Here is a 71,215-nt window from a genome sequence, read left to right on the forward strand (position 1 = left end):
AATTAAATAGCATTGATGTAATCTGAATCAAATATCTGCTCCTCTAAAGTTAAGTTTACTGCTCAACTATGAGCTACAGCTGTCTAAAGTGGAATTTGTGAAATTTTTTTCTGTTTAAAGATTTTTATTAATTCTAAATTATTATATTAATTAAACATAATCTTAAAGTTATAACAATTATAATGAAATTTTTTTTATAATTCTCAATTTTATATTCCTTAAAATAAATTCTCAATTTGGCTACATACATTTTTTTTAAAAATCATTTATGAGAAGTCTGATCAGCAGTACAATTTAATTAATTTTTTTAAAAAATAATTTAATATTTGAGATGTTTAATTTTTTTTCCTTTTAACAAATTTAAAAAATCACCATTAGTTTATAATAATTTATTCTTTCACATTTCATATTTTATATTATTTTAGTCTCTATATTTTTAATATTTATAATAATTTAATCTATTAAATTTAAGTTATTTTTTTATTTAATATAGACCATTAATAAATTTAATAGAATAATTATTTTATTTTTGAAAAAATATCAAATTGAAATTATTTTTTAAATAAAATAAAAAAATAACAAATATAGGCTCTACCCATCAAAAGCTTTAATCAAAACACTATTTAAAGTAAATAGATAATGGACTATAAACATTTTTGTAACAGCCCGGAAACTGAACTGCTACTGGCACTAGGATCCAGATCGACTTAAGGTCGCCGGGACCCGTAGTAAGCCTGCTATACAGTCGGAATACCTGTGACATCCCACACATGATCATACATTTTCTAAAAACACATAAAACTTTTCTTCATTCCAAGGATTAACCTGTGCATGCATTACCTCTGTTCTCTAACAATCCCTACTAGAGCTCCTCATTGCTCTAGGTGGATAAAACTCATAATGTTAAGCCTGGTTTTCTTATAACCATACAACAAATATATGAAAACATAAACGGATCATGTGAAAACACAAGAAGGGATACAACTCTTATAAATCAAGCACCATTCTATACATTAAACATATACACTATCTCTTTACATATCCATGTCCACACGAACTATTACAAACTATGTACTCTTCCTGTACCCTGCTGACTTCCCTCTGAACTCTGAACCTGCACAACTGTAATTAGGGGAGAGGGATGAGCTACTATAGCCCAGTGAGTAGAACAGTCATAAAATAACAGGTGATAAAACATGCTCTCATGGAATGCATCACAAATAAGCACATCACCTCGGCCGGACGGATCAAAACTCCCTCTATCTATGTCCAGCCCACAAAGGAGCTCACAGGACTGCATCTCATCTGGGGTACCGGAGTACCATGTGCCTGGTCCCCGTAGGGCTGTTCCAGGTCTTTGTGCCTGGTCCCCGTAGGGCTGTTCCAGGTCTTTCCTCCGAGGGCTAATGAATCCTCACGAAGTCCGTGCCGTCTCATAGAAGCAATGTACAAGGAGCCATGCCAAGTACAAGGATAGATGCAATGCGTCATATTCGTGTACTCTAATGCCTTCACCCTATAGCATATTCATGATGCATGAAGCATGATAAAATATTCAGTTCTCATAGTAAAACGTTAAGTTCAGTTCCACTCACCTCTGGCTATCTCTGAACTGACTCTGCAGGTTCTGACACTGGACTCACTGCTGACCTCCCTGATTCCTCTGGTCCGTACCTACACAGGTGGACTCAAATGAGGGACCAAACTAACTCAAGAACATCTCTAAAACCTCCCCCAAAAACCCTCTAAAAGATCCTAAAACAATCACATAAAACATGCAAAAGAAGGCTGGACAGGGCACTTTCGGCGGCAGGTTCGGCGGCCGAAACCCCACTCCAGAGACGAAACTCATGCATGTTCGGCGGCACCTTCGGCGGCCGAAGGTCTCGTCCAAAGACGAAACTCACACACTTTCGGCGGCCGAACTCCCTCTTTCGGCGGTCGAAAGTCCCTGTCTAAACCAAAAGTCTAGCTTTCGGGGGCAACCTTTGGCAGCCGAAACTGCCTCCACAAGGGGTTCGGCGGCCGAACCTGGTTTTGCCCGAAGGGCAGAACCCTGCTCTGTTTCATGCAAACCTTGCCCAAAAACCTACAACATGCACATCAACTACTCCCAACTAGCACATACACATATATATGCCCAAAGGGGTCTACAACTACCCTAAAACCCCAAACAAACATAGCACATAACCCCTGAACATGCTTGAACACCACAAATCACCAAAAACCTCACCTAAACCTAAACATGCATACTACCCATACAAACTTCATAAAACCTTGAAAACTCATCAAAGAAGCTCAGGATCTTCACTTACCTCTTAAAGAACTTGAGGATGAAGGATCCTAACGTGGAGATATGAAGAAAAGCTCTTCCAAAGCTCCAAACTTCAAAACTTGCTTCTTTTGCTCAAAACCTTCAAAAATCACCAAAACTCTTAAAACCCTTGAAAGCTTTGATGAAAATCATGGAAAACATGAAAGTCAACGTGGGAGAGGCTGGAACTCACCTCTGGCTGCAAGTGGAGGAGAAATAACCTCCTTCCACCGACCCTTGGCCCTTAAATAGGTGGCTGGCCAGACCACCTTCGGCAGCCGAACGTGAAGCCGAAACCATGCAATGTTCGGCGGCCGAAAGTGACCTTCGGCGGCCGAACCTTTGCATTTCTCCCTTGTTGCTTTTCTTTCAAAACTCAATGCTTTGAACACTTCAAAACATGAAAACAAGTGCAAAGAACCTTAGAAAACATATGTAGTACCCTTCTCGAGGGTTCCGACACCCGGGATTCCACCGGACTACAGGAATTCCGATGCCGAACTCGAGCCGGGTATTACATTCTCCCCCCCTTAAGAACATTCGTCCCCGAATGTCCCTAACACAACATAAAACACATAGCAAAGGGGAAAGCTCACTAACTAACCTCAAAACAGATATGGGTATTGCTGGAGCATGGACTCCCGAGTCTCCCAGGTACACTCTTCTAGGTTGTGGTGGTTCCACAGGACTTTCACCATTTGTATCTCCTTGTTTCTCAGCTTCCTGATATGGGTGTCAAGGATCCGCACTGGCTGCTCTACATAGGTGAGATCACTTAAGATTTCCACCTCAGGTTCACTAAGAACCTTCTCTGGATCTGACACAAACTTCCTCAACATAGAAACATGAAATACTGGGTGAATTCTTTCCATAGAAGCAGGTAAATCCAGCTTATACGACACATTTCCGATCCTCTGCAAAATCTCAAAGGGACCAATGTATCGTGGGGCCAGTTTACCCTTCTTTCCAAACTGAACCACTCCTCTCATTGGAGACACCTTCAGCAATACCATATCCCCCTCCTGGAACTCTATCTGCTTCCTACGGATGTCTGCATAGCTTTTCTGCCTGCTTACTACTGTTCTGATCCTCTCTCTGATCACAGGCACCAACTTGCTGGTAATCTCAACTAACTCTGGCCCTGTAAGAGCCTTCTCTCCTACCTCTTCCCAGCAAATAGGTGTTCTGCACTTCCTCCCATACAGAGCTTCATAAGGAGCCATCCCTATGCTAGCATGATGGCTGTTGTTGTAGGCAAACTCCACTAGAGGTAGATGCTGCCTCCAAGAACCGCCAAAGTCTAACACACACATTCGCAGCATATCTTCTATGGTTTGGATGGTCCTTTCTGACTGACCGTCTGTCTGTGGATGGAAAGCAGTGCTGAAATCCAATCTTGTACCCATAGCAGCTTGCAGACTCCGCCAAAATCTGGAGGTGAACTGCGGTCCTCTATCTGAGACTATCGACACTGGAACTCCATGCAGCTTGATTATCTCTTCTACATAGACCTGCGCTAACTTGTCTACATAATAGTTGCTCCTGACTGGAATGAAGTGAGCAGATTTCGTCAATCTGTCCACAATCACCCATATGGAGTCTAGCTTGTTGAACGTCGCCGGTAACCCCACTACAAAATCCGTAGCGATATTCTCCCATTTCCACTCTGGAATCGGCAGTGGGTTAAGCATTCCAGCCGGCTTCTGGTGTTCTAACTTCACCCTTTGACATGTTTCGCAGGCTGACACGAACTGTGCCACTTCTCTCTTCATTGCTGGCCACCAATACACCCTTTTCAGATCTTGATACATCTTGGTGGCTCCAGGATGAACGCTATATCTCGCATTATGAGCTTCCCTCATAATGTCTTCCTTCAAACTATGGTCATCTTGTAACAGCCCGGAAACCGGTACCCTTCCGTAACGGTTCCAAACTGTTCGGCACTAGGATCCAGATCGGCTTAAGGCCGCCTAGACCCGTAGTAAGCCTGACATTCCTTCTATACATCTGGTCTAATCCTTTACATGATCACCGGTTTATAAAACTTTATACCTTTAAATGCCCCAGGCTTACCCCGAGGGACTGTAATTAAAAATTCTTCCTTAAAACATCTTTTCTCTTTAAACTTACTCGTTCTTGAAAACATTTCATACATCATGAAAACATATCCTTTCTTAAAACTCATGATCATGTACAACTTCTAGGATTAGCCAACCATAGACAAAACATAACTCTATACATTAGGCATAGCACATCTCTAAACCATATTTCATATACTCTTCATAGCTTTACTTTATCTCTTTACATTCATACATCTCATGTCCATACATTCTTATGTCCACAACTATACTATACATGCATACAATCATAACATATCATCACTTACATAACCATCTATTCCACTACATCTCAAACATAACTCTTCATTACTTTAGTCTCTACCATCTTTCACTTCTCATCACTATAACTGGCCCTGCAAAATGGGGAATAGGGGAGAGGGATGAGCTTCTAAAGCCCAGTGAGTGGAATCCATAAAAAACCATTCATTAAAACACATGCTCTTATGTCATACTTCACATTATAATAATACACATCAAGGAAGAAGTTGTCACCTATAGCCCTCTTCCTAACTGACTCACTTGTAAAATTTCTTTTGTACTTAACTTGCTGAAAACAGATTTGTCAGGGCGATTAGGCCTCCTGACTGAGTTCTGAAAACGTTTTGTCAGGGCGATTAGGCCTCCTGACTAGCTCATGAAAACATTTTGTCAGGGCGATTAGGCCTCCTGACTAACTTCCTGAAAACATTTTGTCAGGGCGATTAGGCCTCCTGACTATACTGATTCAATAATAGGGGCGGTTAGGCCTCCCTGCTCATACTCTTTATGCTTGACTCTTCCATTACTCTTTTCTCGACTTTTCATGTCATACTGAGGGCTAAAGGGTTATTCAACATTCATCCGCATACTTATCCAGTTATGCAATGCAGCATCTTCATGGTTCTAGTGCAACAACCTATTATCTCATGGCATTCATGATGCATGTCTCATGTTCGTCACATTATTATCTTTTAGTATTAACCATCCTAGCATTAACATGGCAATTATGATGCATGGATCATGCTGAAACATTCTTTAATTTAAAACATGCATAGTTAGTCCCACTCACCTGGAACCTCTGCTTTCCTAACTTGGGCCAACTCTGTACTGTAGCTAAACACCTCTCCTCTGATCAAATCCTACACAAAAGGACTCTTATGAGGTGTTAAACATCTCTAGCATAACGCTAAAACACCTTCCCCAAAAACCCTCTAATGCCTCAGAAACATGCATGACAATTCATGCAAAGGAAGGCAAAACAGAGCACCTTCGGCGGCACTTTCGGCGGCCGAAAGTCTCCTCCAGAGACGAAACTCACATACTTTCGGCGGCACCTTCGGCGGCCGAATGTGCATGACAGATCCGAAAGTCCACCTTCCGGAAGCAGCCTTCGGCAGCCAAAGCCACCTCCACAAGGCATTCGGCGGCCGAAACTCACTTCGGCGGCCGAACCTGAGTTCTTCCAGAACCCAGTTCATGCACCAACACCTCTCCTCAACCCTTCCTCACATACCCAACATGCATAAAACCTAACATATAAACACATAGTGCACAAAGGGTCCCTAAAACCCTCCCATGCACACCCATGCTCATCTAACCCTTTCTTCCCATAAAACTCCTAAAACGATCCATAAAACATGCTTAAAACATCAGAAAACACAAGGATCAACACTTACCTCTTGAAGAACTAGAGTTGGTGAGATCCTATCTTCAAAACGTGAAGAAATCACTTCCCAAAGCTTAAAACTCCTTAACGAGCTCCTTTTTGCTCAACACCTTCAAAATCAAGTTAAAAGCTTACTACAACTTTGAAAGAACTTGGAAAAACTAGGAAATCATGCCAAGGAGGACCTGAGCTCACCTTGGGTGGGAAGAGGGAGAAAACTTTCCTCTTCCACCGCCCTAAGTGGCTTTTATAGCGGAGCTGGTCAACCACGTTCGGCGGCCAAACATGCAGGCGAACCATGCAATGTTCGGAAGCCGAACTTTTCTTTCGAAAGCCGAACCTCAAGCACTTTCGGCAGCCGAACATCACCTTCGGCGGCCGAAACTGCATTTTGTCTCCTTAGCCTTTTTCTCTTCAAAACTCAAAATCCTTTTGAAAACCTTTGCTTAAACCCTTACTGGCAACTCCAACATCCGAAATTCCACCGGACTACAGGAATTTCGATGCCTGAGTAAGCCGGGTATTACACATCTGGTACACATAATCTCGTACCATGGCGAAGAATCCCCTCACTGTCAAATCTAAACTCTGCACTGTTGCCAGACTGAACAGTTCTGGCAATCTTCACTAACTCAGGGTCTTCGTGCTGTGTCAGAGCCACTTGCTCTAGAAACACTGGTGTAACTCTCATCTGTGCGATTAAAGCACCTGTACCAGATAACTGCAACTGTAGCCCTTCTTCCACGAGTCTGTAGAAGTCCTTCACCACCGGTCTTCTCTCTACTGCAATGTGGGATAAACTGCCTAGTGACTTCCGGCTTAAGGCATCAGCGACAACATTAGCCTTACCCGGATGATACTGGATCTTACAATCGTAATCACTGAGCAATTCTACCCACCGTCTCTGCCTTAAGTTTAACTCTCTCTGACTTAAGATGTGCTGCAGGCTCTTATGATCTGTATAGATCTCACACTTTACCCCATAGAGGTAATGCCTCCACATCTTAAGTGCAAAAATAACTGCTGCCATCTCCAGATCGTGTGTCGGGTAATTTAGCTCGTGCTTCTTCAGCTGTCTAGAAGCATAAGCTATCACTCTGTCATTCTGCATTAACACACAACCTAATCCCACTCGGGATGCATCACGGAACACTGTGAAAGCTTCATCACTGATCGGCAGAGCTAACACCGGTGCTGAAGTTAACCGTCTCTTCAACTCTTCAAAACTCTCCTCACAATCCTCTGACCATATGAACTTCTGATTCTTTCTGGTCAGTCTGGTCATAGGAGCAGCTATCTTCGAGAAGTCCTGAACGAACCTCCGATAGTAGCCTGCCAAACCCAGAAAACTCTTGATCTCTGTTACTGTAGTGGGTGTAAGCCAGTTGGCTACTGCCTCTACCTTTTTGGGATCTACTGCTATGCCTTTCTCTGATACTACGTGTCCCAAAAAGGAAATGCTCCTCAGCCAGAACTCGCACTTGGAGAACTTAGCATACAAGCTATGCTCTCTCAAGATTTGAAGCACTATTCGCAGATGATGGGCATGCTCCTCTGCATTCCTGGAGTACACCAAGATATCATCGATAAAGACGATCACAAAACGATCCAGGTACTCCCTGAAAACTCTATTCATGAGATCCATGAATGCTGCAGGGGCGTTAGTCAACCCGAACGGCATTACTAGGAACTCATAATGCCCATATCTGGTTCAGAAAGCAGTCTTGGATACATCTCCTTCTCTGATCTTCAACTGGTGGTATCCGGATCTCAGATCTATCTTAGAAAAACAACCTGCTCCTGACAGCTGGTCGAATAGACCATCAATCCTGGGTAAAGGATACTTGTTTTTGATCGTGACTTTGTTCAACTGCCTGTAGTCGACACAAAGTCTAAGTGGGCCATCCTTCTTTCTGACAAATAATACTGGAGCACCCCAAGGGGAGGTACTCGGGCGGATGAAACCTTTTGCTACCAAATCCTGTAACTGGTCTTTCAACTCTCTCAGCTCTACTGGTGCCATCCGGTAGGGAGGAATAGAGATCGGTCTAGCACCGGGCATCAACTCTATCTCGAACTCTATGTCCCTATCAGGTGGTAGTCCTGGAAGCTCTTCAGGAAACACATCTGGGAATTCTCTAACAACTGGTACTGAGGATAGTTCCCTAACCTGACTGTCTAGCTCTCTCACATAAGCGAGGAACCCCTGACACCCCTTCCTCAACATCCTACGAGCCTGGAGGGCTGATATCAAACCCCTAGGTGTCCCTCTCTTGTCTCCTCTGAAGACACACTCTGACCCATCTTGGTCTCTGAGACTCACTACCTTGTCCCTGCAGTGCAAAGTAGCACTATAGGTCGATAACCAATCCATCCCTAGAATGACATCAAAATCTGTCAACTCTAGAACCACCAGGTCAGCTGGAAGGTATCTACCCTCTATGCACACTGGACTGAACCGACAGACTGACTCTGCCAAAGATGGATCACATTTGGGTCCACTGACCCAAAGAGGACACGCTAACTCGGACACCATTAGACCCAACCTCTCTGCTGCTCTAGAAGAAATAAAAGAGTGAGAAGCACCGGGGTCCATCAAAGCATACACCTCTGAACACCCAATGATGAGATTACCTGACACCACCGTGTTCGAAGTGTCTGCCTCCTGCTGAGTCAGGGTGAAAATCCGTGCTGGAGCTGACGGACCTGCACCTCGGGAACCCATCCCTGATGAAGAGGCTGCCCCTCTTCCTCTACCTCTGCCACTGCTTGGTGGACGAACTGAAGCTGCGGACTGGACGACACTACCTGCGGTCATCTGCTGGGATGGTGCAACTAAAGTTGCCTGAGGACATTCTCGTGCATAATGTCCCTCCTGCCCACATCTATAGCAGGCTGTAGATCCCAACAAACAAGCTCATTTGTGCTGTCTCCCACACCTATTGCAAACTGGAAGATCTGTGCCAGAGCTGGCGCCGCTACTCATTCCCAGACCCGTCTTAATCCTGTTCCAGAACTTGCCTTTCTTTCCTCTGAATTTCTCCCATCGCTTCTTGCTTGCACTTGCTGTACTCTGTGAGGAGGAACCTGGTTTAACACCAGAAGACTGTGCCTTGACTACACCTTGACTTATGGCACTGGCCTCCATCTTTCTGGCAGCATCCACAATGGAGTGGAAACTCTCCTTCTCCGCATGAAGAATCAAAGAGAAATACCTGGGATGAAGCCTTGTGGCATATCTCTTTGCCTTCTTCTGATCCGTATCATACGCCTGACCCACGTATGGCAACAATTCCAAGAACTTATCTGTGTACTCATCAACGCTCATCGACTCCGTCTGTCTCAACTGCTCAAACTCCACAACCTTTAACTCCCGAGAACTGTCAGGGAAAGCCCACCCAGCAAATTCATTAGCGAACTCTTCCCATGTCATACTGTCAATTCTGGGGTCCACATAGTTCTTGAACCATTCTCTGGCTTTCTTGCACTTTAATGTAAACCCTGCCATCTCAATGGCCCTACAATCATCTGCTCCCAACTCACTTGTGATCATTCTGACTGCGTTGAGATACTCAAAGGGATCATCTCCTGTATTGAATTTAGGAGCATCCAACTTTAAGTACTCGGTCATCTTCACCTTACTTCCCCCTGAAGAACTGGGTTGCTGTGCTTCCACAACAGGGGCTACTGGTTCAGGTGGTGGTGGTGGAGGAACTGGTTCACTCACTTCAGGCTGTGCTGGACTTGGATGAACAGGTGGGGGTGGATACATGTGATATGGTGGATAGAAGGAAGGATAGGGCATATAGGGCATGTAGGGTGGATATGGGGCAAAGCTGGAGTAATCCGATGTGCCTCCCATCGGATACCCTGGGCCCTGTGGAAAGGGTGGATAGCCAAACCCCGAGGCCTAAACGCCTCCCTGGGACTCCCCCATGCCTTCTTCTGACCTTCCTACCCCCATACTGACATCTCTACTCTGAGCCTCCTCCATAGCAACTCTCTCTTCTTCTGATCTTCCCCCTCTGCCTATTCCTCTTCTGCTCTCGTCAGAAGACCTTCTCGGGTCTCTTGACATTCCCTCCCTGCTTGACCTGTGCGATCTTGCCCTTGGCAAGGCAGGTGGACGAGCAGCTGTACCCTCACTTACAGGTGGGACTCCAGTCAATCTAACTGATCGACGAGTTCCTAGCATCTCAACTCTCTGGAAAACAACACATCACATAACACATAAGCAACACATCAAAAAAATGCACATGCATGAATTATGGCATTGCACATCAACATATAGAGACAGGACTGACATCCTATCCTAGTGGACATGTTATCCTATGGTGGTTGACCTGCTAAACCTCTCTATGAGCCCAACTCTCTCTCTATAGGTCCGACCATGTGAACCTAGGGCTCTGATACCAATCTGTAACAGCCCGGAAACTGAACTGCTACCGGCACTAGGATCCAGATCGACTTAAGGTCACCGGGACCCGTAGTAAGCCTGCTATACTGTCTGAATACCTGTGACATCCCATACATGATCATACATTTTCTGAAAACACATAAAACTTTTCTTCATTCCAAGGCTTAACCTGTGCATGCACTACCTCTGTTCTCTAACAATCCCTACTAGAGCTCCTCATTGCTCTAGGTGGATAAAACTCATAATGTTAAGTCTGGTTTTCTTATAACCATACAACAAATATATGAAAACATAAACGGATCATGTGAAAACACAAGAAGGGATACAACTCTTATAAATCAAGCACCATTCTATACATTAAACATATACACTATCTCTTTACATATCCATGTCCACACGAACTATTACAAACTATGTACTCTTCCTGTACCCTGCTGACTTCCCTCTGAACTCTGAACCTGCACAACTGTAATTAGGGGAGAGGGATGAGCTACTATAGCCCAGTGAGTAGAACAGTCATAAAATAACATGTGATAAAACATGCTCTCATGGAATGCATCACAAATAAGCACATCACCTCGGCCGGACGGATCAAAACTCCCTCTATCTATGTCCAGCCCACAAAGGAGCTCACAGGACTGCATCTCATCTGGGGTACCGGAGTACCATGTGCCTGGTCCCCGTAGGGCTGTTCCAGGTCTTTGTGCCTGGTCCCCGTAGGGCTGTTCCAGGTCTTTCCTCCGAGGGCTAATGAATCCTCACGAAGTCCGTGCCGTCTCATAGAAGCAATGTACAAGGAGCCATGCCAAGTACAAGGATAGATGCAATGCGTCATATTCGTGTACTCTAATGCCTTCACCCTATAGCATATTCATGATGCATGAAGCATGATAAAATATTCAGTTCTCATAGTAAAACGTTAAGTTCAGTTCCACTCATCTCTGGCTATCTCTGAACTGACTCTGCAGGTTCTGACACTGGACTCACTGCTGACCTCCCTGATTCCTCTGGTCCGTACCTACACAGGTGGACTCAAATGAGGGACCAAACTAACTCAAGAACATCTCTAAAACCTCCCCCAAAAAAGATCCTAAAACAATCACATAAAACATGCAAAAGAAGGCTGGACAGGGCACTTTCGGCGGCAGGTTCGGCGGCCGAAACTCCACTCTAGAGACGAAACTCATGCATGTTTGGCGGCACCTTCGGCGGCCGAAGGTCTCGTCCAGAGACGAAACTCACACACTTTCGGCGGTCGAACTCCCTCTTTCGGCGGCCGAAAGTCCCTGTCTAAACCGAAAGCCTAGCTTTCGGGGGCAACCTTTGGCAGCCGAAACTGCCTCCACAAGGGGTTCGGCGGCCGAACCTTCCTTCGGCGGCCGAACCTGGTTTTGCCTGAAGGGCAGAACCCTGCTCTGTTTCATGCAAACCTTGCCCAAAAACCTACAACATGCACATCAACTACTCCCAACTAGCACATACACATATATATGCCCAAAGGGGTCTACAACTACCCTAAAACCCCAAACAAACATAGCACATAACCCCTGAACATGCTTGAACACCACAAATCACCAAAAACCTCACCTAAACCTAAACATGCATACTACCCATACAAACTTCATAAAACCTTGAAAACTCATCAAAGAAGCTCAGGATCTTCACTTACCTCTTAAAGAACTTGAGGATGAAGGATCCTAACGTGGAGATATGAAGAAAAGCTCTTCCAAAGCTCCAAACTTCAAAACTTGCTTCTTTTGCTCAAAACCTTCAAAAATCACCAAAACTCTTAAAACCCTTGAAAGCTTTGATGAAAATCATGGAAAACATGAAAGTCAACGTGGGAGAGGCTGGAACTCACCTCTGGCTGCAAGTGGAGGAGAAATAACCTCCTTCCACCGACCCTTGGCCCTTAAATAGGTGGCTGGCCAGACCACCTTCGGCAGCCGAACGTGAAGCCAAAACCATGCAATGTTCGGCGGCCGAAAGTGACCTTCGGCGGCCGAACCTTTGCATTTCTCCCTTGTTGCTTTTCTTTCAAAACTCAATGCTTTGAACACTTCAAAACATGAAAACAAGTGCAAAGAACCTTAGAAAACATATGTAGTACCCTTCTCGAGGGTTCCGACACCCGGGATTCCACCGGACTACAGGAATTCCGATGCCGGACTCGAGCCGGGTATTACAATTTTTCTCTCAAATATTTAGTCTCATTTATAAAAAACAAAAAATTTAATTAATATATAATCACTATTCAGAATATTAGAAGACTCGTTCTATATATCTGATCAAATCTCTCATTAAAAGATATTATATAGTAAATTTTGATTATTTCTATAATTACAGAATCTCTTATTTATTATTTAATACCAATAGCATTTTTAGGAAAATAGCTAATCATCTTTTTATAGTATAAAAATAAAACATGCATAGAATTCAAATTATATATTTTTATATACTCTTTTTAAACTTAAATAATTTTCTTATATTCGCATTTTATAGTATAAAAATAAAATATGCATAAAATTTAAAGCATATATTTTTATACACTCTTTTAAAATTTAAATAATTTATTTATACTCGCACTTTTTAATAACTTATTAATTTAAACATTAAAATAATTATCAATAAATAAAAATTGCATTACCTTTTAAATATTTTGAAATCTTTTTCAGCCACATTAAGAACCAACAACACATTTGAGAGATTTTTAAATTAAAACTTTTTAATTATACAACTTCAATCATAAATATTTTTGAGAATCAAATCAAAGTTTTCATTGAATTTGTTTCCTAGAAAACAAGTTGATGATATGAAAAAGAGAAGAAGTGAAAGATAAAGTTAGGCAAGTGGGAACACACCAACACAGAGACCAAAAAGAAGGGTAAGTTGACTTTCTGAAGATAATTACCTTTCATCCTTTTGCAAATTCAAAAGCACTCATGTGAGTCAGTGACTGAGTGTGCTCTCTATAAATCTATATATAAACCACCATGCCCACATGCTTTGTCTACCCATCTCAGATTTCCTTTCATCTATTAATTTTCTCTTCTCTTCTCTTCTCATCATGGTGCACAAGTGTTTTCTTTCTCTCAATCTTCTGCTGCTCTTTCTGGGTTTCTCCTTTGTGTTCTCTTCTCTTGCAGTTCCTTCCACCAGTGAGTTTCAATTTTAATTAATGGGTGCCTTTCTTTGATTAGATCTTCTGTTAAATTATTGATATTTTTTTATTGTTAATTTATTTACAGGAGGCCTCAAATCATTTGAGGAAATCCCCTCATCAGTTGAAGATTCTCTGACTCAGGTCTTTTTTCTTTCTTTCTCTCTCTTTTTTCTCTGTGGTTTTGGCTCAGAGACATGTTCTTGAACTTGTTAATAATTTGCATACTGAACTAAGCAAGATCAAGCACCTAAGCTGGCATTTAATGACTAATATAGCATGCATGCATGGGTTTAGCATAATATTAATTATTTCTTTCTGTTTTGCATTTTCTATCTGAATTCTTGTATGTCTGTATACATTTTCTCTCTCTCCAAACACAATTTTCCTGAGGTGTTGTACTGTTAATTGATTGCAGGATGCAGTGGGCTTGAATCTTGGAGAGGAACAAGTTATTGATTTTGGAGAAGGATATATTAATGGAAGGATGGATTTAGAAAGCACAGACTATCCAGGAACTGGAGCAAACAATCACCATGACCCAAAAACCCCTGGAACAGCTTAATTTCAGAAAAATTGACAAAAAGAAGAAAAAATTGAAGAAGGAAGAAAATGTGAATGGGTTTGGGTTTGGGTTTGGGTTTGCTTTTGATTCATTATCTTAATTAATTATGAAGGGGAGACTTGTTTGTCTCCGTCTATTTGGAGTGTAGTAATTAATTAATTAATTAATTAATTAATTAATAATCTAACTTTTAATTAAGATTAGAGTAAGGAGAGGGAAGGTTCCATTTTGTACAAGGAATTAATTATATGGGTCTGAAATGTGGTGGGTTTTTAATTTAAGTATTAACTGAGGATGCAAATTGTAATTTGTACTTTGTATCTATAGAGTTGTGATGATTATGATTTCTGTTTTTTTTTTTTTTTTTTTTTTTTTTTTGAAATTTGGAGTTTGTGGCCTAAAGAGCCTATTGGATTTCAACTCAAATCATTACACTAAAAACAAGATATGCTCTGAAAATTGCTCTTGAGATTTTAAAATGTTTCTTCAACTTTTTTTTTTTAAACTTTATTTAATTCATTCTTAATTCAGAAAAAAAAAATTAATATATATCTGGGAATACTTAGCTTATAACCCCTTAATAATAGAAACTATGATGAGAGAAATATTAGTAATTTAATTTGTTAAATCAATTTATAATCAATTTTTTTAATTTATAAATTGTAGTTATAAAATCAAATAATATTATAGATAAACGGATCAATTTATTTTTAAAATTTATAAATTGATTTAATCAGTTTATAAATTTGAATCCTATGTAATTTATTAATTAAACAAAAAGTATATTTTGAAGGATTTGTGAAGCAAATGTATCTCGTGATTTGTTGGGTGTGGCACGTTGTGGTCCTTCAAGATGGACTTGGGCATGGGCTTTACTTCTCTTATCCCAAGTGGTCGTGTGAGTTTGCAAGTGGTGGAACATGAGGCTGTGGTGTAAAGCCGATCATGTGATTGAAGCTTTGGCCCAATAGGTTTTCTATGTGAGTTCGAGTTGCTAGTTTTGCTTGCAGGCCCTGTCCTATACTTGAATTCCTCTAATAATGCCTCTGCTCAACATTTTCCATTTTTTTAAAAAAAAAAAAAAAGAAATTACAATATGGAATCTATCTTAACAAGTTTATTTACGCAACTCTCAAAAAATGATTTATGATTATACACAATTTAATAGTAATTTACCCAAAAAATTATCAAAATTTAAATTTCTTTAAAACATAAAAATATCTGAAATAAAGTAAAAAGTGGTAATTGGGAAAAAGGAAGTCCAAAGTTAAGGTAAGTGGTGGGACCAAGGGATTAATTATTGGGTTAGTGTTAAAATTTTGCTTCCTTCTTATTCCTAAATATTTGTGGTCCCACTTTCTATTTGAACACAATTCTACCTCTAAATCTTCTTTTATCCCTAATCCCACTTGCTTAAAAACCATTTTTTTAAAATATAATTATTTCAATTAATTAAACCTCATTAATATTATTATTTATCTTTTTTATCATGCTTTATAATTTAATTTTCTCTTTATCAAGTTGTTTCAGAAATATCATCCCTTCTAGTAAAGTTCCTAGCTTTAATGAAAGGGTGACACAGAGGTGAAGATGGACTTGGAAAACTCTTGGTGGGAGAAGAGTTGAAGTAGGAAAGAAAGGAGAGGAAGGAAGATGAGAGAAGTGAAGAGTGAAGAGTGGGTGAGATAATGTAATTTACGCTCAATCTGCTACACCAACCAAGATATTCTTGTTTATATGGAAAACCATTTAATTATCTATATGTACGTATGGTGAGTGTATTCGAAATTTTATCGAATTAAATTAATTTAAAATTTTAATTTAATATTTTTATTTATTTTAATTTAATTTAATTTTTAATTTTAAAATATTTTAATTATTTTAATTTAATTTAATTTTAATAAAAAAATTAAAAAAATTAAATCGAACCGATCAGTGATAATAATATGTTATTTTTAATAATACAGAAAAATTAGATGATATTGACTTTAAAATATTTTAATTAAATTTTAAAATATTAAACATAAATTATAAAAAATAAAAAATTATTAAAAATTAAAATCGATAAAATCAAATCAGATTGATTTAGTTTCTGGCCAAAATTGATTCAGTTTAATTTTTATAAATATTAAAATTTTTCTATTCAATTTATTCAGTTCGATTCGATTTAAAAATAAATCGTCTGAATAATCATAATAGATGTTTGTATATTTTAAAAAAAATTTAAAAAAAATATTGAAATTACTTTTAAATCATTATAAATTGAATTAATTTTAATTTGAAATATAAATAAATTGAACTGCGAATCGACTTTTGCTGCTAGATTTTGGAAATCAACCAATTGAATTAAAATTTTGTTTGAGAATGAGAATTAATGAGCCTTAATTGAACATTGAAGGGACCATTTCTTTCCATAAATTTTAGGAATGAATTTGGACATAAAAAACAAAACTTAAAATAGGTGGGGCCTTAGGTCATCTGGCCCCACCTCATCTTCTCAGATAATCTTTTTCTTTTCTCCTCTCAGATGGACCCCACATAAGCATGGGCCTTTTTTCGCTTTTCACTTTGCTTTCTCTTTTTCTTTCTAACATCACCCCCTACATCCTTAGCCACTAACAATCTCTTGGTCATTAAATCTTACAACTTTGCTGATTGGATGCCACCTGGCACCCAAATCTGTCCTCCTTTTGTCCACCACATAATTCACTCTCATTCATGTATAACAATACAAGACGTTAGTAATATATAAATTACTATTTTAATTATAGTATTATTTTATTAAAAAGGGAAAATTACTTTGTAGTCCCTGAGGTTTAACGTAATTAACACTTTTGTCCCTCTATTTTGGCGACCCAACACTTAAGTCCCTCACTTTCTTTTCTGTCCAACTTCGTAGTCCTTCCGTCCAAAATAGCCGTTTGGGACACGTAAATTGACAAAATTAACCTTCTTCTTCTTCTTTCTTTTTCTGCAACTTCTTCTTCTTCTTCTTCTTCTTCTTTCTTCTTCTTCTTCTTCTTTCTTCTTCTTTCTTCTTCTTTCTTCTTCTTCTTCTTTCTTCTTCTTCTTCTTCTTCTTCTTCTTCCTACTCTTTCTGCAGCAGCTTCTTCTTCTTCTTCTTCTTTCTTCTTCTTCTTCTTCTTCTTCCTACTCTTTCTGCAGCAGCTTCTTCTTCTTCTTCTTCTTTCTTCTTCTTCTTCTTCTTCTTCCTACTCTTTCTGCAGCAGCTTCTTCTTCTTCTTTCTTCTTCTTCTTCTTTCTTCTTCTTCTTCTTCTTCTTCTTCTTCTTCTTCTTCAACTGGAGAGAGAAAGCATGAAAGAGAAAAAAAAAAAGGAATTTCACATTAAGAGAAGGGTATTTCTGGAAAAAATTATCACCTCTCACTTTTGACTCTTTGACCAAACGGTTTAAATGGACGGAAGGACTACGAATTTGGACGGAATAGAAAGTGAGGGACTTAAGTGTTGAGTCGCCAAAATAGAGGGACAGAAGTGTTAATTACGTTAAACCTCAGAGACTAAAAAGTAAATTTCCCTATTAAAAATAATAATTATACATTAATGTTTAGAGTATTTATTTATCAATATATTTTTAATTAAAAAATTATTTAATTAATTTATAAAAATTATTTACGATTATTCACTGAAATATAAAAAAATATCTAAATATTATAAAATAAATATTATATAGAGACAACGTACATTAATTTTATTATTTTAATATGATTAAAAAAATAAAAATATATAATTGACTTTAATAAAATTAAAAAGAATTTAATGGCAACACTTATTATATTTTATTTTTTTAATTTTTATAATTGAAGATAATATTAAGGTATTTTTAAATAATTTAAAACAGATAATATTTTAGTATTTTAAAATAAAAGTAAATTTTAATTAATAAAAATAAATATATATTTTTTTCATTAAAAACAAATGAAAAGAGTTAAATTGAAACTCTGCTCCTTCACGTTCTTTATGCTTAATCATCTGGGACTTTTTCTGGGAGACTTTTACTTGAGTGGGTCTTTTATGGGTTTTCAGTGAAGAGGAAGAAGAAGAAGAAGAAGAAGAAGCAGAAGAGAGAGAGAGAAAAAAAGGTTGCTTTATAAAGTTTCTCTAATTCGCCAAAAAGTCCTTTCTTTTCTCTCTATTTTTTCTTTTTCCTTCAATCTTTTGACGTTCTTTCTGCTATTTCTATGGCTCTTCCCATACCTCTTATTCTTCACACTTTGCTGCAATTTCTTTGATACATAATGAACGGTTCAGATATGCCTCTATCTAAAGATCCAGCTTTCAAGCTCTTTGGTCGAAAGATTCCGGTACCCAATACCCAGATTCCGGCCAAACCACCTTCCCAGGTACATATCCCTTATTTATATATGTGTAAACGCTTCCTTGCAATTTTAACTCCATCCCCCTTTTTCATTCATGGATTGTTAAAATTTTTTTCAGGTCTTCTTATAGTTTAAGCTTTGAACTTGTGTTTTAGTTGAATATTGTTGATCTTGAAATTTCTGGGTTTTAGCTTTCCGAGTTGGTTTTGTGGGCTAGTTTTGTTTGCTTACAATAATCAAATGTCTATTCAGCTTAACTGAATCTTGAAAACTAATGTAATAGGACTATGTTGTTAGCTTACAGGAACATAGAATTGATTATGAAAAGCCAAAAAAAGAAAAGAAAAAATTGTTAGCTGAGTTTGGTCTAAAGGGGTTCTGTACTTCTGTTTCATTTGCAGCAGAAGCGTGAGTTCTCTCTTATCTTCTTTGTTTTTCCTTTAAATCATTTCTTTTTGTTCATCATTGGCTTAATTTTCAAACACCACTAAAAAAATGTTGTTAAATGAATCTTAAAAGAAAATTTTTAGAATTAATACGTTTTGTGTTATATTAGCTATATGGTAACATCCTATTATTGATTTATAGCAAGATGGAATTAATTCCTTATGTAAGGGGGAAAAAAACTTCATCATTTCCCACTTTTTTTAAAAAAAAAAGAAAGAAAAGAAAAGAAAAGAAAAAGAAATGATAAAAAGCCTTTGCAAAAAGCTGGCATGCTTCCTTTTTAGTTTTTCTAATGATCTTGTTCTTTTTAATTTTTAATTTCATTGCTGTGGTATGAGGACAACTAAATACATGATTTTATGATCAGATTGAGTCATTGAATTTAGGCATTCTGTTGTTCATGGCAAAAGTGAAATCATTCAATTTAGTTATCTGTTGGTTGTAACTATTTTTTGCCTGTAGCTTTTGAGGTTTGACAATGGAGATCGGACTCCCAAGTGCTTAGCATTTTTTATTTCTTGCAAAGTTAAAAGCTGGTCAAATTTCACCAAATAAAAAAAGTTGCCTTTTTGATAGTTAAAAGTATGTTTCTGAGTTGTGAATCATATTATAATGCGGTTCATCCATATCTGATACTTTAACATGATTACCTAATAATTTATATAAAATATTATGGAAATAATTTCTTATAGAATTCTTCTAGCATAAAGCCTGTTTAATTCGTAAAATTTTGAATGTATTTGGTCCTGTAACTTTGTTTCTCTTGAATCTTGAATTCCAGAACAGCTGCAATGAACTTAAAAAAGGGGGAACAGATGGTCCCAATGATGACAACTCTGGAGAGCCGAATAAGTCCAATGCTTCAGGAACAGCTAAGGAAGAAAGCCAAACTCCTATGCTAGTGGATGAAACAAAAGGAACTTCCAAGTCAAATGTAGACCAGGTAGAGAATAATAGTGTAGACCAAGAGAAAGTTTTCAAGAAGCCAGATAAGATCCTACCATGTCCGAGATGTAACAGTCTAGATACAAAATTTTGTTACTTCAACAACTACAATGTCAACCAACCAAGGCATTTCTGCAAGAATTGCCAGAGATATTGGACGGCTGGTGGAACGATGAGAAATGTCCCCATTGGTGCTGGTCGGCGGAAGAATAAGCACTTAGCCTATCAATACCGTCAAATATTAGTATCTTCTGAAGGGGTACCTATTACCAGAATGGAAAACTCGGACTCGGCCAATCATCAAGTTGTATCATCTGTTGATTCTGCTATCACTTTGAGTCCTTCAACAACAGGAAATGGGATGGTTCTAAAATTTGGTCCAGAAGCACCGCTTTGTGAATCCATGGAGACAGTGCTTGATCTTAGAGACCAACAAAAATATGCTGAGATGAGTTCAGTCAATTGTCAAGATAATACAGAGGAGCCATCCTCATGTGGATCGTCCATGACAGCCACCGGTTGCCAAGGCAATGAATTACCAGAAACTGTTATGCAGAAGGAGCTGGTTGGCTTGCCAGGATCTCGTAATGACCTCGGTGTGTCAAATCCTATGCATTGTTACCCAGTTACTCAATGGGTATTCCCCTGGAATCCCAGTTGGAATAATGCAACTTCCACTGCAGCAGCTCAGCATTCTGCTGGGCAACCTTGCATACCAAATAGCAATAACTCCAGTCAAGTTCAATGGTGCCCTACACCAATACTGGCAGTCCCAGGCTTCGTTCCACCGAATATTCCTTTGCAATTTGTACCAGCTTCTTATTGGGGTTGCATGCCTGTGTGGGCTGCTAGAACAGGAAACAAATCTTTGAATGGATCTAATGGTTGCTCTTCTCCATCATCCTCTACTAGCACCAGTTGCTGCTTTGGAAATGGCTCACCAAACCTAGGCAAGCATTCTAGAGACTCAAATCTTATGAATGAAGATAAAGCAGAAAATTGTATATTGGTTCCGAAGACACTCAGAATTGATGACCCAAATGAGGCTTCAAAGAGTCCTTTATGGGCCACATTAGGTCTTAAACTTTACGAGAAGAATCCTGTACCAAAAGGTACCATCTTCAAAACTTGTGAAATCAAAGCCGATGGAAAAGGTCATGCATCAGAAGCCACTCATATATTAGAAGCAAACCCAGCAGCTCTTTCTCGCTCTCATACATTCCAAGAGAGCAGCTAGAGAGGCCCTGCTGAAAATTTTCTCGATGAGCTTCTCCTTTGCAGTCTTTTCCTGTGGAAATGCAGAGACTTGTTTTCTGTGAAGAGAATCTCCTCCTCTTCAGAAATCGTGCTTTTATGCTAAATTCTGATTATTTGAAGTCTGAAAAAGCTCTTGGAATGGTAAAAATTTCATTACAATCAACAATGCTGTCAATGTCTCTTCAAAAGCGTGCACACTGTAAATATTGGAGGATCTTCAGTGAGTGTTTTTCTGATTTGCGGATTGTGGTGGTTCCAATGGTTTCAATTCACACATGCCTCCCTTCTGCTTTGAGTTGCCAGAAAAATAAAGGGTTCTGCTAAATGTTGTATCTATGATTCAAAACCATGTTCAGTTACAAAGCTAACCCATGTTTTACAATGATCACCAATTTTCAGAACTCGATTGCTATATTCTAGTCATAATTATTTAGAAGTATTTTTTTTTCCCATATATTCTTCTCTCATAATTTAGATTATTTGCCAGTTCTTTTCTAGTGTCTTGTAACATGCGTATAAGAATTTTCGTTAAGATATATTACATGAGTTGTCAATCAAGTTGTGACACGTGGCAGTAGTATTGGATTGTTTAATGTCAGTCATGGTACGTTTCATTTATGGGTTGTTCACAAAAGCCGAGTTCTTTTGTGGGGGGTCAGGATTTCCAATAGGGAAAAGACCTTGAAGACGTGGCAGTAAACTTTTTGCTTTCTTCGTTTTTGTCTCCTCTCTTTAAGCTAGTCCAAGTGCTAAGTACAAGCTATGTCCAGCCAAATAAGCCCATCTGTAAACCTTGCTTATGCAGTTATGCCCATCTTCCTTTTTCCTGGAAAAAGGTTTCTTTTCCTGTGCCAGGAATGATTTAACACTCCAAAGAAACAAGTCTCTTTTGGGTTATCATCTTGAGTTTCAAATATTTTTAAAAAGAAACGTAAAGTATTTTCTTATTCAAATAAATTAAAATACCCATCCTGGTACCCTCTTTCAAATTGCATCAGAGTTCAAGCTGATAAAACAGCTATTTTCAACTCTTAAGATTGAAGGTTCTACAGCAAATTATATGCAGTAGCCCTCCGCCAACTCTACTGCGAATGCATAATTGCTGACTCCCAAGACATCATCTTCGGCGACTCATCAATTGTAATCCAACAATCCCTGATTCTTGTAGGGCAGCCACTCACGCCTTAAAAGTTTACCGCAGTAACTGGGCAAGGCAGGAGAGAGAGACCACAGGATTTGTGTTACAGTGTCCTAACATTCCTGGGCCGCCCACAGGAAGACATTTAAGAATGATCATTATCTAATTTTACATTGAAAAAAAAATAAATTAATCCATAGCCTAAATCCAAAGGTCAGCATATGGAGGCCCAAGCTTTCCAGTAAGCCCATGCTCCGCCCAAAACAGCAATTTGGCCTATACCTAGAACCAAATCAAGAAAACTGAACTTAAAATTTTGGTTTAGCTTAATTAAGTTTAATCTTACTAGTTTATTTGGTTTGTTAATCATAATCCCCTATTATGTTATTTAGTTTTACTAATTCAACTTAATTAGAAATTAGACTAAAATTAAATTTTATTCACATCTAATCGACTTAAGTATAAAGTGTTTCAGTAAGTAACTTTTGTAGTTACTCTGATACCGTAACTCCGATTTTCAATGAGTAACGTAACAGAAAATAAGAAAATAAAAAAAAATAAAGAAGAAGAAAATACAAAGAATTTTACAAGTTCAAATTGATTCTTGTGGAGGATCATATTACGTTTCAGAAGAAGAAATTCTTTATTCATGAAGAATTATAGAGAGAACAACCACACATGAGCATGAACTCGATTATAAATTAACAATGGCAGAAAAAAAAATAACAATCACAACGCTTTTCACTTTACCTTTCACACTTCTCACACTTTTCTATATACAAAACAGAGAGACGTTTGCTCCTTAAATAGCAGACTCAACGACTTTGACTTTCAATGTAAAAGATTGAAAAACCCCTCGGTTCTTTTAAATGAAGGCGAAAAAATAAAACGTTGTCGTTCCTATCCTCTCAAACATTTCGACATCTTTAAAAAATTCGCGTGTCAGACCTTCTGAGCGCTTTGAGGAATTTGTGCATTTTGAACTTCCACATCCGGACTACTCTTGTGCTGATGAGTCCTCAGGTTTCTTAGTTACTCTCACCCTCCAGCCTTCCTGACTTCTGAATTCTCAAGCCTTAGTGAATCTTCGAGCCTCCGAGATTTCCTTCTTGCCTTACAAGCTTTCGAGCATTCGAGATTTCCTTCTTGCCTTACAAGCTTTCGAGCATCCGAGATTTCCTGGACACCTGGCCTGCTTTGATAAGCATCTAGGCTCCACCAGCCCTACGAGCATCCCGGGCACTCCAACCCTTCTCTTATCAGGCAAGTCAGCCCTTCCTTCAGGCAAGTTTGCCCTTTAGAAAAATACCCCTGTCAACAAGTAGTCACACCTCGTTACAGGTATGATCATCTACCAGGCTATTTACAGATTATCTGATCTCTCTCTTTGTTTTTATCCAGAAGTTCTGAGCTTTTTTGAAGAATTAGAGCATTAGTCCTACAATTCTTTACCTTGCTTGAACTTTTTCAACTCATGTGAATCCTCATCCCTTCTTCGACCTAACCCTCTTTATTCTTCGATCAGCCTTAACAAACTCAACGTTCTTTTGAACTTGTTAACCGGTAAAATCTTAGTGAGTGCATTGGTTGGGTTTTCTTCTGTGTGGATCTTCAAAACTTTGACAATGCCTTTAAATATCAAATCTTTAACAAAGTGCAATATGATATCTATGTGCTTGATTCTTTCATGATGCACATTCTTTTTTGACAAACTGATCAAGCATAAATTAGCCACATTTTTATTATCTTTTTTATTGTTTATTTACACATTTTTTAGTTTAATTTATGGTTTTTATCTTTGATAGGCGGTTGTCGAAGCCGTCAAAAATAAACCTATTAGACAATCAACAATAAACTTGTAGATAGTGGCAATAGGGTCGAACCACAGAGAATTGACACCAATGATTTTCCTAATAATGACTAGGTCAAGTAAATAACAAGTAAATAAAAGAGGGGGGTTTTGTGTTGAAGATGTACTAAAGCTAATTAACAATAGCAAGCAAATAATTTAAAGATGAGTAAATCAATAAGAGAAAAGCTTCTAGTTGAAGTATGGATCTTATTTCAGATTGTTTAGAATTGATCATTGATTCTTTAACACTCCTATTTATTCCAATAAATTAGTTTTGGATGTGGAAGACGCTTCTCACAATCCAAATTCCTCCTTAGTTCTAGTTTGATTAGGAAACGTTCGCTAATCAAACACTAGTTAACAAGTTGCCAAGGAACGTCCTTGGGGCATTATAGCATCGAACAACTGTTAACTGCATTAAGACTTAGAGAAACCTAATTCTAACCTTGCCAACCGCGTGGTCAAGTTTAGATCATGCAACTTGATTAAATGTGAGTTTAAACAATTTAAGCAATTACGGACCTAAATCATTCAAACAATTTATCACTTTAGCAATTTAAAAGCAATGGACCCTTATTGATTCTAAAAGCAAAGTAATAATTATGGAAAAGATCAGATTGCATAAATATTGAAATAAACAAGAGTTCAACAATGGAGTATTAAATCTCCCAATTCATCACAAAATCTAAAATTCACCAACTTCAACTAGAAAGGAAGGAAATTAGCCACTCATGGTGGACTAAGTACACAAAAGATGAAAAGAAAGGAAAAAGGAAGATGCTGGAGAGTTTCTGGCGAGTTGAGTTGCTGATCAGAAGCCGCCTTTGCTGGTTTGGAGGCTCTCCTTTTATAGCTGCAGAATTTCTCTCTATCTAGGGTTTTGAAATCCCTCTTTGATTTGGTGTTTGACTCCTCTTTTGATGTTGATTTTAATTGCAATTGGAATTCCTTGGATGAGAGACTCTTTCGTGGCTCTTGGTTTTGTGTTGGAAGTGATTGGATTGGATTTGGACTTCTGAAAATTCGGATTTCTGTTTTCTGCCCATTTTCCCGCTCTGCTGTAAGTTTCTGCTGTCAAAGTGATTTGCCCGGTGATTTGAGTATTTTGGGCAAATCACTGCCCCAATCACTTCTCTGTGAGTCAGTCCTCTATGTCTCTGCGAGTGATTTGGCCAGTGATCTTCGAGTGTCTTGGGCAAATCACTTGCCATATCACTACTGCCTGTTGCCTCCGGGTTTCTGCTTCAGCTTGATCTGGGCAGTGATTGGAGCAGATTATCTGGTGATCTTGGGCAAATCACTGGGCAAATCATCCTTTTGTAAATTTTCTGCACTTTTTCTTCCATTTTTCAATTTCTTCCTTTTCTGTAAAAACAAGATAAAAACCATAAATTAAACTGAAAAATGTATAAATAAGCAATAATAATTATGATAAAAATGTGGCTAAATTATGCTTGATCAAATACCCCCACACCTAGCTTTTTGCTTGTCCTCAAGCAACAAATAACTTAGCCAATCAAGCCCCCTTTTTCCTTAGAGCCTAAGTACCACTTAATCAGCCCCCCTAGACTCCTAATCTGAATTATCACAGTATAGAGTACATGCACTAAGGTCATCCTCTCCTTTCCTTGTTTCCTTTCACCTACCATGGTCAAGAGAAAGGTTTTTGAATCAATTATGCTTAATCCTTTATGTTAGTTTTAATGCAACCCCTAGGAGTGACTTGCCCCTTTTCTCTTCTCTCTTTTTTTTTGTTTTTTTTTTATTTTTATTTTTATTTTTATTTTCAGCAGCACTTATTCTTATCCTTGCCTGAAAAAGTCACTAACATTTTTACGCGATTGTGTACATGGGTGATACACCCCCGGTTACTCAGTTAGTCACTTGTTCAAGTGGCTACTAGCTCTGTTCATAGTCTAGACCATCGAAACTTATTTGCTTGAAAAAGTCACTGACCTTTTTACGCGATTGTGTACATGGGTGATACACCCCCGGTTACTCAGTCAGTCACTTCTCCAAGTGGCTATTAGGCTCAGTTCATAGTCTTAGACCATTGGAACATGTTTATGATTTGTGCTTTATGCTGGTTTTTCATGATATTTTGGGCAAATCAGCTCTTAGGGAGTTACACTAACTTTGTGTTTGCATGTATTTGTATTTTTATTTCCCTTGACCTTAGCAAATTTGAGGATTCAATTCAAGAGAAAAACTCCCTAAGTGAAGGTAACATACTGTGAATGATTCAATTTAAGCTTAAAGGGGTGGCAAATCAATGGGGTCATGAGATAAGGAAACTCTTTCAGCCTTGTTATCTATGTTGAGTAAAGCAATTAGCTACAAAATTTTGTGTGTGTGCGCTAGGAGTGTGAAAAAAAATTCTGGTGTGTGCAAAAAGGGGTAAGAACAATGCAAAAAGAAACAAAAAGAAACAACAAGAAACAAATAGAAATCAAAAGATGGTGTGATCAGTGAATAAATACTCTTCAGTACCCCCACACCTATCCCAAATATTGTCCTCAATGTTTGAATATATATATATAGAGAAATGAAGGAGAAAAGGGAAAGGGACTTCCTGGCCTGTGGGTGATTTGACCAGTGACTTGGGCAAGCACTGGGCAAATCACTGGGCAGATCGCTATCTGTCACGGTGCTGGGGCAGAAAATGGTCCACCAGCAGGTCCAACAAGTGCTCCATCCTTTGCATTCGGTCCTCAATCCTACTGAGACGAGCCTCTACTGTCTAGTTGGGGGCTTCGTCTTCTGGTGGCTGAGGAGCATCCTGCTGGGGTCTGCTGGAAGTGTATTTGCTGGTTCTTGCCCTATTTCTTGTGTTGTCCCATCTGCAGGGGCTGCTGTGGAGGGGTGTCCCGCGCTTCGTCATCACTGTCGGAGGGGATGGGTCTCGGCAGCCCTAGTTTCTTCCACATGAACGGTCCGCCGGTGGCCTTCATCTTAATTCTTACCATTGTGGTCTTGAGTTTGCCGGTGGGTGAGTGGTGGGTCGGAGAGGAGAAATCTTGAAAAAGAAGAGATAAAAACAGTAGATAGCGTAAAAAGTAAAAGAGTAAAAGAAAATAACTACTTAAAGTGATTTGGGTATGTGAACTGCCCTGATCATTTAATGCTGGCCCTCTGGATTCTTGACAGGGTGATTTGACCAGTGATTTGGATAAGCAGTGGGCAAATCACTTGGCCAGACCGCTTCTCCTTTGCAGTTGCTGGGCTGGTACTGTTCACGCCCTTTTCTGATGATGTGCTTGATTTTGCGATTGGACCGGTGATCTTGGTCAAATTATCTGGGCAATTGGGCAAATCACTGCCCCGATCACTTGTGACTATGGTATATTCAGTCGATTTGCCCGGCGATTTGGGCAATCACTGGGCAAATCACTACATCTGGGCTGCCTCCCAGTAGCGCCCTGTTTTCTGTCTTGGGCTGGACTTCAGTGTCTTGCTCAGCAGTCTTGGGAAGGGGGATCCAAGGGAACCTCTTCCACAACATGGACAATAAAACCTTCATAGAATCTCTTCAAACGATGCCCATTAACCTTGAAAACCTTGCTTGTTTGTGGATTCCGTATGTCAATAGCTTCATGTGCTGTATCCTGTCTCTGATTCTGGTGAGATGAGCCTCCACCGAATGGTCTTGAGGTGCCTTTTATGTCCTCCAAGGTCCACCCAATTGCTTTTTTGTGCTTCTTTAACACATCAAGGAGCTTTTCCTCTTCTTCTTGGCTGAGCTGGTTAGAAATAATGACTGGAAGTGAATTTCCAGCTCCCAAGTAGGCATATTTGAGGTGGCTTGGCAATGGTTTCAGTTCTAGTGCTGATTTTTGCTGTTTGCTGTCTGATTTGGGCTGTGATTTGGGCAGATTATCTGGTGGTCTGGGCAAATCACTTTCTGTCAAGTCTATCTGCTCCAGTGATTTGGTCTGTGATTTGAGCAGATTATCTGGTGGTCTGGGCAAATCACTGGGCAAATCACCCACATCCAGCAAGTTACAGCAGTCTGCTGTTTTTTCTGCTTCAGTGATGTTGCTGTCCACTTCTCCTTTCCTGCAAAGACCTTCATAAAGTAAGTTTTCTTGATCAAAATCAAAAATTTCTTGACTTAAATCATCAATAACATCAAGGCCATAAACAAGAGAAACATTATTGGGGAATTTCATGGCATCATAAACATTAAATTTGATAACTTCCCCTTCAAACTCCATAGTCAATGTGCCATCATGCACATCAATTTTTGTTCTTGCTGTGCTCAAGAATGGTCTCCCAAGTAAGATGTCAGAGGTGATTTTGCCCTTATCCTCCTCCATGTCAATCACATAAAAATCTGCTGGGAAGACTAGTTGGTCAACTTGTACCAACACATCTTCTAGCACTCCCTTGGGATGGACGACGGATCGGTCAGCCAATTGGATCACAATACTGGTGCCCTTGAGTGTACCTGCATTCAACAAGTTAAAAATGGAAAGTGGCATGACATTTATTGAAGCTCCAAGGTCACACATGGCCTTCTTTATTCCCACATTGCCTATTTTGCATGAAACCGCGAACATTCCTCTATCCTTGCATTTGGTTGGAAGTTTCCTTTGGATGACAGCTGAAACACACTCCCCCACACTCACCTTTTCACGTTCAGCAAGTTTCCTTCGGTTGGTGCATAGTTCTTTGAGAAACTTGGCATACCTTGGGATTTGCTTTACAGCATCAAGTAGGGGAATGTTGATTTCCACCTTGCGGAGTGTCTCAAGTATCTCTTTTTCTTCTTTCTCCTTTTGGGACCTTGCAAATCTCTTTGGGAAGGGAGGAGGTACCTTGAATTTCTCTGCTGGTTGTTGTTTCTGCCTTTGACTGGATTCTGCCTTCTCTGGTGATTTGGGCAAATCACTGCTGGACAGCTCAGTTTCCCCAGCGATCGGGTCAGTTTCTACTAGTGAATTGGGCAAATCACTGCTCTGATCACTTTCTGGCAGAATTTCTTCCATGCCCTGTTTTTGCAATTTTTCAGCCCTATTGTCTTGCAACTCTTTTCCACTCCTCAATGTGATGGCACTAACATTTTGTCTTGGATTTATCTCAATTTGGGAGGGTAGCTTCCCTTGAGACTCATATTTGCTCATTGAAGTGGCCATTTGGCTCACTTGTTTCTCAAGATTTTGCATGGTACTTGCTAAATTCTTCACAATCTCCTCAAGAGGTGCATTGGAGTTCTGAGGTGCAGCTTGAGCTTGATTGTTTTGCTGGTAGTTTGGATATTGATTTCCCCTTGCATAACTAAAATTTGGATGGTCCCTCCAACCTGGATTATAAGTATTTGCATAAGGATCATACCTTCTTTGCCCATTGAAGCCTCCAACAGCATTGACTTGCTGGTCCTCCTCTTGAAGGGAAGGACATAGATCAGTTGGGTGGTTGTTGGCACATATTCCACATGTCTTGGGCTGCTGAATCTGCTGGACTTGTTGGGTTTGACTCACAACAAGGCTACGGACAGCATTGGTGAGTTCAGAAAGTTGGGATGATAAAGTGGAATTACTCACCTCATTTATATTCCTTGTTGGCAGCTCTTGGTCTCCAAATTGTTGAGAAGCTACAGCCATGGAGGAAATTAAGTCCCTCATCTCTCGAGGTGATTTTTTTTCAATTGTTCCTCCACAGGCTGCGTCAATAAATTTTCTCTCTGAGGGTAGCAAACCTCCATAGAAGTACTCAATGAGAGATTGGTCAGAAATATCATGCCGAGGGCAGCTTGTGCACAACTTTTTGAACCTCTCCCAGTACTCATACAAGCCTTCAGAGTGCTTTTGCTTTATACCACTTATTTCTCGACGGATGCCTATGGCTTTTGAGGTTGGAAAGAATTTTCTCAAGAATGCTCTTACCATATCAGCCCATGATGTGATGGATCCGGGTGGCAAGTAGAATAGCCATTCTTTGGCATAGTCTTCAAGGGAAAAAGGGAAGGCTCTAAGCTTGATATCGTCTTCTGGAATGCCTTGGGGTCTCATGGTTGAGCACACAACGTGGAATGCCTTTAAATGCTTGTGAGGATCTTCATTTTCTAGGCCTCTGAATTTAGGAAGGAGATGAATCAGACCTGTCTTTAACTCAAAAGGTGCTGTCAGTTCAGGATAAGTTATGCATAGTGGTGCATGGTCTTCAGCTGGCATAGCTAGCTCTCCGAGGGTTCTCTCCCTTTGTTGTGGAGCTTGGACAGGCAAGTTTCTAGCTTGATTTTCAGCTTCAGCAGCAGGTTGTTCTGCCATTTCAGGAATTTCTGCAGTAACCCGGATTCGGGTATCTGGTTCAAACGCAGCAGTGTTTGGCGTGACAGCAGGTATGTCTGCTGGTGCAGCAAATTCTGCAGCAGGGGCAGATGTGACAGCAAGTGCTTCAGCTGGTGCAGAAAAATCAGTAGGTGCAGTAACCGTTCTGTGAGATGGTGTTGCTGATGAAGATGCTTTTGAGGCTTGGTTCCTCATATTTGCTTGCTTCCTTAAGTGCTTGGCGGTTTTCTCAATCTCAGGGTCGTAAAGAAGAGTGTCTTTACGGCCAGACCTGGTCATAAAGGGAAAATACGTTAATTTAAATCAATTCCCCGGCAACGGCGCCAATTTTTGATAGGCGGTTGTCGAAGCCGTAAAAAATAAACCTATTAGACAATCAACAATAAACTTGTAGATAGTGGCAATAGGGTCGAACCACAGAGAATTGACACCAATGATTTTCCTAATAATGACTAGGTCAAGTAAATAACAAGTAAATAAAAGAGGGGGGTTTTGTGTTGAAGATGTACTAAAGCTAATTAACAATAGCAAGCAAATAATTTAAAGATGAGTAAATCAATAAGAGAAAAGCTTCTAGTTGAAGTATGGATCTTATTTCAGATTGTTTAGAATTGATCATTGATTCTTTAACACTCCTATTTATTCCAATAAATTAGTTTTGGATGTGGAAGACGCTTCTCACAATCCAAATTCCTCCTTAGTTCTAGTTTGATTAGGAAACGTTCGCTAATCAAACACTAGTTAACAAGTTGCCAAGGAACGTCCTTGGGGCATTATAGCATCGAACAACTGTTAACTGCATTAAGACTTAGAGAAACCTAATTCTAACCTTGCCAACCGCGTGGTCAAGTTTAGATCATGCAACTTGATTAAATGTGAGTTTAAACAATTTAAGCAATTACGGACCTAAATCATTCAAACAATTTATCACTTTAGCAATTTAAAAGCAATAGGCCCTTATTGATTCTAAAAGCAAAGTAATAATTATGGAAAAGATCAGATTGTATAAATATTGAAATAAACAAGAGTTCAACAATGGAGTATTAAATCTCCCAATTCATCACAAAATCTGAAATTCACCAACTTCAACTAGAAAGGAAGGAAATTAGCCACTCATGGTGGACTAAGTACACAAAAGATGAAAAGAAAGGAAAAAGGAAGATGCTAGAGAGTTTCTGGCGAGTTGAGTTGCTGATCAGAAGCCGCCTTTGCTGGTTTGGAGGCTCTCCTTTTATAGCTGCAGAATTTCTCTCCATCTCGGGTTTTGAAATCCCTCTTTGATTTGGTGTTTGACTCCTCTTTTGATGTTGATTTTAATTGCAATTGGAATTTCTTGGATGAGAGACTCTTTCGTGGCTCTTGGTTTTGTGTTGGAAGTGATTGGATTGGATTTGGACTTCTGAAAATTCGGATTTCTGTTTTCTGCCCATTTTCCCGCTCTGCTGTAAGTTTCTACTGTCAAAGTGATTTGCCCGGTGATTTGAGTATTTTGGGCAAATCACTGCCCCAATCACTTCTCTGTGAGTCAGTCCTCTATGTCTCTGCGAGTGATTTGGCCAGTGATCTTCGAGTGTCTTGGGCAAATCACTTGCCATATCACTACTGCCTGTTGCCTCCGGGTTTCTGCTTCAGCTTGATCTGGGCAGTGATTGGAGCAGATTATCTGGTGATCTTGGGCAAATCACTGGGCAAATCATCCTTTTGTAAATTTTCTGCACTTTTTCTCCCATTTTCCAATTTCTTCCTTTTCTGTAAAAACAAGATAAAAACCATAAATTAAACTGAAAAATGTGTAAATAAGCAATAATAATTATGATAAAAATGTGGCTAAATTATGCTTGATCAATCTTGTTTTTACAGAAAAGGAAGAAATTGGGAAATTGGAGAAAAAGTGCAGAAAATTGACAGAAAAGTGATTGGGTCAGTGATTTGTCCAGTGATCTGCCAAGATCAAGCTGAAGCAGAAACCTGGAGGCAACAGGCAGAAGTGATATGGGCAGTGATTTGCCCAAGACACTCGAAGACACTGGCCAAATCACTCGCAGAGACAGAGAGGACTGACTCACAGAAAAGTAATTGGGTCAGCGATTTGCCCAATCACTCGAAGAAACTGGCCAAATCACCGGGCAAATCACCTTGACAGCAGAAACTTGACAGCAGAGCGGGAAAGACAGCAGAAAACAGAAATCCGAATTTTTAGAAGTCCAAATCCAACTCAATCACTATCAATACAAATCCAAGAGCCACGAAAAGGACTTCTCATCCAAGGAATTCCAATTGCAATTAAATTCAACATCAAAAGAGGAGTCAAACACCAAATCAAAAAGGGATTTTGAAACCCTAGATGGATGGAATTCTGCAGCTATAAAAAGAGAGCCTCCAAACCAGCAAAGATGAGCTTCTGATCAGCAACTCAACTCGCCAGAAACTCTCCAGCATCTTCCTTTTTCCTTTCTTTTCATCTTTTGTGTACTTAGTCCACCGTGAGTGGCTAATTTCCTTCCTTTCTAGTTGAAGTATGGATCTTATTGCCCAGCCACCTCAAATATGCATACTTGGAGGCTGGAAATACACTTCCAGTAAATATTTCCAACCAGCTCAGCCAAAAAGAAGAAGAAAAGCTCCTTGATGTGTTAAGGAAGCACAAAAAAGAAATTGGGTGGACTTTGGAGGACATAAAAGGCACCTCAAGACCATTCGGTGGAGGCTCAAGACAGGATGCAGCACATGGAAAGCATGTTGCAGCTGCTGGTTCAACATTTTCTGCCCCAGCACCGTGACAGATAGCGATTTGCCCAGTGATTTGCCCAGTGCTTGCCCAAGTCACTAGCCAAATCACCCACAGGCCAGGAAGTCCCTTTCCCTTTTCTCCTTCATTTCTCTATATATATATATTCAAACATTGAGGACAATATTTGGGATAGGTGTGGGGGTACTGGAGAGTATTTATTCACTGATCACACCATCTTTTGATTTCTTTTTGATTTCTTTTTGATTTCTTTTTGTTTCTTTTTTCTTTTTGCATTATTCTTACCCCTTTTTTGCACACACCATAATTTTTTTTTCACTTTTTGCACACACACACAGAATTTTTGTCTTAGCTTTTGCTCTACTCAACATAGATAACAAGGTTAAAAGAGTTTCCTTATCTCATGACCCCATTGATCTACCACCCCTTTAAGCCTAAATTGAATCATTCACAGTATGTTACCTTCACTTAGGGAGTTTTTCTCTTGAATTAAATCCTCAAATTTGCTAAGGTCAAGGGAAATAAAAATACAAATACATGCAAACACAAAGTTAGTGTAACTCCCTAAGAGCTGATTTGCCCAAACTATCATGAAAAACCAGCATAAAGCACAAATCATAAACCTGTTCCAATGGTCTAAGACTATGAACTGAGCCTAATAGCCACTTAGAGAAGTGACTGACTGAGTAACCGGGGGTGTATCACCCATGTACACAATCGCGTAAAAAGGTCAGTGACTTTTTCAAGCAAATAAGTTTCGATGGTCTAGACTATGAACAGAGCTAGTAGCCACTTGAACAAGTGACTAACTGAGTAACCGGGGGTGTATCACCCATGTACACAATCGCATAAAAAGGTTAGTGACTTTTTCAGGCAAGCATAAGAATAAGTGCTGCTAAAAATAAAAATAAAAATAAAAAGAAAGAGAGAAGAAAAGGGGCAAGTCACTCCTAGGGGTTGCATTAAAACTAACATAAAGGAATAAACATGATTGATTCAAAAACCTTTCTCTTGACCATGGTAGGTGAAAGGAAACAAGGAAAGGAGAGGATGACCTTAGTGCATGTACTCTATACTGTGATAATTCAGATTATGAGTTTAGGGGGGCTGATTAAGTGGTACTTAGGCTCTAAGAAAAAAGGGGCTTGATTGGCTAAGTTATTTGTTGCTTGAGGACAAGCAAAAAGCTAGGTGTGGGGGTATTTGATCAAGCATAAATTAGCCACATTTTTATTATCTTTTTTATTGTTTATTTACACATTTTTTAGTTTAATTTATGGTTTTTATCTTGTTTTTACAGAAAAGGAAGAAATTGGAAAATTGGAGAAAAAGTGCAGAAAATTGACAGAAAAGTGATTGGGTCAGTGATTTGCCCAGTGATCTGCCCAGATCAAGCTGAAGCAGAAACCTGGAGGCAACAGGCAGAAGTGATATGGGCAGTGATTTGCCCAAGACACTCGAAGACACTGGCCAAATCACTCGCAGAGACAGAGAGGACTGACTCACAGAAAAGTAATTGGGTCAGCGATTTGCCCAATCACTCGAAGAAACTGGCCAAATCACCGGGCAAATCACCTTGACAGCAGAAACTTGACAGCAGAGCGGGAAAGACAGCAGAAAACAGAAATCCGAATTTTTAGAAGTCCAAATCCAACTCAATCACTATCAATACAAATCCAAGAGCCACGAAAAGGACTTCTCATCCAAGGAATTCCAATTGCAATTAAATTCAACATCAAAAGAGGAGTCAAACACCAAATCAAAAAGGGATTTTGAAACCCTAGATGGATGGAATTCTGCAGCTATAAAAAGAGAGCCTCCAAACCAGCAAAGATGAGCTTCTGATCAGCAACTCAACTCGCCAGAAACTCTCCAACATCTTCCTTTTTCCTTTCTTTTCATCTTTTGTGTACTTAGTCCACCGTGAGTGGCTAATTTCCTTCCTTTCTAGTTGAAGTTGGTGAATTTCAGATTTTGTGATGAATTGGGAGATTTAATACTCCATTGTTGAACTCTTGTTTATTTCAATATTTATGCAATCTGATCTTTTCCATAATTATTACTTTGTTTTTAGAATCAATAAGGGCCCATTGCTTTTAAATTGCTAAAGTGATATATTGTTTGAATGATTTAGGTCCGTAATTGCTTAAATTGTTTAAACTCACATTTAATCAAGTTGCATGATCTAAACTTGACCACGCGGTTGGCAAGGTTAGAATTAGGTTTCTCTAAGTCTTAATGCAGTTAACAGTTGTTCGATGCTATAATGCCCCAAGGACGTTCCTTGGTAACTTGTTAACTAGTGTTTGATTAGCGAATGTTTCCTAATCAAACTAGAACTAAGGAGGAATTTGGATTGTGAGAAGCGTCTTCCACATCCAAAACTAATTTATTGGAATAAATAGGAGTGTTAAAGAATCAATGATCAATTCTAAACAATCTGAAATAAGATCCATACTTCAACTAGAAGCTTTTCTCTTATTGATTTACTCATCTTTAAATTATTTGCTTGCTATTGTTAATTAGCTTTAGTACATCTTCAACACAAAACCCCCCTCTTTTATTTACTTGTTATTTACTTGACCTAGTCATTATTAGGAAAATCATTGGTGTCAATTCTCTGTGGTTCGACCCTATTGCCACTATCTACAAGTTTATTGTTGATTGTCTAATAGGTTTATTTTTGACGGCTTCGACAACCGCTTATCACAAACTGATGGCCCTTTGAGAATCACAAAACACCTCCACTGTCTCTTATTTGAACTCGAGCTCCTCCATTAGACCTTTTAACTAGATGTCCTCTTTAATGGCTTCTATTAGTGCCATATATTTAGCCTCTATGGTTGAAAGAGTTACGACATGTTGCAGACCTGACTTCTAGCTTACAACATTTCCACCAATAGTGAATACATACCCTGACACCGACCTTCTTTTGTCCAAAGCTGCATAATCAGAATCACAAAAACCTTTGACCTTCAGACCTGATTCCTTAATATAATTGAGTTTTAGCTTCTGTGTACCTTTAATATACCTGAGTATCCATTTCACAACATTCCAATGATCTCTTTTTTGTTTGCTCATGAACCTATTGTTAACTCCAACTGGATAAGCCAAATCTGGCCTTGTTCTGATCCCCCTAAAATATCTTGGGTTATTGTCTCTATGAGTGACACTTCAGAAAGTCTCCAGAGAAAACAAAAACCCATCTGGAATCTTTGTAGAGAAACAAAACACTATACGGCTCTGCCCCATGTTCCAAAGTGATCTTTACGCTAGGCATGCTTCACTCCATGCTCCTTTCTGTTTCTGCTTAGTAGGACTTTCGAGCTTTCGAGCATTTTGAGCTTTCGCATACTCCGAGCTTCTGGGCAACTCTGCCTTCCTTGCGAGCATCCCGGGCACACCAGCCTTGTGAGTATCCCAGGCACACCAGCCCCTTTCTGAGTTTCTTAGGCAACTCTAGCTCCTCCGAGCTCCTAGCACTCTTTTGGCCTTCCGAGCTCCTTGGCACTCTTGCCTTTTAAAGCTCCTGGATACTCTTGCCTCAGCCTCGTATCCACATGATGCTCCACCTTTCGGCATCTCGTCCCTCTAACTGCTCATTTTGCTAACAGCTCTCACCTGCTCTGTGACTCTTCCTACTTGGCTTGGCAGGTCGTCCTAGCCAATCTGACCTCAATAGACCAGCACGTCCACCAGACTCCAAAACCATGCCCCGCCTCTAAATTGGCCATGATTTCCTGATTCAATTTCGATCTCTTCTATAGATGTGAAGGCAAAAGTCATAATCTTAGCCTCATTATATCTTGAAGGGGGTTTGACCTCCTTTCTACCTCTATCCCTTGTAAGCATATAATCACTAAGATCTTCTTGCTCAGAATCCACCTCTTCTTCTAGCCTTTCTCCCGATTCTACATCTCCAGTGTTCTGAGATTCATTATCTGAAGAGATGTCATTCTCTTTATATCCTGATTAACTCTCACTTGTTCTATGAGGAACTCCACCTTGATCTTTAGTCCTTTTACTGTTCTTGATCTGCACAGTAGGAACCTAAAGAGTAACGGTCTCTTTACCTGAGATTTGCCCCGTAACCTCTTCCTCTTTCTCCTCCTATAGGTCCTTGAACACTTGTTCTTCATTGAATCTGACATCTCTGCTAATGACACACTTCTTTTCCTCCAGCAACCAGATCCTGTAACCTTTGATTCCTTGAGGATATCCAATGAATATCCCCTTCCTTGCTTTTAGCAACAATTTACCCTGATTTGTATGAATGTAAGTCACACAACTAAACCTCCTTAAGTGTGAATAGGAAGACTCGGTCCCTGACCACACTTGTTCTAGAACATTTAACTCTATAACAGTAGATGGGGACTTATTAATTAGGTACACACAAGTGAATGCAGCTTCAGTCCAGAAATTTTGAGATAAACTCGACTCATTAAGCAAGCTTCTGACCTTTTCTATTATTGTCCTATTCATCCTTTCTGCAACACCATTCTGCTGTGGTGTATAAGCACATGCCCTGTGTAATACCCGGCTCGAGTCCGGCATCGGCGTTCCTGTAGTCCGGTGGAATCTTGGGTGTCGAAACCCTCGAGAGGGTAATACATATGTTTGCTAAGGTATTTTCACTTGTTTTCATGTTTTGAAGTATTAAAAGAATTGAGTTTTGAAAGAAAAGCAACAAGGGAGAAATGCAAAGGTTCGGCCGCCGAAGGTCACTTTCGGCCGCCGAAGGTCACTTTCGACCGCCGAAGGTCACTTTCGGCCGCCGAAGGTCACTTTCGGCCGCCGAAGGTCACTTTCGGCCGCCGAACATTGCAGGGTTGCGGCTTCACGTTCGGCTGCCGAAGGTGGTCTGGCCAGCCACCTATAAAAGGGCCAAGGGTCGGTGGAAGGAGGTTATTTCTCCTCCACTTGCAGCCAGAGGTGAGTTCCAGCCTTTCCCACGTTGACTTTCATGTTTTACATGATTTTCATCAAATCTTTCAAGAGTTTTAAGAGTTTTGGTGACTTTTGAAGGGTTTGAGCAAAAGAACCAAGTTTTGAAGCTTGGAGCTTTGGAAGAGCTTTTCTTCAGATCTCCACGTTAGGATCCTTCATCCTCAAGTTGTTTAAGAGGTAAGTGAAGATCCTGAGCTTCTTTGATGATTTTGAAAGGTTTTATGAAGTTTGTATGGGTAGTATGCATGTTTAGGTTTAGGTGAGGTTTTTGGTGATTTGTGGTGTTCAAGCATATTTAAGTGTTATGTGCTATGTTTGTTTGGGGTTTTAGGGTAGTTGTAGACCCCTTTGTGCATATATGTGTGTATATGCTAGTTGGGAGTAGTTGCTATGCATGTTTGTAGGTTTTTGGGCAAAATTTGCATGAAACAGAGCAGGGTTCTGCCCTTCGGGCAAAACCAGGTTCGGCCGCCGAAGGAAGGTTCGGCCGCCGAACCCCTTGTGGAGGCAGTTTCGGCTGCCAAAGGTTGCCCCCGAAAGCTAGGCTTTCGGTTTAGAAAGGGACTTTCGGCCGCCGAAAGAGAAAGTTACGCCGCCGAAAGTGTGTGAGTTTCGTCTCTGGACGAGACCTTCGGCCGCCGAAGGTGCCGCCGAACATGCATGAGTTTCGTCTCTGGAGTGGGGTTTCAGCCGCCGAACCTGCCGCCGAAAGTGCCCTGTCCAGCTTTCTTTTGCATGTTTTATGTGATGGTTTTAGGATCGTTTAGAGGGGTTTTGGGGAGTTTCTTAGAGATGTTCTTGAGTGAGTTTGGTCCCTCATTTGAGTCCACCTGTGTAGGTACGGACCAGAGGAATCAGGGAAGTCAGCAGTGAGTCCAGTGTCAGAACCTGCAGAGTCCGTTCAGTGATAGCCAGAGGTGAGTGGAACTTAACTTAATGTTTTAATATGAGAACTGAATCTTTTATCATGCTTCATGCATCATGAATATGCTATAGGGTGAGTGCATTAGTGTACACGAATATGACGCATTGCATCTATCCTTGTACTTGGCATGGCTCCTTGTACATTGCTTATGTGAGACGGCACGGACTTCGTGAGGATTCATTAGCCCTCAGAGGAAAGACCTGGAACAGCCCTACGGGGACCAGGCACATGGTACTCCGATACCCCAGATGAGATAGAGGGAGTTTTGATCCGTCCGGCCGAGGTGATGTGATTACTTGTGATGTGATGCATTTCATGCGAGCATATTTTATCACCTGTGATTTTATTACTATTCTACTCACTGGGCTATAGTAGCTCATCCCTCTCGCCTAACTCCAGTTGTGCAGGTTCAGAGGTCGGAGAGAAGTCCGCAGGGTACAGGAAGAGTACAGAGTATTGTAATAGCTAGTGTGGACATGTAAATGTAAAGAGATAAGGTTTATGTATAGTGTATAGAATGGTGCTTGACTATAAGAGTTGTAATCCCTTGTTCTTTTCACATGATCAGTTTATGTTTACATATATGTGTTGTATATATGGAAGAACCAGGCTTAACATAGATGAGTTGAGCCGCCTTGAGCATAAAGGAGAGCTCTGGCTGGCGTTTTGTAGTTCAGTGACAGTATGTGCACAGGTTAAGCCTTGGTATGAGAAAAGTGTTCATTTTTACAGAAAATGTGTGATCATGTATGGGATTTCACAGGTACACAGAGTTCATAGCAGGCTTACTACGGGTCTCGGCGACCTTAAGTCGATCTGGATCCTAGTGCCGGTAGCAGTTCGGTTTCCGGGCTGTTACACCCTGTGCCTCCGGATTCCTTGCTTCCTGTAAAATGAATCAAACTTTTGATTACAGAATTCAAGACAGTTGTCTATACTCAACGTCTTGATCTTCTTTTCTGTCTGATTCTCCACTAAGCATCTCCGTTCCATAAACTTTTCAAAGGCTTCATCCTTTGATTTTAGAAAGTGAATCTAGATCTTTCTCGAATAATCATCAATAAAGGGGATGAAATACTGATACTGTGAGAAAAAGAAAGGAATGTTTGGTGATCCCCATAGGTCTGAATGAATATAGTTAAGAATTCCATTTGTTGTATGCTTTTCGGTCTCAAAGGACAACCGTGAGATTTACCAAAGATAAATTTTTCACAGAAACTTTGAGATGATAGATTGGTACCCTAAAGCAGACCCTTTTTTACCAGAGTCTCCATTCCCTTCTGACTCATGTGTTCAAGCCTGCTGTGCCAAAGGCAGGTTTGATCTTGAGCAGCACCGGATGGATTTGCTTCACCAAAAACTATTTTGCCTTGCAAAACATATAGATCTTCTATCAGCTCTCCTTTCATGATAACTCTACAGCCTTTGACAATCTTCATTAAGCCTTTTTGAGTCTTGTACCAGCAATCCTGCAATTTAAGTGCACCAAGAGAAATAAAATTTCTTTTGAGTTTAGGAATAAGCCTAACTTGAGTTAACATCACAGTTGCGCCATCATGCATCATGATCTGTACTGTTTCGACTCCTTTGAATTGCAGGTTATGGTGTTTCCCATCTTGACTTTGCCTCCATCTTTTCCTTAAAATGTGGCAAACCATTCTTTTTTCTGAGTTATGTGGAATGTGCAGCCTAAATCCAATATCCACTGTTCTTTAATGTCTGACTCAATGGTGGACATTACCTTTGAAGTTTCTACAGTCAAAACTTCAGGATCTTGCATATTGTTGTTTGCAATTGTCGCTTCACCTTTCTTATTTTGAGAAACCTTTTGATTGTTTTTTCTCGAGTAGCAGTCCTTCTTGAGATGGTCTTTCTTGCCACAATACCAACATTTGGCTTTGCTCTTGGACTTCGATCTTGCCCTTGATTTGCTCCTTACTACAAGACCTTCACCCAGATTTCTTGTACCCTATCGAACATTGAGTTCTACTTCTTTGGATCTTGCTGCAGTCTTCACCTCTTCAATCGTGATACTGGTTCTTGAATACTTTAGAACCTCCCTCAACTTTTCATAAGGGGAAAATAAAGAATTCAACAGGTACGCTACTTGAAATTCTTCCTCCACATTAACATGCAGAGTTTGTAAGTCGAACAACATCTTCTGGAAAACGTCTAAATTCTCCTCAATGGTCTTGCCCTTGTCCATCTTGAAGTCCGAAATTCTCTGCATCAGGTACGTTCAGTTAGGTAAAGATTGTTCCAGGTAAAGTTTCTCCAAAAGTCTCCAGATTCCAAAAGTAATCTTCTCATGGATCACTTTTCTGAAAATATAATATGAGAGACACAGAATTATTAAGTTACTGACCTTCTTACTCCTTTCTCTTATTGACCATTTAACCGGCTCCTCAATCTCTTTCTTTTTCGATCTTGCTTCTTGATCCGAGGTGATGACTGAAGCAGACCCAGATAATTCTGAGATTTCTAGAGTTAAAGAAAGGATCCTTTTCTAGTTTTTTTCGATTGATTTTCTTCCTCAAGATTCCATTTTTCTAGATCATTATTGAGAGCATCTTGCAGTCCCATGATCTCGAGACTTATCTTGATCTTTTCTTTCCAGAGCATGAAATCTCCTCTTCCATCAAACTTCTCAACATTAAGTTTGTGCATCATAGATGCCATTCTTTTCTAAACCAGACTTTCAAAAAAAAAAATAACTGGCGGCGAACTTCTCCATTCACAAACCTTACTCTGATATCACTTTTAGTTACTCTGATACCATAACTCCAATCTCTAGTGGGCGACGTAACAGAAAATAAAAAAATAAAGAAAAGAAAAGAAAAAACACAGAAAGTTTTACGAGTTCGGGTCGATCATTTTGGAGGATCATCCTATGTCTCGGAAGAGAGAATCCTTTACTCATGAAGAATTACAGAGAGATAACAACCACACACAAGCATAAGCTCGATTAACAATGGCATAGAAAACAACAATCACAGTGCTTTTCACTTTGTGCACCTTTCACACTTCTCACACTTTTTTGCACACAAAACAAGGAGACAACTGCTCCTTAAATAGCAGACTCAACAATCTTGGCTTCCAATGAAAAGACTAAAAAAATCCTCAGTTCTTTTAAATGAAGGTGGAAAAATAAAATGTCGTCATTTCTTTTAATCCTCTCAGACGTTCCGACTTCTTTAAAGAATCCGCATGTCAGACATTTCGAGCACTTTGAGGAATCCATGAATTCTGAACTTCCATATCCGGACTACTTTTACCCTGACAAGTCTTCAGATTTCCGGACTACTCTCTCTCTTTAGTCTTTTGGGCTTCGAGTTCTCAAACCTTAGCAAATCTTCGAGCCTCAAGTCTGCCCTTTAGCAAAACACCTTCGTCAAAAAGTCATCACACCTCATTACAGATCTAATAATTTGTTAGGCCATTTACAAGTCATCTGATCTCTCTCTATTTTTATCTAGAAGTTTCAAACTCTTTTGAAGAATTCGAGCATCAATCCTACAACTCTTGAACTCATTGAGAGAGGAAAGTGTCGAATCCCTTATCTTCACACTCATTGATTTATCTGTAAGGATAGAACACTTAAACTTATTAAGAGAGAAAAGTGTCGAATCACTTATCTTATGACTCGATGATTTATTTTTTGCTTTATTCTATATAATTAATTTTTATCAAAAAATGATTTTATACAGCGATACAATAATTAACTGAATTTTAACCGCTAATTATTATGAGGCCTATTGCACATTATATTGTAAAATTTCTTGGGTCTTCGCCTATATTCATTAGTTAGAGATTGCGATTGGTGGATATTTCCAAATATCCGACCTTACTCACTATGACTATCATTTATAATATATTTCCGATGCAACTCAGTGTCTCCAACGTGCAAGCCTGTTTCCTTCTCAGCTCATGGTCTCCAGGAAATGTTAGAATATGGTTAAAACTTCACGTATATATGAGCCGGCCGAGCTCTAAGATGATTTTTATACATAATAATATACACTAATTAACAATATTCAATATCTTATTGGCTTGGTTGGGTGTATGCATGCATCTTGCCGGAAACCGTAGCCATATGGAAAAAACCCTTGCTTCAATAACCAAATATTTTGCTCGCATGTCCTGCCTGCTTTTTTCAGAATTTCATAATGCTATTACCTCTTCCTCTCTCTCTCTCTCTCTCTCTCTCCATATATATATGCACTCTCCAAGCTCCTACACCTTCGTATAGCTAGTAAGCCTAGAACCCAAAATTAATCTAGTTCATAATTTCCTGCAATTTATATCTAGCTATATAATTCATAGGCAAAATGGGAATGGAAGCTTCGTTTATATTCTTTCTTTTGGTCCTTCCCCTTGTAATGGCTGATCTAAGAGTTGGCTTTTATCAATCAACGTGTCCTCAAGCAGAATCGATAGTAAGTCAAGTGGTGAAATATCGATTTAATACTGATCCATCCCTACCTGCAGCCTTGCTTCGCATGCATTTTCATGATTGCTTCGTTACAGTACTAAGATTTTCATCTCTAAACACTCAACATATTAATTGTGCTTTGAATACTTTGGTTTAGTTTGATCATTTAAGTTCTTTTCCACCACTTGTGTCATTACAGGGTTGTGATGCGTCGATTCTTATAGACTCAACCAAGCAGAAAGAATCCGAGAAAGATGCACAACCGAACCACACAGTTCGAGGGTACGAGCTAATCGACGCGATCAAGGAAGCCGTAGAGGCTGCCTGCCCTTCGATGGTCTCCTGTGCAGACATCATAACACTTGCAACTAGAGATGCTGTGGCTCTCGCAGGAGGCCCCAACTACACTGTGCCTACAGGAAGACGAGACGGGCTAGTTTCCAACATTGAGCACGTGAAACTGCCAGGGCCAACATTTACAGTATCTGAAGCATTCCAGGTTTTCAAAGCCAAAGGGCTAAACTTTGCTGATATGGTGACCCTTTTAGGTGCACACACAGTGGGAGTTGCTCATTGCAGTTTCTTTGAGGATAGGGTTTCAAATTTCCAAGGCACTGGGAGTCCTGATCCTACAATGGATAGTAATTTAGCTGCTAATCTCAGCAAGATTTGTGGTGCTTCTAACACTGACCCAGCTGTGTTTTTGGATCAAAGCACAGGCTTTGTGTTTGATAATGAATACTACAAGCATCTGCTTTTGAAGAGAGGAATATTGCAGATTGATCAAGAACTCGCCATTGATAGAACTAGTATCGGAATAGTTTCGAGTTTTGCCACGAATGGGATTGGATTTAAGCAGAGTTTTGCAAATGCAATGGTGAAACTTGGAAGTACTCAGGTTATTGTTGGAAATGCTGGAGAAGTTAGGACCAATTGTAGAGTTTTCAATGTCCAAAAGTAAAGCAAACACAATAATATGATAATTTCCAATTTCTTCAATAATATTATATATATATATATATTATATTTGTTCCTCATTCATTTTTATTTTTATTTTTATTTTTAATGAAGTGAATAATTATATAAAAAATAACAAATAAAATCACATATCGGACATATTTTTTATTCAAAATAGTTTATCATCTTTTAATTATAAAACAGTAAAATAATAAAATAAATTTTCTAAATTGTTTTTTTAAATAATGTTTAAAATGTTAAGAGTGGTGGATTATTGGACCAAGCAACATGTTATGGGCCAGGCAGTCCTTGGTGGATTTCATGCAAGAGCTCTGCTTCTTTCGCTGGATCATCACTCCAATGCAACTGCAATTATTTGGCAATCAATTTTTCCATTGTGGTCTTTTAATTTGCGATGAAAAAATTATAAATGTTCACAAAATATAAGAAAAAAAATATTTTTATTTTACTCTACCTTTATCTCAAACACAATGGATCCATCTTCTAATATAATAATTTCATATCCTATCCTATGTAAACTTAGTCTTAAATATTTAATATTACATAATCAAATTTGACAATGGTGGTTAATGAAGCCAGTGAAATTTAAGTTCTAAATATGTTAGTTGTTAGAGATAATTATGTACAGAAATTATTTATTTATTTATTTATTTTTAGTCGAAACAGAATTATCCTAAATAGAGCTATAATAAGCCTAGAATGGTGTCTCTTGATTTATGATGAGAAATGATGGCCAAAGTTAACGAGGGCAAAAATAGAATTCCAGTAAGGCATTGTTAAGTCCAAGCAGCCTATCAAATCAATCAACAAAGGAAGTGGGAAGTGACAGTCACATCTGCAGTAGGCTAAAACTAATAAATTAATAAAATAAATAAATTAAAAACTAAAAGCTGTCACCAAAGCAAGCTAGATAAGCTAACCACAGTAGATTCCTTTCACTAAAAATGCTAAGTAGGCAGTTTTCCATTTGTAGCTACAGTCCAAAGCCCTAGAAAACCTTGTAAAAGTCACACAAGTGGTAACCTACCAAACTCACGTATACCCATGATTTGATTTTTCATCTTCTTTTTTTTTATTTGCTTTTTTTTTTCAAAAAATTAAAAAAAAAAAAGGAAATTTCTCTTAGGACAGATTTTTGAAGAATTATATCTTTATGGGACACCGACCAACATCTAGTTCTGCTTTTAGGGCACATGTAGTGAGCAATTTAGGTTTAATTTGCTGGTGCTTTAACATGTGTTTCACCAACTTCTTCAATTGCTGCCTCTGGACACCAAGTGTTTCTGCAGACAGAATATATGCAATAAAACTTTGCCATTAAATAAAGTTTCTCTCTTTTTTTTTGTTTTTTTTTGGAAAAATGGGAACTTTTTTTTTCTTCTAAGGACATGCAATTTTATGGATTTTTTCCTTAACCAACATCAAGCATGGCCTTTGCCTTGTTGATTGTTGTTTTGCTTTAATCTTTTCAAAGAACTAGTGAATAACATGTTGAAAATTCATATTTTTAATTTCGGAATTTCCATATTTTCATAATTAATTGAGAAAAATAATTTATGTGATCTATTTATTGTTCTTGCGAGGTTATATTGATAATAAGAGCAGGCTTTTTTTGAGAAAATAGTAAATGGGTGACATGTAAGTAAAACATATTCCACTCAAGAAGTTTGAAATTGAACTTAAGCTAAGTTGAATTTATATGCTCGAAATCTATGGAAAATATAAATTGATGTTTAAAAGTCCAAATTATATAAAAGTTAAAACAATTTTTCTATGTATTTCAAAAGCTTTCCATGGTAGAAGATCCACTTCTCAATTCGAGCAATGTCCTCAATTTGAATTTCCAGTACACAAAATCAGCTGCAACTTCACCATATATCAATCAGATTTTCCGAGGAAACAAACATAAAAAGAATTCCTGTGTCGAGAAAACCCTGCGGTTTTTTTCTTTAAAAAAACAACATGATAATGAAAAGAATAAAGAGTAGTTAAAAACGAAAGCAAGAACAAAGAAGCAGAGGGTGGAAACCGTGTCTGAAAGAGAAGCAGAGGGTCGGTTTCAGATTGGTACATAAAAAAATAGTAAAAAAGGAAGGAGAAGAAGAAGTGTTCGAAGTTTAAGCCAACCTTAAGGAGAGGTTTCCTTCCTCTCGTTTAATGTAAAAAGGTGGTGAGAGAGAGAGAGAGAGAGAGAGAGAGAGAGAGAGAGAGTCTCTAAGCCATGTTTCCTTATACGTCATTCTTAATAAATTATTGCACGGTTTCTTGACCATCTATTTGGATTCTTTCACTCTTTGTTCCCCATTTTTTTCTTTTTAAATATTCCTGACTCTACTTTCCATGCAGTCCTTCACATGCACTTCCCTAGCCGAAAACCCTAGCCAACTTTTGCTTCTCTTCCCTCTTTTCACATTACCATTTTTGACCATACCCTTTTCTTCTTTTTCCCCATCATAGTTTTCCTTCCTTCATCTAACCATTCCTTCCATTTTTCAAGCTTATTACTAGACTACTGCTGCTGCTACTATGATCTCTTCAAATCTATTCAGTTTCATGATGTTTCAATAATGTTTTCTTTTTAACGTGAGAGAAGGATATTACATATAATACTCGACAATACTGTTACCAATGTTTGATTTTTGAAGTACATACTATTTGTTAGGGGTAGAGATGAATGGAATAAAAAACTATAAAGTTTTTATATTAAATCCCTATTTAATATGTATATAAGAGATAAAATTATTTATTTATAAGATAAAATTAGTCAACTTAAGTAGTAGAGCAATATATATGAATTAGTGATATATTAGAAAATACAGTAAAAAAATTGTTGTTTAATTATATTAACTATAGTTTTTCAAAATATATAAAAATGATTATAGAAAATTATTTTTTACTTATTTTTTTTAATATCAAAACAAAAATAAGATACTTCAGATGAAACAAACTTGATCTAATTTAATGATATTAATTAATTGAAGTTATTTCTTTGACCGATCATAATCCTTAAACCTATTAAACTAAGCAGGGCCAGGTGTAAGAAGGTTGACTATTGTAAGATCAAAATAAAGCTTAATACAGATTGACATGAAATTTCATCAAGGCTCCTGCCGAACTCAAAGGTTAATATCGTAATTTAAATCAAAGTAACATTCTTTCCTCCCCTTTATATATCTTCTTCAGCTTTCGATGCATTCTTGCTTGTGTTATGTGCCTCTTTTTTGTTTTTATTATTTATTAAACATAGGATTTTGCATCAAAAAAATTTCTTTTCAATTCTAATTTCTTCTCAGTTATGGAAGATAATCAAGGTCAATTTCTCAATAGTCCAGGCCACCATGGCACTGAGAGAAGTGAACCAGTGAGGTCAAGGTGGACTCCAAAACCTGAGCAAATCTTGATACTTGAATCCATTTTTAATAGTGGAATGGTGAATCCACCCAAGGATGAAACTGTGAGAATAAGGAAACTTCTTGAGAAGTTTGGTTCTGTTGGGGATGCCAATGTTTTCTACTGGTTTCAAAACCGACGGTCAAGATCTCGTCGACGGCAACGCCAGATGCAAGCTTCTCTGGCTGAAGCTCAAAGAAATCAACAAGCTCAAGCTAGTGGTGGTGTAATTCAATACGAAGGTGGTTCTGGTGGTAGCAGTGGTGGCAGTTCTTCCCTCATGGGGTTCGCAAATTCTTCTTCATTTGCTGTGTCTCCTTATCATGTGGGTTCCTCTTCTTCCTGTGGAATTTTTGGACATGAAGATGGTGTAGCCAATTTGTTTCCAATGCCTAATCAAATGGGTTTTCAAGAAATCGAGCACGGTTCTAGTATATCTTCAATTTTATCCCCATCAGAAACATCAAATTTTGGTAAGGGTTAAGTGCATGGCTAAGTTTCTTGATCTCTGATTGCTTTCTTCATGGAAAATTATTTCTTCCCTTGAAGAAGATATCTTTCATTAGCTTCTGGTTCTACATATCATTTTTCTTGATTCCTACCCTAATTAGATTTCCTTAGCTTAAAATATTATATAATTATTGATCATGTTAGCTCTAACTCTAAATTTATCATAAATTTGAACAAGCCATGACTCCTGTCTCAGAAAAAACAAGGTTTATATGTATATAAATAAAGCTCCTGTCTAGGTTTCATAAGAGTGTGTATGAGAGAGAGCTACAAGCTTTTCAATGATGTAAACCGCAGTCATGTTTTATTAAAATTTTACTTCAATTTCCGTGAGTAAAAAATGGTCCCCCCCCCCCTGCCTGTTGCAGTACCTAGAAAAATTCCACATGAAATCTTTAACTGTACTAGGCCATCGAATTATTCAGTGTCTTGTTCAATTTTAGTCACTGCATGTGCTGTTCTATTTTTTATCATTAAAAAACATCGGAAAGATGTGATCTCTAAGTTTTTAATTTAGTTAGTAGCATTTAGAGATGGAATGACAAGGATGATGTTGTGTTGATGTTGATCCAGGAGGGTTCATCACAGTTTTTATTAATGGAGTTCCGACAGAAGTTCCAAGAGGGCCATTGGACATGAAAGCAATGTTTGGTCAAGATGTAATGTTGGTTCATTCCTCTGGTGTGATTTTGCCTTCTAATGAATATGGGTTTTTAATGGAAAGTTTACAGCATGGTGAAAGCTACTTCCTGGTAAAAATCATTGAAATGATTCATTTTCTTCATCATCTTCTTTTTCTAATTTGTTTGGAAGACTGCATTCAAGTAGTGCTCAAATCTAGTCGTTAATACTGATTTTTGGTTCTTTTGCTTAATATGGGTAAGAGGGAATGTCTTGAATTCCATGAGAACTCTCTCTCTCTCTCACCACTCTTCACGATCACATTTCAAGATTTCACATAAATCAAAGAATCCAAAGATGGGATCATTTTAATGTACTTTATTCAGTTCAAGATTCTAAAAGGTTGAGACGTAAAGTGAAGTTTACACGTAAAGTGTTGTTTACACTCAGGAATTCCACTAAAAGATTGTCATTAGGGTTTCTAAACACAGTTAAAACTAGTTACTTTAATTAGGAATTGAAATGACAGTTCCCAACTCTCTGTCTCTCTTGTTTTCCAATATTTATATATAAGTTAATTAATTTTTTTTCTTTTATTACAGGTTTCAAGACCAACATAAATTGGTGTCAAAGCTGCATAAAGAAATGGGAGCTTCCTCTTCGTTGGTTTGCAGCATATGTTAGGGCACTTATGAAAATATATATATATAAAAAGGTAAAAAAAAAAAAAAAAAGTGCAATGGATTTTCTGTTTTGAATTGTTTGTGGTTCTTCTCTCTTGTTAATTTCAGAGGAAGCTTCCCAAGCTGCGCAGTATAATTTACAGAAACCATGTGTCAGAAAAGACAATCTGTCGCCGACTGGTTTAAATCATTAGATATATTAGTAAAAAAAAGCCTAGAAAAATACTTTTCATACTTTACCTTGCTTTGCTGATTTCCTCTTCTGGGCTTCCCAAAAAAAAGTTGTGTATTTAATTATTGTAATACTACTGTCTATCAGTAACAATGTACCATCCTTGTGAGTGTTCAAATCAATCTGCTTGTTCATGATTTGATTATCAAGTACTTGTTCTTCTATTCAGTTTCAGTTCTCCATGTTAGTGTTACCCTTTCACAATGTCTTATTTTGCTGCAAGTTATTGCTGATTGATTATTTTTAAAATTTAAGAGTCTTAAGTCTGAATTTAAGGTAAAAGTTTGAGAAAATACATATAGAGAAGAGCCTATTAGATATGAAATGCAGCGCAGCTCAACTTGCAATTGTTGTCAAAATGAGAACCAAACATGTCTGCTTTTCACATCAAAAAGCAGAAAATGAAAGAGTGGATTTGCTGCATGGGACATTGAAGACCATGGACTAAAGGACTTCACCTGAGCATCATGATGAAATTGTATTATAAATATTGTGTTCACTTTGCATGAAATTCTGGCTAGTTTTGTTTGGAATTCTCCTAGAATTATGGATGAAATGAATGGGAATAATGGACCCATAAACAGATGATGAATCAATTGCAATGGCAAGATATGAAATTATATCGGTTTTTACACGTGCTTTGTACATGAAATTAAATCAGTTTTGATGTTCTGAATCCAGATAACAGGATTTACGGTGTGCATGTAAATTTAGCTGGTAATCTCCTTTTATTTCTTTTTTTTGTCTGCTAGTGATATTTAACGATTTTTCTACTACAGTATCACATGTTTATATTACGTAGGTATGTGCGGAAGTGTCAAAATTCCTTTCAGCGCCAAACGGCCATTTAATTTTTCACGGCGCTCATGTAGGTAGGGTGGCGAAGTGATTGGGTCTGTTGTCCTTCCTCGCGTTACATCACCGGACTGGATTCTTCTTTACCGGTCTTGGACTTGTGAGCGATCTGACCTGCCTTATGTATTTGGGTTACGACTGAAGATACTGGATCAAACAAAAGAGATGGGTCCCTAGAATCTTGGGCTTGCGGAGTATCTTTGGACTTGGCCTTCCCTCCGCGTAAATAAATCTCGGTGGCTATCAAGTTTTTAGAATTTGAAGTTACTTTCTTTAAAAAAACATAAAAACACTGATCGTTTAATTTAATAATAGTCATGGATATATATATTATTAACAATTATCTTTTGAAGGGATGAATATAATAATGACAGAGTAATGTTGCAAATTGAAAGAAGAAGATGGAAGTGCATGCATCTTCGTGCGGGTAATTTGGATTATGTTCAGCAGAAAGGGTTCTAAAACATAAACTATAGATGCAATGTTTGGTCTAAATGAGTGTTTTAAGGATGATGATGATATGAGTGAAATCAAAATCATTATTACCACATAAATATATTTGCATTAAGCTAATTTTAATTAAGGATAGAATTCTTAAAAAGAGAAGAAAGTGAGTGAATTCAGCAGTTTCCTAAGGAAAAGTTTGAGAAGAATATTGTAGGGTCCTCAACTCGAATGGCTGTCTGTGTTGCCTTCACTTTATTACATTTTAATCTTTAGATTTTTAGCCCTTGATTTATGCTTAGAATCATTATTCACCCACCACTTCATAATGACCCCCACATAAAAAAAAAAAAAAAATAGAAAATACAAAGCTTCTCGTATCACTCTTTTTTTTCTTACATAAAATACAATTAATCTACGATATTAAGTAAAAATATTGTCAAAATGCATCAAGAGGCAGCACGAATGAAGATACAAAGCACTTAGAGCCTAGCTCCGCAATAAATCTATTTTGTTGAATTTTGAAAGTTTTCAAACTCAATACTCCAACCTCTTATTTAGTCTTTGTGCTAGGGTTAATTAATTAGTTTTTCGATTTTAATAAAATATTATTAAAAAATAAATAAATGAAAATTATAGAAAAAAAAATAATTATACTAACATTAATTTTGTCACTTATATTAATTACTTATGAGGCTTAAATAAGATTAAAATAACTAGTTATATTATACTCTCAATTTGTGAATTTAATTTACATTTTTTTAAATTTTTGTATAATATTTTAACTACAAATTCAATTTTTTAAAAAATATTTATAAAATTAAAATAACTTATAAACAATTATTTATCTGTTTATTTTCATAAAAATAAGTTAAATAATATCTAAATTGCAATATTTTTTGAAAAAATTGTAAAGCTAGATATATAATTGAAGTAACAAAATAAAGAAACAAGTATATGAGATGTAGCATAGTAATATTAATATTATCTTTAAAATTTTGAGCTCTTAAATTTAGAATTTAATTGAAATTAGATTGAAAAAGAAAAAGCAGGTAAATTTCAAAGCCCAGTGCAACAAATAGCTATTTTCTCCTATTTTGTATTTAGACGTCCATGGCCTTTATTCATTTGGGTTTTCCTTTACTTTGGGCTCAAAACTGTTTCTCCAACTACTGCGTTTTTTATAATAATAACTTATAAATTAATTTTACGTATTTAATTAATAAAACGGTAAATAAAAAATTTAAATTAATTTTTTTAAAAATTAATTTTAAATTTTAAATTAAAAATAAAATTTCAATCCACTTTGAATAACATATAGAGCTAACATTTAAGTACACAAATTTCAATCTCATCAGCTACTTAATCATCAAAATTGTTATAGTAATTGCTTCTCTTTAAATTTTTAAAAAGTATTAAAATTATTCATTGATTTTCTTTTGATATCAATTAAAAAAAATTAATATTATTTAAATTTTAAATATTAAAATTATTCATTTATTCAGACAAAGCATCAGTTATTTTTTAAAAAATATTATTTAAATTTTAAAAATAAATAATAAAAAGATATTTCATATACTTTCGACTCAAGTCTCCTTCAGCAGTACTTTCATGCCTCCGTACTCTCGCATTTTTCTCTTTTTTAAATCTAACTTCTTCTTTCTCCTTCGCTATGTAAGACGATTTGAGTCAATTGATTATCAATGAAGAAAAAAATATTATTGTCCTTATTAAGAACTCCATAGATATTCTGATAGTCACTTATAATTTTCGTATAATGAAAATATTTTTCACATATAATTCAATTAATTTTCAGAATATGCAGAACTTTTTGGCAGATTTATGGCGGCAATTCTCGAACAGTTATCGTATTGAAAGATTTGATTTCTAGTTACAAGCTGGACATTTTATTTTTTATGGAAACAAAAACTCTTAGTTTTCGTATGAAATTTTTTCGTAATTATTTACATTTTGATAGTCGCTTTTTAGTCCATAGACAAGGATTGGGATGAGACTTTTGGTTAATGTAGAAGAGTTATTAGTCTATTTTTCTGGTTGGCTTTTTTTTAAATTTTATTGAATCGGTTGTTTCAGAAAGTAATGTTTAATGGAGGTTTACTAGTTATTATGGGTTTTCGAAATCGCAACGACAATCTTGGAATCTTATTCGAAATTTATCTTGTAGAAACTCTTTTCCGTGGTTTTGTTCGGGAGATTTTAATAATTTATCATTGAGAGATGAAAAAGAAGAAGTAATATTTTATCAAATTATTTTATGCAGGGATTTAGACAGACACTTGAAGAGTATTTTTACCAAATTATTTTATATAAGAGTTTAATTTTGAATAATTGTAAATTTTTATTAGACTGTACAACTAATATTTCTGTTAGATGGGATCGTCGTAATACTACTTTAACTCATGTTTTAGTTAAAAAATCTATGAGATATAATTATCTTTCTGTTTGAAATAATATCTCTATTTATTTGATAAAATTTGATTTGATGAGATTTTATTAATATAATAAGTAGTTTTATTTTAAAAAAAATAAATAATAAAAATAACAATAATAATAACACAATCATATTTTGGCTTTGGCTTTTGCCTCTCTTCCACTATTACAAAATGCCTTGTAGGCATATACATAATACATCACAGATGATCACTTTAGCCTGAGCCCATATGATTTTTTTTCTACATAAAATAAGTCCAAAACTAAGAGGGGTTTCTTTTTTTTTTTTTAAGGATTATTTTTTAAACAAATAGGGCTGCTGCTGCTGCTTCCCATCCTATTTACCTGTTTTTTTACTGCTGTTCTCTTTTTCTACTTATGGAACTAACTGTATATGAAACTCTGTAAGCCTGCAGCAATGAGAGCTGAGGATGAGAGCCTAACACCCACTTCTGCCTGGTTTCCTCTAATTAATTTCTACCAAAATGAATTCACCTCATGAAGCTCCGACCCCGAGGAAGTCAATAAAGGCCGAGTTGATTTTCTGATTCCCATCTTCATTGTCACCAAAGAGAGAGGGGCTGATCCTGTTGGTTCCAACTGACTCAGTTCCAGATACTTCCGAGTTTGAATCTGACTGACCACATTGGTCCATCACCCTAACCACTCCCATGGACCCAGTTTGATACAACTCTTTGCCACCACTACAGCTATAGAACTTGTCAAATGCTATATTTCTCATCATCACTTCCTTTTCTGCAGATGAATCTGTGAACCCACAAGTCCATCAACAAAAAATAACCATTTAGTCAAACAAAAATTTAAAAAAATGTAATAGACCCACTAAGGAAAAATACATATATTAAGCATACCCATGGGAGCTCCTTGGAGACTGAACCTAGTGAAAAGCTTAGGGTGTGGTTTGGTTGAAGAAGGGCTGAGGGAGAGATCAGTGCATGTTGAAGCAGATTCATCAATGGTGCTAGAGATGGTTGTTGATTCACTGCAAGCATTGGTTTGCAAATTAACATCAAGTTCTTTGATGGGTGGGACTACTTTAGAAGAAGAAGAGGGCTTCCTCCTTCTGTAAATGCTTGATTGTTCTCTATGTTTTCTAGCCATGATCACATGCCAATGATTCTTCACTGCATTATCAGTTCTGCCGGGGAAGAGCCTCGCAATTATAGCCCATTTGTTACCATATAATCTATGAGCAGCTAAGAGTCTGTCTTCTTCCTCCTCGGTGAAAGCCCTTTTGTTGATTCTTGGATCCAGTTGGTTGAACCACCTTAATCTACAGCTCTTCCCTGAAAATCCAAACATGCTTAACTTCAACAAACAAATATTCTAAAAGATCTTAAAAATTAGATGTTTCTCATTAAATAAATTAGATGGTGACCAATGCAGATTTTTTTTTTATTGGGGGCTTACCCGATCTTCCTTGGAGATTCTCAGCAATTAAATTCCAGTTTTGAGGGCCGTATTGAGCCACAAGCTCTTTGAGTTTAGCATCTTCAGCAGGTCTCCAATGGCCTCGTGCACAAAGCTTTGTATACCCATTTTTACCAGGAGTAGAGCCATTAGGCTCCTCTTCTTCATCTAAATTCAAAGAGAGAGCTTTCTTTTGAACTCCGAAAAGCCCATCACTCCCATCATTAGGCCTCTTAGTTCCCCTGTTTTCTACCTGATGAATACTCCATGGGTTTCCGTTTAGGTCCATTGAATGGCGCAAAATCTGAAACCCCACATGAGTATTTATGGTTTCAGTCTCTATAGGCTTACCAATTACCCCAAATGTGTTAACCAGAGACAGCTGAGAAGCAGCAGGTGGAGGTAAAAAGTTCAAGTCTTGATACCCACTCTTTAGGTGTTGAAGACTCATATTAACCAAAAAGAAACCAGAAAAAACCAGACAGGAAAATGAGGTAAAACAGAGCTTGATAACCCCAAAGCCGCCTCCTCCTCTCTATAATGCCTCGCAAGCAGAGTTAAAGACAGATCCCTCTATCTCACAATCTGAGGAACCATAACAAAAGAGGCAAGTAATTAGTTTGGCAAGAGAGAAAGGAGAAGACTTGCTTAGTTTTTATGAAGCAGAGCAAGAGGAGGAAACAATGAAAAAATAAGAAAGTTTGTTTAAAAAAAGAAACAGAATGGGGTTTGAAAGTGTTTGTTGAATGAGAAAGAAAAAGAGAAAAGAAGAACCCACACGATTCTCACTTTTTTTCTCTCACTCTTTATACGTAAATATGCGAAAACAGAGAGAGAGGGTCATGGTATTGTGAGTGGTGAGTGATCTGTGTGTTAAAAAAAATGAAAGGTTTGTTTATAGTTGCATGGAAGTCGAGAGGCACTCGTGTGGGTGGGTGGGTGGGTTGTGTCTCTCAAAAAACATATGCTTTGGCATTGGTATTGGTGTATGTGTTTCTCTTTCTTTCTGGTCTTTCTTGGGGTTTGGAGAAAACCAGAATCTGTTTGTCTGCTTGTGAAACTCTTTTAACTTTTCTTTTCAAACCAAAACGGAAAATTAAAACCTCCCACCATCTCCACCACTGCCTGTCCTGTCTGTCCATTCTCAGCTCTGACCCCTTCCTCCCTCGCTTCCTCAGTTATATATGAATCCCATACTACCCATTCTTTTCTTTGAAAAGAAAAAAAAAATCATTACTTTTATTTTTATTTTTTAAAAAATTACTATTTAATTTTTACTTTAACTATCAACTATTTTATTATTTAATTTTTATAATATAAAAAACTAATTAAATGGTATCTCAATTTTATAAAAATATTTATTATTTAATTTTTAAAGTTGCACCTCTTAATGAATGTTTCTATTTTTAACCATTTAACTAATATTATCAATTAAGATATAGTTTTAAATTAATAGTAACCCACATTTAAAATCATATTAAACTTATTTTTTAAAAAAAATGAAAATCAATAATTATTAGTTAATTACATTGGGTTTATATTCAAAATTATTAGAATTTCAAATTTAATATAATTGAAATTAAATAGAATAAATGAAACGTTTCTAAATACTATTTCATGTTAATGATGCCTTGCTTTCCACATGGTAGTCACTAAAATTAATTGTACAAAATACCTTTTTTTACTTAAAAAATTCTTTAAAAAATAATTATTCTAATTCACCCATTTGATTTATAGGGGAAAATTAAAAATAAAATAAAATAATGTTGTTAATTTTGAGTGGGGACTCAACACAATCTCCTTTTAATTTCTTTTACCAGCTTTTGATCATTTTTTTATAATTAATTATATGATAATGTTCAGTTAGCTAAACCTAAAACTACTAAAAGATGAACAATTATTCCATTCTTGTATTCTTTCCTCCTGAATCTTTTTGACTGTTGGGATCATTGCCCCACTCCTATGCCTTTGAAAATTTTTCTCTCTTCTCTTTATTTTTTTTAATTATTATTTGGCCCCACATTATGGATTTTACCTCAAATATAACCTACAATTTCTCCCATATGTCTTTGATATATTATCCTCTATTTGAGAAAAAAATGCCCATAAACCTCAGGGACCCACAAAAATAGATCAATCCTACAATTAAATGAATGGCTGGATGATGTAACTCATCATTTTTATCATACAAATGTCTACTCATTTCATCTCCTCTTCTCCTTTCTCTCTAAAATTTTAAGGACTGTGATTAACATTGAGATCAGGTGAAAAAACCCTGAAAATTCATTGAAAAAGGTTGTATTTCCCTTGCCCCGAAACTCATTAACAGAATCAAAAAAAGAAAATGAAAAGAAAAAAAAAAAGCATAAAACGAATCGTTTCAGTGCGTTACAGTACGTTACTTTAAATGCACACGCGTGAAGGTTCAGGTTTCTGTTCCAACAACTATCTTCCTTTTATCGCTAACCGTAACGTATGACACTCAAAGCCACTGAGAAATTATATTCTACAAGCAAACACACACAAACACAAGTGTTTTTTTTTTAATTTATTAATTTAAATACATAATAATTAATTTATTTATTTATTAATTTCTCTTTTCCTGGAGCCACTGGGTAGGCCTCGTGCGTGGCTTTTGTCTCCTTCTAGAAACAGTTCCGATTTTTGTCGTTTTGTGGTTACGATGACGATATTGTGTGGGTGCGAGCAGGGGCGTTACACGTGCGGCTTAACTCCCACCGAACACGTGTACGGTCCTAATTGGAGTTGGTTATTAAGGATTTCTTTTTTACTAAACATATGTCCAGTCTCTTGTAATGAAATCTATGAGGATATTTGAAGTGGGCCCCGCCGTTTTCGTTTTCAATTCGAGGGCTCTCTCCTCACGTGTGCCTATTTCCTTAAAAGACTTAAATGCCCTCTCCTACTTTAACAAAGATTACTTAATTCTTATATTATAAAAAAAATCATTAATTAATTTATCAATTTTAAAAAATACAGATAAAATTTTTAAAATTTTATTAATTAATTTTAATTATTAATTATTATAAAAAATTTAAGATATTCTCGATTGTCTTGTATTTTACATCCATAAAAAATTAAGACTAAAAATGGTGATAAATAATAAAATATAATTTATCTGAATTTGTGGAGGAAAACTTTGAAAAAAAAGGAATAATTGGTTAGGTTTGTTATCTTTAGGAAGCAAAAAGGACAGAAAATGCAGCCTTTGTTGAAAGAAAAAAAGCACATCATCCATTCATTCATAACTTTTTTGGTTTGTAATTAATTGGAAGCTCATTGATTCTTTTTCCTTCCCAACCCTAAAACAATAATCCAACATTTCCCACCATCCAAACATCAAACACAGCTAGCAAAAGCCACTTGCCTAGGCATAAACCTAGTTTCTTCCTTCAACAAGGTTTATTTTGATCTTCTATGGAGAAAACTAAAAAAAAAAACAAAAATCTTGAATTAACAACATCATTAACTAAGAATCACTTTAAACAATAATTATTATTTACTAAAAAGGGTATTATGATAACATAAAACAAATATTTAATTATCAATTATAGTTAGAAGTTGTTATAATTTAATTAGTAATTGAATGTGACTAACATAAGAGATATCTTTTGGTTGTATTTCCATTTGATTAGTTAACTAACTAAATAATTAAGCATTGTTTAATGGGTAATGCGGATTTAACTAAAGCAATAACTTCTAGTTTAACAAACATCATTTGTTGTCATAGAAGAATACAATAAAGGAAAAAGGCAAAAGTAGGTGTTTTTGAAAGAGAAATAAAAATTAATTAAATTAAAATTCATAAATATTTTTCATGAAAATGAAAAGGGTGAGTATCATGTTTGTCCCACCCAATCTCCTTTTGTCTAGCCTTTTTCTTTTGATTTTGGGCTGAATGATAACACTAATTTTGTTGCATGTGGTTTTGACAGTTGATAGAGAGAGTGTGTATCCAAAAGCCTACAAAGTTGCAATTTTTGTGATAATTTCTTTGTATAATTTTTAACACTTGGCCAACCCACCACTAAATTCAACCATATTTCTTTACTAGAAAATTAAACAAATCAGAATTTATCAATACCACTAAGCTGTAAACATACTATATAATATAAAGAGTTGTGCATAGTTATTCAACTAATCTTTACATCCTAGGTAGGACAACTACACCATTAAGCATACAACTAGTTTTATAATTATATATTTACAAGTAGCTTTTTTATAACTAATTTTGTGAATATTTGGATTTATTTGAAAAAAATACATAAAAAAAAGGAAAAATAGAGATTGCATATAGAAAATATCGATCAGCATCACGAAAATATCTTTCTAGGCAATTGCCGATTGAGTCACAAACCACCAAAATTTTCACCTAATAAACTAAGAAATAATAATCTTTAAAATTCCCAATATTCCTTCTAGGAGCATAAAAAAAATAAATAAATTGAGTACTCAAGGAATGACGTTAAAGGGATAAATACAATGGTCTGCATTTAAATTTAAAATATTAAAAATATACATTTTAAATTTTAAATTTATTTCTAGAATTTAATTTTAGTAAAACATAATTTAATTTATTAACTTTAAAAAATAGAATATAAATTCAAAATTTATCTGCTCATTTTTTAAAATTAAAAATTTAGAAAGGTGATACTCTGCCAGCCGTCAGATATATTAATGATTATAAAAATATTATTAAAAAAATAAAATAAAATAGTGAAATCTTAGTCAGATTCATCCTTTCCTTTAAAAATTTATTTTGTAATCTTTAAAATTAAATAAATTTTTTTATCTAATTTTCAAAATTAAAATAATAAAAATTTATCTATAATTTATAATTTAATAAAAAATACAGAAAATAAAAAATAAAAAATAAAAGTTAATATCTTTATAAAAATAGAAACTATTTATTATAGAAAAATCAACCATTGTATATAATTATAAAAATTTTGTGATAATATAATAAAATCATAATAATCATATTTAATATTATATTTAAATTTCATAAATAAAATATTTAATAACTATAAAATTTTTGATGATTATAAAATCTTTAATGAGTATAAAATCTTCAACAGCCCTAAAATATTTAATATTTATAAAATTTTTTGAAATCTAAACTAAATTTATAACATTATTTAGTTATTATTATCATATAAACAGTATATATGAATAAGTTTAGTGAATAATGAAATTATTTATAATAAATAGGTAATTAAAATTATTCTAATATAAAATTGAGTTTAGTAATAATAATAATAATAATTAATTGGATTTATTCGTTGTCGGCATATCATCCCTAATTGCATTTCCAAGAATCTCATGTCTTGTAATTTAAAAATAATAAAATATTAATTTATAAAATAAGACATTGAGATTTATCTAAAAGGAGAAAATGTACATTTTCCCGTAATACAAAATGGAGGGACTCTAAGCACGAGGGCCAGCACCACCGTAACACATACCTATTCTTTTTTTTTTTTAATCTTTTTATAAAATTTAGAGTTACAAAGCTTTATAATATATATATATATATTGTAAATATTCTCAATACTATGTATTAATGTCGGCTTAGATTAAATTTTTATGATAAATAAATAATTAATTTGCTATATATTTTATATTTAAAACATATATTTTTCACATATAAGAAATTTGAGTCACTATCATGGTTGTTAAACTTGCAAATGAGAATCAAATTGTGATTTGGTGTCCCCATTGAATAATATCAAAGGACATGCATTTATTTTTAATAAAAATAACAATAATCTCATGTTTAAATTATTTATCCATATATAACTTATAGCAAGGCTCATATTTTTTGGGCATATCAATAAAAATATTTTACTTGAAAAAACTTAATTTTTTTAATTTAAATTAAATATTTATATGTGAATTTTATTAATATTTTTTTTATGAAAAATAATGTGTTATATATAAAGAGCATTTGGGCCATAAGTAAAATGAGAGAATGATGGAAGACCTAATTTGATATCTGATTTGTGGGGTTCAAAATTGAAAAGCTTTGTTGAGGGGAAAATACTTTGAATAAGTCACTTTCAAATTGGACTAAGATTAGATCTTTGCCACATTCATGCATGCACCTTTTTAATTTCTTACCATATAATACTATATAAATATAATCCCATTAAATATTTGTAGGTGGTATTTTTCTCCCTCTCACTCTCTCAATACATAGCTACCATGGTCTTGTGTCAATTATAGCATAAAATTACCTCTCTCTGATAATAAATGTTATGGCATGATAAGACATATAATTCATCTCTTAAATTTAAATTTGAGTTTTTAATATATATTTCTCACAATTAATTATTTAAAAAAAAAAAAATTATTCTCCTACCCTTAACCCAAAAATACCTTTGTGATCAAGTACAATCTTAGATCAAACAAATATTGTATTGTCCTGAAAGTGATCCATTAGGACTATAAAATGACCCATAAAAGAGTGTGATGATCTAAGATCCATAGGAGGATAAGGTTTGTGTATGTGTCAGTAAGCCTTCCTTAAATGGTTCATACATTCTTCTTTTATTTTCTTTTCATTTGTTTTCTAATGATATATAACCGTTATCCTGCTACAGTGTCACCTGTCGCTATTATATAGAACTGTACGTACAGGTGTACTCCCCCTCTCTCCATTGTCAGACGGCTATTTAATTCCCACCGGCGCTCGTACTGAGAGGATCATAGGTGTAGATGGGTCCGTTTCCCCACTGACCCATCAAGTCAGGTGAGCCGGATCCCTCCTTGTTGAGCCCGGGCCACGGTCTACCAGGCCTGCTCGAATGTGGTCTGAATTGTGCGCTAGTGGACAGGTTTGTGTAGTGGACATTAGTAGGTTTTGGGCCTGACTTTTTTACGAGGGCTCAACTGTGGCCTGGGTGTCAGAGGCCCAACGGTCATCAAGTACCCCTTTACCTGCTCATTAGTTATTTCATGATTAATGAGGAGGTAAATCCCGAAGTCTCAATTATGACCGCGCGGCTCTAGGGAGGCTTTTATTAAAAAGTCTTTTCTCCACCTTTACCCATTTCAAATCTGTATTCTCAATTTTGCTCTCGATTCTTCTTCTTGCTTTGCTCCCGTTAACTCGTTCTCCTTCGCCTCTGCAATCTCTGCTCCGTGGTATGTCTCATTCTTTTCATGGCTTCCATTAGAATTCCTGATATCGTGGATTTGATATTCTCTATCACTCCTTTGTCCCTTTTCAGTTTTTTCTCCAGCGAGTATGTCGATACCTCCATTTATAGGATTAGGGCTCCTCTCCTCAACGAGAGAATTGTTCTTTTCAATCCAGCTCCGGCGGGCTTGGTAGACCCCAACAGGGTCGTAGCTTAATTTTCTTCGTTAAGCAACGCAATTTTGGCCTGACTTTTCCCTTTACCCCCTGTTTCATTGAGGTTTTTACCCATTTCTGTGTGACTCTTTGCATGTTATCCCTAAATTCTATGCTTTTCATGCTCTCCTCTGAATCTGTTTGTGGTGCCGGCGGTCATATTCTGATACCGGTCACTTACTTGATCGAGGGCTTCATATTCCCAGTCAGTTTTGTGGTGGCGGCAATCATGTTTCGAGACCGATTACCTACCTCACTGAGAGCTTCATCTTCTCAGTCGATTTTGTGGTGCCGGTGGTCATGTTTCGAGACCGGTTACCTACCTCACTGAGTGCTTCATCTTTCCAGCTGGTTTTGTAGTGCCGGCGGTCATGTTCTGAGACCGGCCACCTACCTCACTAGGGTCTTTTCCCTCTCAGCCGGTTTTGTGGTACCGGTGGTCATTTTTCGAGACCAGTCACCTACCTCAGTGAGGGCTTCATCTTTTTCGCCGGTTTTGTGGTGCTGACGGTTATATTCTGAGACCGGTCATCTACCTCACTGATATTTCATTTTCCCAGCTGGTTTTATGGTGCCGACAGTCATGTTTCGAGATCGGTCACCTACCTTACTGGGGTCTTCTTCTCTTTAACCGGTTTTGTAGTGCCGGTGGTCATGTTTCGAGACCGGTCACCTAACTCACTGAGAGCTTTATCTTCCCAGTCGGTTTTGTAGTGCCGATTATTTTTCGAGACCAGTCACCTACCACACACTTCTTCATTCCTTTTTAAAATTTTTCTGCAAAATAAAAGTTTGTACAGCGTATATTACAAGTGAATACAAATATCAATTTTGGTCAATCCTATCTTTTTATGAGATTCAAAGAATTCACCAAATAATAATTCATGATTTATTTTACAGTTTTTTCTCAACAGTATGCGTAAACACAATCCTTTTCTTAATGTTTCTCATGTTAAAATTCATGCCTTTAAGCTACTTCAGTATACCATCATGTTCAGTCTCATACACACAAGGCTTTCGTCTACAATCTTAATTTTATAACTAATCATGATAATGAAAATATTTTGACTTAAAGAAGTGACCGTGCAACTTAGTTATAACGCCTTCTTTCATGATTTATGAATCACTCCTACATTGCCCTTTCTCTTTATATCGACATCTTCCTCTATCTGACTTTCACCCTATGACTTTTTGATGTAGGTGGTGACTCCTGGGTCTTTCACCGTCTCCTGGCACTACAGAGCTAGGGAATGAGGACTGCGGTCATTCCCGAGCAGTTCTCAGATTGTTTGGAATGTTTCCTGCATAATTATCGACGTGATTGGCCATGTGGATCTTAGTAGGTGTAATAAGGATGAAAACTACGGTGACGAGAAGATCTCATTCGTTCCCACAAATAGCGTCAATTGATGATATGAGATTTAGAAGAGGGTAGGGTTTGTATATGTGTCAGTAAGCCTCCCTTGAATGGTTCACGCCTTCTTCTTTTATTCCCTTTCTATTTATCCTCTAGTGATGTATAATACCACTTTGCTACAGTGCCACCTGTCGCTATCATACAGAGCCGTACGTACGGACGTACTCCCCCCTCTCTCCATTGTCAGACGGCTATTTAATTTCCACCGGCGCTCATGCTAACAGGGTCATGGGTGTAGATAGGTCCGTTCCTCCACTAACGCATCAAGTTAGGTGAGCTGGATCCCTTTTTATTGAGTCCGGATCCTGGTATGCCAGGTCTGCTTGAACATGGTCTGGATTGTGTGTTAGTGGACAGACTTGCGTAACAGATTCTGGCGGGTTTTGGGTTTGACTTTTCTAATACAATTCCAAATTTTGCACTAAGCAACGTCTTATTTCTTCATGACATTAATTGCTATAATATTTTGTTTTAACATTAACTTTTTAACCTTTCTTTAATATGATTCATTTAAAAAAAAAAAAAAACCAACCAGCCTCCCACTCTTCTTCTAGAAAAAAGGACATAGGAACATGAAGGGCAGCCTTTGTTGAAATTGGTACTCTCAAGTGTAAGATATATATATCGAAGCTTTTCCTACTTTATTTGACTATTTGCCTTATTTATATTGGGCAAAAAATATATATATATATACACATTAGGAAAATGAATAGACAAGTTTAGTAAATTTTTGTTAGTCAATTATTATTTAATTAAAAGAAACTATATATGTTTACCTAATAAATTCCACATTGTATCAAACATTCATTCTTTGAAGTTGAATGTGAGGTTAGGATATAAATTAATTACTTAAATAATTATATGTCATCAATAACATCACAAAATAAATTAAAAATATGTATATATCCAATTTAGAAATGATTTTGATCATAACATTTTTGAAAAATTAAAAAATTGAATGATATTTTAAAAGGATAAGAATTGTTTGTGTGTAGAAATCAAATTTACTTCAAATATTTAGTTATAATCGATGAAAAAAAAATATAATTTTGTTTGAAATTTAAACTCGAACGAAATAATTAACTTATTTTAAAATGTATATTGAGGTCCAGCTCAATTTAATTAAAATTATTTTATTGAATTGAAAATGAAAGCATTTCAAGAATAATTATAAGATAATATATAGCAAGTGATTGTCGATGGAATGCACATTTCCCATAATCCAAACGAGTACCCTAGCCCTAGCCCTAGCCCATTATAATGGATATTTACATATTAAGTCAAAATTTGTGTGGAAGAATTTATCAATACAAAAAGTAGTAATCAATAATTTTTTTAAGCCAAACTACCAGACTTTCCCTTTTTCTCCACAAGATTAAAAGTACATCATTGAAAGAAGAGTTTGAAAACAATCATGAAAATATTTTAAAACATACCCTTATGCTATATGAAACTAAAAATTCCCTCAATAATTTTCTGAATATAATATAAAAATTTAAAAATTAAATTATGCCCATGAATGGATATATACACTTGGTCGCTAATTTCTTATTAGTTTGAGTTTATTTTTTAAGTAAAATTTGAAGCCCAACAACTTACTAATTAATGGGCCTTTCATATTACATCACAATGAACACTTTTCTCAATGGGCCTTTGACCCTACAAATCTAAATTAAAATATATAAATTAATTATTATAAAAATATTTAAGTTTTTATATATGTATTTATTTTATCTGTTGTTTAATTTTCTGAGATAATTTAATAAAGTGTTTGAAAATTGAGTTATTATTTTTTTATCATGTTTTATTTTATAAATCACATATTATTAAAAAATTAAAATAAATAATGCATATTTTCATATTTCAACACACACATATATTTTTTAAAATATAATTTTAATATTAATCATTAATAAAAAATACAAGATATTTCCAGCTTGGAAATAAGTGTTCGTGTTTCTTAGCCACTAGCCAGAGTCTCCACTGCTCTCAAATCCTCACCACCTTTAGGGTTTTAGCGCCACCGTAATCGCCAGTTGCCATTTCATGCATTTCCACCTCTAGCATATCTGAAAATGGGTGGCGCCACCAGGTTCCTCATGCTTCTTACCACCACAACTCCTTCCCCGCTGCTCCACCGCCGATGCCCAGCGCTTCTCAGTTTCTCCCGCCATCGGCACCGGGTCCCGTCGTCTTCCTTCTACCTCTCTTACCACCACTACCACCACCTTCCCTCCTCTCTTTGTCATTCTGTTCGCCGCCCCTTAAAAGTTGAAGCCTCCAAACAACTCCACACCCAAACCGCCTTCCCCCATTACACTGAACCTCCCTCATCCTTAACTCGTACCCCCCATCCGTGGCCTGAGTGGAACAATTTTATCAGTAATTTATCTGCAGCTGGGTATTTTAATAGGCATAAATTTGGCATCCAAATCGAGTTAGAGTTCGTGGCAGGCGTTAATTTGCCAGAGGATTTTGCAGATGCTGCCACTGCTTGCTTGGCTTTTGCTCGCGAAAGGCCTGATCTCTTAGGGTGGGTCATATATAGTATTTTCTCTTCAATTGCGTGATATGTGATACAGGGATTTTCATGTTCATGTTTTTATTCTCTTGCTTTGCCCGTGAATAGGATGCTGTCGAGGAAAGATATTGAAGTGATTGTTGAGAAAGGGATGCCCTTTTTGTTTAAAAATGGTGATGACTCAGGAAGGAGGATGAGGTCATTTTTGGGCAGTGGCCATAGTAATGTAAGCCTTTGTCATTGACTTATTTATCAATGCTTATGAATATTTAGCATCTATTTTGTCAGTTGCTTATGAGTAAAAATTTATGATGTATATGGAATTCAAGATGCATACTGAACTATTGTTGTGGCATACTCGCGAATTGGGATGCCATATTAAAATTCCTACTAGTTGTTGAAGGTGTAAATATAGAAGCTGTGACTCTGCAGAAAATGATAGCTTGGTGAGGGGAAATTTTGATTTTTTTAAAAATTTTTTTATATTGGAAGCATTCAAATCCTTGCTGGGGACGTTAAATATCTGATGTTATCGTATAAGTAAATTTGCTTATGTAGTTAAGAAAAGCACCCTTAGAATTCATGAAAGCCATTGAAGAATAGAGGGAGAGAAGAAATTAAGAAAAAGAGGGTGGAGAAAGGTTGTAACAAGAAATTCATAAATGCCATCACCCTGAATAATAACCATAGGTCTTTTGAACCTGTCATGATGTTTTTTAGTTCTTATCCCTCTCTGGAAATGTAGAAGGACCAGGTCATGTACATGCACAGATTACTGATGGTTTATTGGTGTAGCAAAATGTACCAATTGCTTATCCAACATGTATCTTTAGATGCAGATTATAGATAGAGCTCACACTATTGACTTGGTGAGGTTTCTATTAAGTTATGCAAGCAATCTTGTTTTATTGGAGAAGAATGATGTACCAAATAGTGAACTTGTGGAATCATCTGTTCGGAATCTATTGAGTGAATTGGCGCAGCTGAGCTATGCTCCAGCCTCAAACCAATCTATGTCCGTGCAAAATCAATTCCCAGATAGATATGGACAAGCAACAGGTCAAGCACCACAGCCTCTTGGTCAAAACATTGAAATGAAAAGAGGTGACTGGATTTGCCCAAGGTAGAGTCCTTATTTTTCTTGTTTCTGCATCATTTTTCCTCAACTTCTTTCCTTATAACTCATCATTCTTTTGTATGGGATAACATTTCTATGTTCGTTTGTTTTATGAGCAGGTGCAGTTTCATGAATTTTGCTAGAAATGTGAAATGTCTTGAATGTGAAGAAGCACGGCCAAAGAGGCAGCTAACTGGTGGGGAGTGGGAGTGTCCTCAGTGAGCATTGTTTCTCACTTTTCTTCTATAAGCTTGTTGGTTGACATGCCTACATTTCAATTATTAATCAGGAAATTCTCCTTTGCAGATGTGATTTCTTTAATTATGCTAGAAACACGGTATGCTTAAGGTGTGATTGCAAGCGGCCTGGTGAGGTTTCGTTTGGTACCAACAATTCTGGATCAGGTCTGGTGTATGGCAATGGTAGCAACACAAATGCAGCTGATGTGGATAGCAGGCTGGCTGCCAATGAAGAGAAGGCGCAGCGATGGTTTAGTAAAATTTCTCAGCTGGATAGTTCTTCAGACATGAGCAGTGCCATAGCTGATGAAGATTTCCCTGAAATCATGCCATTAAGGAAAGGAGTCAACAGATTTGTTGTCAGCACAAGGAAGACTCCACTTGAAAGGAGGCTGGCCAATGCCCAGCATCGGAGAAACTTGGGCAATGATGACACTCTTGAGGGTGGTGGTGGTGTTCAAAGCACGCAATCAATCAAGCCAAGCTTAGATGAGATGCTTGGTCATAAGGCAGCTGCCTCCGGATTGGAAAACAAGACCCTCAGTAGTGGTCAAATTGCAGGAACAAATACTCCATCTTCTGCTCCTAATTCACCTTCACAAGGGTATGGTGCCTCTAGAGGAAGCAATTATGTTCCATTTGTGCCACTACCTGCAGATACATTTGCCAAGAAACCTGATGAATCGAAGATGGCTAGGAGTGATAAGTTGGAGATGGACGATAAGTGCCTTTCTTCAAGCACCTGTGAGCAAGCTGGTGCAGTTTCTGGAAGAAAAGAAACTGGTATGTTATCAGAAAATTGGCAACCCTCTGAGAAGCCTGTGGACCGGGCTCTGAGCAATGAAAAAGAGAAAGAACAAGCTGAAAAATCTGAGAGATGGTTTAAGAGAGTTGCAGAGCTGCATAATGTTACAGATCTGACTAGTGCAATTTCAGATGAGGACTTCCCAGAAATTATGCCAATGCGCAAAGGAGAGAATCGATTTGTAGTCAGCAAAAGGAAAGATCGATCTTTGACTAATCCAATGTACAAGAGACGTATGGCCATGGAGCAAGCCAATGATACCAATTTTGTGCCCTTTGTGCCCTTCCCGCCAGACTACTTCGCTAAAAAGGATAATCAGCAGCCAGGTGTAGCTGATTCAACTGATAATGAGACAAGTGGAACTGCAAATTCTGCCACACTAGAGAAGTTCCCTGAGAAGTCGGATGACAGTAAAGCTGGCATGCCTGGTGGATCACATGTTCAAGGGATGGAAAATAAACAGTACAGTGCATGGAGCACAGATTCAAGAACTTGGGAAAACTCAAATGGAAAGAAAGCAGGAGCATTAACTAGTGGAAATTCAACTCAAACTGTTGTTGATCCCAAGTCTAGTAGCAGGGATGGTTGGAGCAGTGAATATTCTAGAAATGAAAATGTTAGTGGGACATCAAATCTGATAGGGAGTACGCCACAAGATTTTACTAATTCCCCAACAAATGGCAAGGACAGCGGGAGCAGTGGATTCCACAGTAAAGAGGATGTCAATAATGCAGCAAGCTTGACGGAGACTACATCTCATCCATCTGAGAATCAAAAAATTAGGGATAGCTGGACTGGAAAAAGCTTGGAAGGGTCAGCAGTGAAGGAACCAGATCCTTTGGACATGTCAGAGGAGGCCAAGGCTGAGAGGTGGTTCCGACGCGTTGCTCAGATCAAGGACATATCGGAGCTTAGCCAGATCCCAGATGAAGATTTCCCCTCAATAATGCCAATGCGGAAAGGTGTCAACAGATTTGTTGTGAGCAAAAGGAAAACACCATTGGAGAGGAGGTTGACATCTACTCAGTACAGAAAAAACCTTCCAATTGTGAGCTCTGATCCAGTGAAGAAAAGTGACAATAGCTGATGCACTATTGAAGATTATACTGAAGTATTTGAATCTGAGATGGACGTTTAATCTTTTCAAATTTTGTTACTTATAGTGAAGTAAAGAAACCTATCCATGGAGACACACTGTTAATAGTAATTATTTTTCACGGCTAGAGCATCTGGGTGGAGGATTTGGTCAAACTGGAACTGTGATTTGGATATTGCTTGCCTTGGAGTTGCAGGGTTAATGTGTAACATGCTTTGTTTTTTCATCTTCTACATTGTTCACATTTGTAGGCTGGAGAATTTGATTGTACAAATATTAGACTGCTCAGCTTCATGGGAGGTTTACACATCACGTCGTGTCTCTGGGGCAGGAACATTTCTATTTAGTATAGCAGCCAAGGAATCTACTCTACAGCTAACCCTCAGTCTCACCTCCAGAATTCTTTTTCAGTAGAAGAAGAAAAAGATGGAAATTATGAGGATTTGGTATATATTGGTTGTTTCTAGGGAAAGGACATATTTGATGTTTACATAATGCAAGTCTTTACATTCAAGTGTAGCGAATACGAAGTGGTTTATGCATCAAATTCTTAGCTTCCTTTTTAGGGTAATTTTTGTCTAGAAATACCTAAGAGTTGGTTAGAATTCCGTTGGTAAGCAGTTAGAGTCGCTGTGACAAAACGATTAATATATAGTATTTTTTTATACTTTTTAATTAAATTAAAGTATAAATTTATATTATCCTCTTTATATATAAATTTATATTATCCTCTTTATATAATTGAAGTAAATGGAACTCAATTTATTTATTTATTTATTTCAAATGAATAAATAATCTTTAATTAGAAATGTTAATAATAAAATTTATTTATTAAAATCTAAAATATTAAAAAAATAAAAAAAAATATAGGCCATCCATTAAGCATAAATACAAGTCCATTTGGTCCTCAAGCTCTGAGTGTACCACTCCGCCCAACATAGACGCTTGCTTGTGGACGGAAAATCACCCAACCAACTTCCATTTAATTCCTAACTTCCCGATTGCAAGACATGACACGTGGTTCCATCTTTTCTTTCTTTGCTTCAACTCGCATGCCTCCTGTGGTTTAAAATGATCTAATTAGATGGAAGTTAATTTATTGAGGGACACATCTAGAAAAGTTATGTTTTAGAAATTATAATTTAAATACGTTTGGTTAATATATTAAATTCTAATAATATAAATATTTTAATATATATATATATATATATATATATATAATTTAAAATATAATATTTTATTTAATAAAAAATTATATATTAATTAAATATTCAAAATTTAAAAAATAAATACTCAATCCACATAATAATTAATATATAAAAAATTATATGATAATAATACAAATTATCATAAAATATAAAAAATATTTATAATTAATTAATTAATTTATTTTTTATTTAAATAAACATGATGATCTGAGATCTAATAGAATAGGGTTTTACAAGGGTTTTGTATTAGAGAGTAAAACTTAAACATTCTGAGGAGGGGACTCCCCTTTTATCTA

General features: G+C 36.9%; 6 protein-coding genes across 8 annotated transcripts; 5 read left to right on the plus strand and 1 right to left on the minus strand.

Moving 5' to 3' along the window:
- Positions 1-13,434: 13,434 nt before the first annotated feature.
- LOC110621277 lies at positions 13,435-14,574 on the plus strand. The gene is made up of 3 exons (XM_021765496.2): positions 13,435-13,654; positions 13,745-13,800; positions 14,075-14,574. The coding sequence occupies exons 1-3, from the start codon at positions 13,498-13,500 to the stop codon at positions 14,219-14,221; spliced, it is 360 nt and encodes a 119-aa protein (XP_021621188.1). The 5' UTR covers positions 13,435-13,497; the 3' UTR covers positions 14,222-14,574.
- A 3,610-nt stretch (positions 14,575-18,184) lies between these two features.
- On the plus strand, positions 18,185-21,664 carry LOC110620096 (cyclic dof factor 3). Of its 2 annotated transcripts, none has more exons than XM_043959427.1 (2): positions 18,185-18,585; positions 19,795-21,664. In XM_043959427.1, exon 2 carries the CDS (start codon positions 19,904-19,906, stop codon positions 21,188-21,190), a length of 1,287 nt encoding a protein of 428 aa, XP_043815362.1. In that variant the 5' UTR covers positions 18,185-18,585; positions 19,795-19,903; the 3' UTR covers positions 21,191-21,664. The 2 variants fall into 2 exon arrangements, with proteins under 2 accessions (XP_043815362.1, XP_021619368.1); XM_021763676.2 differs by having other exon boundaries at positions 18,186-18,585; positions 19,790-21,664.
- A 21,775-nt stretch (positions 21,665-43,439) lies between these two features.
- Positions 43,440-44,504, plus strand: LOC110620097 (peroxidase 57). The gene is made up of 2 exons (XM_021763677.1): positions 43,440-43,637; positions 43,743-44,504. Exons 1-2 carry the CDS (start codon positions 43,440-43,442, stop codon positions 44,502-44,504), a joined length of 960 nt encoding a protein of 319 aa, XP_021619369.1.
- Positions 44,505-47,737: 3,233 nt separating this feature from the next.
- Positions 47,738-50,087, plus strand: LOC110621677 (WUSCHEL-related homeobox 11). The gene is made up of 3 exons (XM_021765953.2): positions 47,738-48,384; positions 48,995-49,173; positions 49,645-50,087. The coding sequence occupies exons 1-3, from the start codon at positions 47,817-47,819 to the stop codon at positions 49,660-49,662; spliced, it is 765 nt and encodes a 254-aa protein (XP_021621645.1). The 5' UTR covers positions 47,738-47,816; the 3' UTR covers positions 49,663-50,087.
- A 3,725-nt stretch (positions 50,088-53,812) lies between these two features.
- Positions 53,813-56,064, minus strand: LOC110620379 (transcription factor MYB56). Its single transcript, XM_021764089.2, has 3 exons — positions 55,139-56,064; positions 54,580-55,014; positions 53,813-54,475 (listed from the first exon to the last, which is right to left on the minus strand). Exons 1-3 carry the CDS (start codon positions 55,587-55,589, stop codon positions 54,204-54,206), a joined length of 1,158 nt encoding a protein of 385 aa, XP_021619781.2. The 5' UTR covers positions 55,590-56,064; the 3' UTR covers positions 53,813-54,203.
- Positions 56,065-65,886: 9,822 nt separating this feature from the next.
- Positions 65,887-70,282, plus strand: LOC110620591 (zinc finger protein VAR3, chloroplastic). 2 transcript variants are annotated; one of them, XM_021764391.2, is made up of 5 exons: positions 65,887-66,466; positions 66,563-66,680; positions 67,288-67,577; positions 67,691-67,789; positions 67,878-70,282. In XM_021764391.2, the coding sequence occupies exons 1-5, from the start codon at positions 66,009-66,011 to the stop codon at positions 69,700-69,702; spliced, it is 2,790 nt and encodes a 929-aa protein (XP_021620083.1). In that variant the 5' UTR covers positions 65,887-66,008; the 3' UTR covers positions 69,703-70,282. The 2 variants fall into 2 exon arrangements, with proteins under 2 accessions (XP_021620083.1, XP_021620084.1); XM_021764392.2 differs by having other exon boundaries at positions 67,294-67,577.
- The last annotated feature ends 933 nt before the right edge of the window (positions 70,283-71,215 follow it).

The sequence above is a fragment of the Manihot esculenta genome, chromosome 8, assembly GCF_001659605.2.
Source record: "Manihot esculenta cultivar AM560-2 chromosome 8, M.esculenta_v8, whole genome shotgun sequence".
NCBI classification, from domain to species: domain Eukaryota; kingdom Viridiplantae; phylum Streptophyta; class Magnoliopsida; order Malpighiales; family Euphorbiaceae; genus Manihot; species Manihot esculenta.

Coding starts and splice junctions, on each gene's coding strand:
- LOC110621277 (XM_021765496.2), top strand. CDS start 13,498: ATGCTTTGTCTACCCATCTCAGATTTCCTTTCATCTATTAATTTTCTC. Junction 13,655..13,744: donor TCTTGCAGTTCCTTCCACCA/GTGAGTTTCAAT, acceptor ATTTATTTACAG/GAGGCCTCAAATCATTTGAG. Junction 13,801..14,074: donor TTGAAGATTCTCTGACTCAG/GTCTTTTTTCTT, acceptor AATTGATTGCAG/GATGCAGTGGGCTTGAATCT.
- LOC110620096 (XM_021763676.2), top strand. CDS start 18,481: ATGAACGGTTCAGATATGCCTCTATCTAAAGATCCAGCTTTCAAGCTC. Junction 18,586..19,789: donor CGGCCAAACCACCTTCCCAG/GTACATATCCCT, acceptor CTTGAATTCCAG/AACAGCTGCAATGAACTTAA.
- LOC110620097 (XM_021763677.1), top strand. CDS start 43,440: ATGGGAATGGAAGCTTCGTTTATATTCTTTCTTTTGGTCCTTCCCCTT. Junction 43,638..43,742: donor TTCATGATTGCTTCGTTACA/GTACTAAGATTT, acceptor GTGTCATTACAG/GGTTGTGATGCGTCGATTCT.
- LOC110621677 (XM_021765953.2), top strand. CDS start 47,817: ATGGAAGATAATCAAGGTCAATTTCTCAATAGTCCAGGCCACCATGGC. Junction 48,385..48,994: donor ATCAGAAACATCAAATTTTG/GTAAGGGTTAAG, acceptor ATGTTGATCCAG/GAGGGTTCATCACAGTTTTT.
- LOC110620379 (XM_021764089.2), bottom strand. CDS start 55,589: ATGAGTCTTCAACACCTAAAGAGTGGGTATCAAGACTTGAACTTTTTA. Junction 55,015..55,138: donor GAATCTCCAAGGAAGATCGG/GTAAGCCCCCAA, acceptor TTGGATTTTCAG/GGAAGAGCTGTAGATTAAGG. Junction 54,476..54,579: donor TCTCCAAGGAGCTCCCATGG/GTATGCTTAATA, acceptor GTGGGTTCACAG/ATTCATCTGCAGAAAAGGAA.
- LOC110620591 (XM_021764391.2), top strand. CDS start 66,009: ATGGGTGGCGCCACCAGGTTCCTCATGCTTCTTACCACCACAACTCCT. Junction 67,578..67,690: donor GGTGACTGGATTTGCCCAAG/GTAGAGTCCTTA, acceptor TTTTATGAGCAG/GTGCAGTTTCATGAATTTTG. Junction 67,790..67,877: donor GGGGAGTGGGAGTGTCCTCA/GTGAGCATTGTT, acceptor TCTCCTTTGCAG/ATGTGATTTCTTTAATTATG.